Genomic DNA, 72089 nt, shown 5'->3' on the forward strand with positions numbered 1-72089 from the left:
CAACAAAAGCCAGTGGAGACATGAGATTGTTATACCTCTGTGTAAAAATTCCCATGGAGGCTTGATTTGTCTGATTGATGGTACTGAGAGAAGGATCCTGAAGACCAGGTGTGGTTCAGTCCCTTCTGGAGCTCTATTTCAAACCTTGATGGGCTCAACTGGAACATGGTTTCATTCCTCTACCTATGGTGAGCAAAACGGAGTCAGAGCCCAGGCAGGGCTAGAAGCCCACCAGATTCTCTTGGAATCTTAGCTTCTATTTAACATGGTATGAAGTCAGTCACGGTTCTTTCGTCTATTGCTTTAAATATCTTCCCCCCAGGGTGAGGCTGAAGGTGTAGGAGGGTGGGACAAGTCCAGCTGGAACCTTAGGCCAAAGCTTTTCCAATCTAGCTTTATCAGTAAAGCTCATAGCCTGGCTCCCATTCAACTCCAATATGTGTATTTCTGAATTGATACATAATCTGTAAGAGGTGAGAAAGATCAAGACTGGCTCCTCAGAATCCTCACAAGAGTAAACAGTTAACATGCAAATGGTGTAAGAAGTCTAATTTAACCATGTTAACGATGTTGGCTGAGATGAAATGGTCAAAGTATTTAAAAATGCAGTTTCCCCTAATTCTTAGTCTTACATCGCAGCTTGTTAAAATGCAAACAAAGCTTTTCATTGTCACTTTCTTTAAACTAGCAATCTGAGTCATTTGGATAGATCACTGGGTAACACCAGTGGTCCATATATTACATAAAGATATGCAGAGTTCACAAATTTGTCACTGAAAATCCCTGGGGCTTCCCTAGTTCTCTGGTTTTCAGCCTTTCCTTTTATTCTTTACATAGCTAATATTCTTCCATTAAATTTTTTCAAAGCCAATTTTTTTCTGTTTTCAAAAAAACAAGAGCCTAGTTGATGCAGAACTGATACTATACAGTAACTTGCAGGCTATAGATTGTATGGCAGAAGCTCCTGTTATTGAAGGTAACATTCAAATCCAGAGCATTAATTTCTGGACATAACTCTTAAAGGAGAGAGAAGTAAGTACCACAATAAATCACAAAAGTAGTAATATTAGGATCACTTAATTTGTCAGAAACATAAATGACAGAAATGTATCATCAGCAATATATAATGTTGCTGCTGGTGAGCTTTTTTGGAGCAAGAACCACATTTTATTATTCCCATTGTTTAACAAAGGGGCATTCAGTGTTTCCTGAAGCAGTCATTGCTTTCTATAAAAACTTTCAAACATATTTCCTAAAAATAGGACCATGATTTTCAACTCTCTCCGTATTTTTACTCAAGCTCTATTTCTGCTTTCCTTCTCAATGCATATTTCAGATGTTAAACAGATTATGAACAGCTCAAGAATTCAAATGTTGACTCTTGACCATCCCTAAATAAACATTATTTCCATTTCTGAGTACCTACTTTCTTATTCAGGAAGACTTGTGGGTGAACCTCAGTTAGGCAGCTTCAACAACTCTTTAGGGATTGGCCTTTGCAACAGCATTCACGATACCCATCATCAAAAACTGGCACCTATTTGTCCAGCAGCTCTAAGAGATGAAAGGATGTAAGACATTTTCCTTGATTCTTAACAAGCACACAATTGGATCAGAGAGAAGATTATCCAGGTGAAATAATAAAGACAAATACATAATGAAGTAAACCTGTTTGGTTACTTCATGGTCCTTTGCCATATATTTTCCTCTCCTTCATAAGATCTCAAGCTTCAGTACTATAATAAATAGTACAGTACTACACGATCCGGAGCTGGCTGAATCCAGGGGTATGGAGTAACCACAGATATGGAGGGCTGGCTGTAAGTTATACTGGGATTTTCAACTGCTTGGAGGGTCAATGATCCAGTCCCTGCACTGTTCAAAGGTCAACTGTATATGGAAAATTAGACAAACAACAGGCTAAGAGTATAGAAAGGTTCTACAATCCAAAATTTGCTAAACTGAATTAATTACAAAGGACATTTATCATTTTACAAAAAGAATGTTTATTTTAAATCTACTGTTATGAGATGAAGGGGGTACAATAAAAGCTTGTCCATTAGATTGAAAGTACCTCAAGACTTACTCAACTTTGAATTCTTAGGCCCTACAACCATAGTAGGCACAAGAAATAATATGCTGTACTTAATGCATCATAACTATTTAGCTGTATTAACACCACACCAATATAAAAATATTGCAAGACAAATTTAAAACATACACATTTAACTTTATTTCATCATTGTCATTTAAAGCTTGATTTTATAAAACATAAAAGGACATTCTTAAAAGTTTGGTATCATAGCAATTTGAACAGTAGGAATATCCATAGCTTCATGGGTTCAAGTTATATAAATTAAAATCAAGTAATTGGAAAATTTTTCAATATGTAAACTATACAAATGAATAAATGGCAAAAGGACCTAATAAGAGCAATATTTTATTACTTATGGACTATCATTAGTTACTTTCAGGATCTAAACAAATATTCTGAATATTCATATTTCTTTTGTTCTATTTTATATTTAAATATTTCTGTATATTCTGAGTCAAGCTGCTTGACCAAAAGGTCTGATTTAGAAAGACATTTAGCTTTATGGCAAAAGTTTTTCCATCTACAGTACTACCTTCAAAGGAACTGACATTACAATGCTAATGAAATCTGCTAGTTCCCTTTGCAACAGTGTGCAATAACTTACATCAGCCCTATGGAAAGTGAAACAGGTACCAAGGAATGGAACAATTATGCACAGATTCAGTAAAGTATAATGTTAAGTTTTCCCCATCTAAAAATTAACCAATGAAGTATATCAACTAAAGTTGATTTGGTTTCAGGAAAACCACATTTGAGGATACAAGTACATTACTGTCTTTAGCTCATCCTCAGTCATTGACAGGAATTTTGTAGGCTACCATGCTATTTACTTTGTGAATTGTAGTAGTAAATGAACGAAGACGAACTTCTTCAGAATTGGTAATGAACTGTGGTCCTGACTCTTCCCACTTTTCAGGTACAACCAAATCTTTGTCTGTATAAATCAGGAGATCAAATGAACCTAAATTGGGGATAAAATAATTAAGGTACATTATTTTTTCAAAAGTAAAACTACCTGCCCTGTCTCCCTCACATTTTGAACCACACAGTGTTAGAAATGTAGTTTAGCCTGGTCTGTAAAACTAGTTCACTGCTTTTCTTCAATGGAAATTTACTGTAGTACAGAAAATATCGCACTCCTTTCACTTTATCTTATGAAAAATTCAAGTTTTTTTTTTCTTTAAAGAAAAAACCGTTAAAAATATTTGTAGAAAGTGTATAATCAATCACATGGGATAGCATGAATGTAACCTACAGTAAAGCTAACTTCTTGGTTCTGTGACTGATGTATCCTAGTGCCTAGAACAGAGTGTGACATATAGTAGGTTTTCAGGACATATCTGATGTTTGAAGGAATAAGGAAGATAGAAAAGCAAGACACAATTATAGCTATAGTCTTAAATATATATCAATACATAAAAGTGTGTAAGAAATGAAGATAATGAAAGAAATTACACCAAAACATTCAAGAGTGAGTGTTGTGGAATACTTTCATTCCTTTCCTTTTCAGCATTTCCAAATTTTCCAGAATGCATATAACATTACTTTTCCTTTATAATGCTTTCTCATTTTTATTACATGATATTGATAATTAAGAAAAAATTTAATAAAGGGGTAATTCTTAAAATAGTAGCTTAGTCTTTTCCCCAACAAATTTAAGGCAATGTGATGTTGTATAATACTTACAGGAAACTTCCAACAGTGGCAGAAATGTCACTGTAGCTGTGATCTGTCTGATCACTGAGCGGATTTCATCTTGGATAGCTTTCTGAGACTTTTCTCTGGGTGCACTACCAAAGAAACCAAATCAATTAATTTAAGTTTTAACGAGTTATTTAAAACATCTGTAAGATTATTTATCTAATTAAATGATTCCAAAATCAAATAAGTAATACATTAAAAAGGAGTTTTTTAGAAAATGAGTACATCATTAGGACCCATAATACCACAGTAGGCATAGTATGTATTTTTATTATTTCATTTATCCTTCCAATCATTTTTTATGGTTGGTCTTAGGATCAGGTCATTTTGTATCAGATGACCAGAAAATTTGCCAAGTGCTTCAAGTTAGGAAAACTTCAGTACCTCTTAAAAAAAAAATAACAGTGGTATCTAAAATATTTAATTGGTATAATCATTTTGGCATTTTTAGTAACGCCTAAGTGTCTAATTCCCTATTGTCTCAAATAAGATATTAAATTGTATGTCAAATTATTTTTATAAGCTAAACATTTCCTAAAAGAGACCAAAGGCTTCAGAAGCAAACTACATTTCATTATGAGAAATGGTTCTGAATTTACAGGTAAGTATGCCTAGGACAATGCTAGTCATTAGCATATTATGATGGGTATTTCCCATTCAGGTAGTCTGGAAACTTCAGAGTTTATGAAGTGTCTTAGGAAACTTGTGGCATTAAGTGAAATACAGTAGAATTGCATCTTAAACTGGGAGAGTCTAGGATAATCCCTTAAGCTTAAAAGTACCTTTAAACAATTCATAAAATGGGCCACCTAGTATACTGTATGGAGTTTTGCATATACCACCATAAATACTACAATTTGAAATTCACCAATTTAGACTAAAGGCGATACTATACAAGTCAGTGACATGCCAAAGTAAGCACAGTTCTTTTCCACAGAAGACTGAAGATCAAATTAAACATCCTAGAAAAAACTATACCTTCTATGAAACTTGTTCAATATAATTAGAACTCATTTTGTAAAGAAAACAAGTTTTAGAACAAGCATATGAAAGTGGAAATAATTTAAATTCCTACTTACCTGTCATCTTTTGCAGTCTTGTCACACTCAATATCAAACTGCCATCTTTCAAGGACCTCACCACTTTCAATATTTGAGATGACTACCACCAATTTCTGCACTGAACACTTGCATAACCATTCTGTAACACATAACAAGGCATCTTTTTTGGTTCACTGCATTACAAAGCAACTCTTTTCTTGGGTCCCACTTCCTATCCTCAGCAAATTTCTACCACTGCTATTTTGGATCTCCTCCAAATTATACAGAAAACTTGCCCCATCAATAACCTAGCTCCTGTTTTCAAATTCTCAGTATTTATACCAGGTATAGCACTGGGTGCTGAGGACAGGATCGTAAACATTCGGTACTTCCATCCTAATCCAAGGCAAGAGTGTAGGAGATAACATTAACCTAATCACTACACCAATTAACATGAAATTAAAATTGTAACTGCTATGCAGGTGCAAAATATGGTACAGTGAAAGCATAAAATAGGAAAATTTGACTCAGGGAGGATTTGAGTTTAGTTCTAAGAGGTTCCACACCAAATAATCCAAGTGCAGCCCTATGAATGACGATGGGTGATTTAGCCCTGAAGTTAATGAAAATACAATGATGTAATTTAAAAAATGAAGTTACTTAAAACAACAAAAATGATCCGTGAATTTTAAAACTAAAAAGGAAAAAAAAAAGATGAGAGCTGTAGCATTTTTTAGGACTAGTAATTTGGAAGGTCAAATGGGTAGATAGGGCAAAATATCCCACAACACAGAAAAATTAGAAATGGGATTCCTAAGTGGAGAGAAACATGAAAGAGAAACTAATAGGAATTCTAGAAAAAGAAAGAAAAGCAATAGATGGAGAACAAATATTGATCCAACAATACTGCAACTTCTTGAGCGAAAAGGAAAAAATGAGTGTTCAGATAGAAAAGGCTACTGACTCAGGCAGGATTAAAAAAAAAAAAGACAAATGGAAATAGGTGAAAATAAGAAAATTCTAATGAGCGCTGTTATTTAGTAGTTCTTCTTCTTTAAGTTTAGTCCCACAGGTTGAATTCAGTTTTACAATTAATTACCTTTCAGTTGTTCCACCACATTATTTAGGTATTTTATGAGTTCAGGATCAGTAGTTACAAGCAAGGTGAGTCCATATTTCTGCACTCGAGTAAAGGTTTCGGATGGATATATGCCACGCTGATATAAAATGCTGTTGATGCCAAATGCTGAAAACAAGAAATATTAAAGTCATTGTCACTTTGTAACTTCGGGAAATAAAGCATATTTAGATGTGGCTATGGTTTCATTAATGGTGTAAAGCTGTAAAAGTCTAAACACACGTGTTTCTGTGTTTTGCTGAAAGCAGAATAGGTACAAAGTGGCATTAAAAATCCTTAAAATATTACTTCTAAGTAAGAGAGAAAGTGATACCTGCATTTATGTGGCAATAAAAGAAAAATGCCAAACTGCATTAGTCTCCCAGTGGCAAATTTCATTTCATTGTAAAACAAGTCCAAATTCAGACTGTGTGGTTAGAGGATGTCAAAATAGGCAACCGACTGACTAGTCCAAAGCCCAGGCAAGCCTCTCCCCCTCTCTCTTTCCTTCTTTTATCATCACAAGTTCTGCCAGGTTCTATCAGAAGGTACAACTGGCCTGGTCCAGGACGGCGCTTCCATCACCGTCGACCAGTTTCACCTCGCGGGGGTGATGGTGAGGGGTGAGCTCTGCACTTTAAAGAAACTCTCCCGGCGAAGGGGCTGTAGCGCGAAGCAGGCCTCAGCAGCACCTAGGCGTCCTCCGCCATCATTAGCAACGCGTCGGGAGGAGGCGCCTGCATCCGCCTCTTCCCAGATTCCTCCTGCCGGGCAGGAGGCCAGGGCTGAGAGGGCTTGGGTTCGGGGCCGCTCCGGCCCACCCGGCTTCCCCCCGCCTCGGAAGCCGAACCGCGGGCCTGCCGGGCGGCCTGGGCTCCGTTCTCCCCGCCCTACGGCCTGCGCGAGGACTTACAGAAGAACTCGGCCACGATTTCGGCGCTCCCGCGCAGAGTGATGCCTTGCTCCCGGGAGAGCTGCAGCGCCATGGCCAGGCCCACGGATGAAGGCACGCGCTTCCACCCGGCAGACAGCAACACCAGGGGTTTCCAGAGCAGTTCCCCGCCACTCGTTTCAAAAGTAACGACGCAGGACGCCGTCGGCCCCTCGCGCAGGCGCGACAAGCTTTTAGGCCCCGCCCTACGCAGCTGGGTCCCGCAAGATCTCTGGGCCTCCGCAGGAGCGGCCGTTCGCGCAGGCGCAGTGGGTAGGCGTGGTGACACTTCCCAGGGTTTAGGCTCGGGAGGACCCCTGTTGGGCGCCGGTAGTTGTGGTCGGCGGGCTGCCTGGCGCCCATGGGGGAAGATGGTAGGTCCAGGTTTTAGTGGCCGCTCCCTAGGTCTGGGGACAGAGCGACCAAGGAGCACAGTTTCCTAGTTTGAAAGATATTTTGAAAGTGATATGAACTGTCCGCCAGCTGCGGCATAAGTGGCCCCAGGGATCCTTAGTGGGCGGTTGGAACATGCTAGATGCTTTGGGAATTCGTAAAGCAACTGCGTGCGCGGCAGCCTAGCCACAGTTTTAGAGGGATTACTGTGTGGGCGGCTTTTCTTGAGAAATTGGGTTAGGGGTTAAAGGGACGAACTGCTTGCATTTTTCTATCCCTTGTTTGTCCTGGGCTCAGCTCATGTTTATGCCCCGCCCCGCCTCCCTGCGAGGCGGAGTCTGGGGGCAGCAGGTGGCTGCGTCTGCTGGGCCAGCTTGCACTGTGTACCCCTCCACCCCTAGGCGACTGGTCAGGAATAAGGTCACCTCACCAAAAAGGCCCATCAGCACTGAAGAGCTTTTCAGTGAATTTTGACTCACAAATTCAATGACTTTTAATGTTAGGATAAGAAGTATTAAGGAGATAGTGCACAGCTAATGTTCATGTGAGATGTGAAACAATTTTATACTTAAAGCAGATGGGAAAATTATTCGTAAAATGAAGTCTGAGAAACTTAACCACCAGATGTACTGTTACTTAATTATATGAGAAAAATGCCCGAGTGTATTCGTTTTCTATTGCTGCGTAACAAATGGTCATAAATTAGTTTAAAACAACACCCATTTGTTATCTCAGTCTTTAGGTCAGGAGTCTGGGACATGGCATAGCTGGGTGCTCTACATAGTCTCATAAGTTTGAAGTAAAGGCACCTGTCTGCAGGTGGGATCTCATCTAAAATCTGGGGTCCTCTTTTGACCTCCTTGGTTCCTGGCAGAATTAGTATCCTTGTTCTTAGATTGAGGTTCTCATTGGCTTGCTAGCTGTTGGCCAGAGGCCAGCCTTGTGCTTTTGCCAGGTAGCCCTTCCATAGGCCTTCTCCCACTTCCAGTCTCTCTGACTTCAGGGAGGTCCTTTTAAAGGGCTTACGTGATTAGGTCAGTCCCAGCCAGATAATTTCCTCTTTGTTGAAGCTAATCTTCAAAGTGGTTTTGCCTCATAATTACGTTTCTGGTCACGCTCAAGGGAAGGGATTATATAGTATATGCTCCCTAGAAGCCACAAATTTGGGGGGCCATCTCAGAACTCTGCCTAGTCACAGTGTTAGGTATCAGAATTTGATCAGTTTGAAGAGTGAAACAGGTATAAGAGGTAATAAGCTGACTTGGCCCTGTGAAATATTTTCCTTACATTCTTTAGTCTCTGTGGTACAAGTGTGTATGCGTGTGTTTAAATCACCACCTTTTCATTCCTTCCACCAGGATTTTGGGTTAGAGCCAGAATTCTGGCATCACGCTGGTAGAGCATGATGCCCACCTTACTTCATGTATAAATTGTCTCTCTTTCTAAGGAACTTACTACTTAGCACTTCAGGAAAGACTTCCTTCAGTTTCATAATAATACAGTAGATGCAAATAATCGTTAGTATAATTTTGGAGATTCTAGAAGGCTGGCAAAATATATGAGATTTCCATATATAGAGGAAGTATTTGTTAATGCTTTCTTTGTGTTCTAGGAGGAGGTGTAAGAAATGATTAAGGCTTAGAAAGCATGGTCTGTGCTTTTTGAGGATTTGTAATCTAGTTCTGTTTAAATATGCATACTTAAAAAACAGTTGAAGTCTCATAAATTGGACCTTATCTGGCTTCTGCCTACCTGGTATCTGGCTTCTGCCTACCTGGCAGCCTCCTTTCAGGTTACTATCCTAACCTGCCTACTCCTTTAGTAACGTTTCAAACTCAGGGATTTTTGTAAGGTGCTTTCCTCTGCCCAGAAATTGAGTTTTATCTGTTCAAATTTCTGATTATATCCAGACTTTTTAAACTTAAATGTTACTGCATGAAAGAAATTTTCTTTTACCCCTCAGGGTATAAGGTGCTGCTCTTATGCAGAACTCTCATAGCATCCCATAGTGCTATTTCAGAGCACTGCTTTCACTTGCAATGAAAACAATTACATTATCATTATTTAAAGATATCTTTTGTATCTTCCTGTTTTGGCAGAGGATTCATGATGACATTTATTGGGTGCCCCACAAATATTTGTTAAATAAATATTTGAATATTTGCCTAGGAAAACTTCATGGAAGAACCCAAAATGTTTTCTAGTTGGAGAGCAGGTTGGATGGATGCGGTAAGGCCACTTTTAGGGAGCTTTGAATACCAATACCCATTTGAGTTGATTGAACTAGATGTACAAGGATTTCTAAATTCTTAGGATTGTTGTAATTAAAGGGGTGTTTTTTTTCAAGTGTAAATTCAGTAATGGTAGTAGAATAGATTGTGTAGTGGACCATCTAGAGTGGTGGTTCTCAAACCTGAGCATGTGAAAGAATGACTTGGGTATTTTGCAAACTATGTGGATTCCTGGCTTCTGTTCCTCCTTCTTTCAGTCTGGTTCAGTTCAGTACCATAGACACTAGTCACATGTGACTTAAGAACTTAAAGTGTGCTGGTGTGAACTGAGACATGCTACAAGTATAAAGTACGATTTCTAAGACTTCGTATAAAAAAAGAATGTAAAGTATATTGATTTTTTTGGTAATTGATTATATATTACAATGATACTATACATGTACTGGATTAAATAAAATATATTATTAAAATAATTTCACTCGTTTCTTTTTAGTTTTTTAATCTGTCTACCAGAACATTTACAATTACATAGATGACTTTTGTCATCTTTCTATTGGACAGTGCTGGTCTACTTTCTGGAGTCTAGGAGATGACATGATTTAACCAGCATCCCAAATGATTCTGATGCAAGTTCTTAAATCAGTCTTTGAAAAGCAGTAAACTATGATGGCAGTTTTAGTAATGCAGGCCTAGGAGGTTGAGTTCCTGGACTAGATGGATGCCAGAGTTTAAGTAATAAAGTATACATCAGAGCAAGGCATTTTGAAAAAAGAATTGAGTTTTGATGACTGATATGGAGGAAGAATGAAATGCTAGTACAGAATCCAAGGTGGCAAGCCTGCCATATACAGTAGAGTTGGTCAGAGCTCTCGGGATGTTAGGTTGAACTGCTCAACTCTGAGACTGTTCTGTTTCACTGTAACACTTACGATTCTAGAAGCTTTGGTGGAACTTCTTTCCCATTAGCTTTTGGGCACTTGGTTTGACGTTGATCCCATCTTACCTAAAGCATGCACCCTTATCTTTACAGAAGGTTTTTTAAAAACTTGTTTTCAGTTACTTGAATTTACTTTTATTCACAATTCAGTGACATCTTTCTAATGTGTATTGTTAGGGGAAGGTTATTTGGACAGGGAGAAGTATAAATTAAGATTTATTTCTGAAGAAAATTCAAGCAGAGTGCATAATCAAATAACCTAAAATTATAAAAGAGATGAATATGAAAACGTATGTCATAAACAGACCTGTATTCCATATTAGAATGCTAAAATCAGAAATACTCATAAAAATTTCCAAAGCTAGAATCAAATGGAATTTTAGGCAATTAACTAATAACTTAGCTGGACAGTCTTAGAGATGAGGAAACTGAGGTCCGGAGTGACTACATAGTCTAAGATTCAATATCTGGTTAGTAGAAGATTTATAGTAATAGAATCTTGGGTTCTTGACTTAGTTTCTTTTAAAATTATTTCTATTTGAAGACATGCTGTAAAATTCTCTTATTTTTAAAATATTAACTGATTTTAGACTAAGGGTGTTCAATAACCTGTACACTTGTCAAGAAAATGGCAATTACAGTCCTTAATGAATTTTATGCCAGTGTGCAAATAGTTACAAACGCCACAAGATGGCACTGTTTACATGTAAAATAATACTTTAAAAAACAGTCCATGTGTATGTGCTTTAGTTCAAAGTGAAATGAGGAAAAAAGAATTTAGTGATTTCTAAGGTATTCGTATGTGTGGAACACATCAGAATGAAATGTTGGATCATAATATATTATAGAACTGTTACAATTCTTTTAAACACATGGCGTGTATGCATACACACATGCCTGAAAACATATTTATTTACATTTAAGTTGCATATTTGTTTTTACCTGGAAAAAAAAAACATTTTAGGTAGTTGAGTCATTATTCTGATAGACTTATGACAGTTTTCCATCACATTTCCAGGTGTTATTCTTGAGTCCAATATCTTGAAATAGAGCATTTTGTTCTAAAATGGGTAAAACAGGAATGCTTATCTTTATGAGAATTTTAATAAAATTAAATTTATCCACTAAATTTAGATTAAAAATTCTGTGCACATAGATATTTATGTCAGTATGGGGAATTTGCTCTCTTTAAAAGAAAGGATGCTGTCATAAGTCTTAGTTATTCTATTTCTTATATAGATAATTTCTCATTTGATGTGAAGAGCAAGAATTAAAATCAGACATTTTCTACTCTGATTACTTAAGGTTTATTTTGTAGATCTAATGAATGTTTACATTTTTTCATAAGCTTAAGAATTGAATTGGGTAATGTAAATCTCCTAGAGATCCATCTTCCCCAAATACTTTCCTTCTAAGGACTCTTTGATTGTTGGTCCACATGTTCAAAATGATAGAACAAATTTGAATCATGAAATTTTATTAATAAGCAATGGCTTAATAAACTTAACAAATATATCTCTGTACCTACATAATTCATCATTTTTAATGATCCAGTTGCATGCATAGGATATTAAAATTTTATCTTTAGTAAAAATTCAGTACAAAAATTATTGAAAACTTATTAATAATTCCATAATTTCTTGTAATGAAAACCATGGGCTGTTCTTACCAGAAAGTATTACCATGTTGTATTATTTTATCATAACTCTATTATGATAAGTAATATATAGTCACTTAGAAGTCTTCCATAGCTCAACCATGATTAGGCACCAAAAGGCATAACTTGAAAGGTAGGTACTCTTATTCCTATTTAATCCTCAGAGACTGTTTGGAACATATATATATATATATATATATATATATATATATATACACATACACATATATGTGTGTGTGTGTGTGTAATATATATATGAAGAATGGGTTCTGCAATCAATTGTCTTTGACAGCAGAGTATATTTTAAAATGTAAATGAAATTCAAAACAGCTCATAAGAGTGTCTGATATGGAAACTAACAGCACAAAGCCTCTGTGAAGAATTAAAAGCCATGGTTGCAATTAAATTAATAAAAACAGATTTAATGCATTAAATGATTTTATAATTACATATTAAATTTGGTTAAATATTTTATGCCCATAGTACATTTTAAGCTTGTTGCTTCTGAATCTTTTGTAGGTGAGAGTCATTTTTACTATTGCTTAATATGTAAATATAGGTGAATTAGTTCTGCTGAATCTACCAGCTAATAATACAACTAAGATGTTATTTGAGTAAGTGGAAAAGTATTTTTTGAGACATTCCATAGACAAAATAAATAAGCCATAAAGTTGGGTCTTTCTCAAATATTTGTTAGTACCTTTTTATAAAATATTTATGGGGAAATAAAGCTTTGTGAGAACATGAAAATCACTTTACTTTAAATTCATTTATATTTTTCTATTTAGATAAACTTGGCTTTTTCAACTGAAACAAGTTTCTTATAACTTGCATTGTGTTTATAGCTCATTCAAACAATACAGTAGTCAAACCATATTTATCAGGTTACAGGTCAGTCATGCACATTAATTCTATTATTTGTGCTGAGGTTTTCTACATATAAATTGGCTATGACAGTGTTTTTAATTCTTGAATGATTTGTATAACCTGTTTAACATCAACTAACAGCAAAAAGGGTTACTGAATTCCACAGTTTTTGGTTTAATGTTGGAGATTAAGTGGATTAAATATTAAATCGTGTCTTTTTATGATTGCTTAGTCCCAATATGGTTGTAAATATAGGTGGTAACATTTTACTCCAAAATAGATTGCAGCTTTGTTTTAAGGCAATTGTTTGGGTTATCCAGTATATACCTCTTTAAACCTGTGTTACGCCATTATCAAAACAAAAGAAAACTTGAAATCAAGTTTCATTTAATTAGTATATCTCCGAGAATATTCTTGCAGACTCTAGTATGCGAAACAATGGACTGTAGCATTTTAGTTTACATAAATTTATATGTTTTTAAAATTTATTCACAGAATTTTGTTATTAAAAGTAATATGTAGTTATGAGTTTGTATAATTAAAAAATTATTAATAAGATAGATTTCTTTTTGTTTTTGGAATTATACATTAAGACTCTTATTAATTTTGAACTACCTTTAATCTCCTTTAAAATAATAAGAAATTATGATATTTACTTCTCAAGAGCAGCCAAAAATGCTATTGTTAACACAGAAGTTGAACATCTTAGTGAATGAAGAAGTTATGCGTTGCTATTCCTAGGATGGCTGCCTGCCTTAGGAAAAAGATCAGGAGTGTGGGAAGAACTTAAGGCCCCAAGTACACTTGCCTATGCCTTCTGGGAGACTGGAACTTGAAGGAAGATTATTCAAAGGACTCTGGAAGTGTAAATGTACCTTCCTCTTCTCTTTCTCAAAGATCTTGTTTAAAATAGTGTGTCTCATCAGTAACAGAGAAGATAATGAATACACGCCAATATAGGTTTATTTATCTCTAAATTATAGACATTTTCCACAGTATTAGGTATAGTGTGTGTATGTGTGTGTGTGTGTGTGTGTGTGTGTGTGTGTGTATGTATATGTATGTAGGAAAGTAAGAAAGATGAGATAAATATTTTAAAAAACGACTCGTATCGCTAGAAAATAATTTTACTTTCACTAAATATATTAACTGTATTAAGACTTACATGGTTAATATGCTTCCTTATTCTTAAAAATCTTGGTTTAATTATTTGTGAAGAGTGATTTAAAAGTCAGATACTTCAGCTTAATTTAATACTTGGATTTTTTTATTTGTTTTTTGAGTTTTTGGTTTTTTGACCATCAGAGCTAAAAAAGTTACATCACAAAGATATGAAGATACTAATGAGAGTTCATTGTTGACTTCTTATTTTTATTTACCTGTATTTAGCAATTATGCAAAGCCTTGAAAAGTTATTATTAAATTCCCCATTTTCCTGGTGCCAATTAGATGTTCTTACAAACTTAAAAGTGTTGTATTTTTATTATTTTGAAAAATGGGTCTAAAACAAAGGTTTAAGCAGTGTGGGTCCATTTCATTTTTTTTTTTTTGCGGTACACGGGCTTCTCACCATTGTGGCCTCTCCCGCTGCAGAGCAGTGGCTCCGGACGCGCAGGCTCAGCGGCCATGGCTCACGGGCCCAGCCACTCCGCGGCATGTGGGATCTTCCCGGACCGGGGCTCGAATCCGTGTCCCCTGCATCGGCAGGTGGACTCTCAACCACTGCGCCACCAGGGAAGCCCCTGTTTTTATCTTTTAATTGCCCTTGGAACTAATTTGTAATTTAGAAATATTATAAATAGATTAGAAAAACTTGTTTCCAAGTTTTCCAATGTTCAGATGAAGTTTTTTTAAAAAAATAATTGACACAGACATGCTCTCTCAGTAGCTTGAGTGTCTTGAAAAAAATTGTTCATTTTAAAAGTCACTTTTTCTCTGAAAGAACATGAATGTTAATTTTTCTGAAATTCTTGTTAGATAGCACAGTACCAACTGTTAGCTGCACAGAGAAAGAGCCATTAAATTTGCAACAGTTGACTTTCATTTCTTTGGGGATACTAGTCGTGACCTGTGACTTTCTGTCCTGCAGACTGTGAGGGTGTCGGTGTCAATCCATTTGTTACATTTTAGTACAGCTTAGTTTATTTTCTTAAAGAGTCAATATAAGTGGGAATTCTACATTTCTTCCTGTACCCCAGTGAATTGTTTTGTGCACACATCCCAATCTGGAAATAATTGGTTTTGAGAATGTATGCAGAAACCCTGTTGGCTGAAGGATATATCACGTGGAGTTGGGGGATGGTCATGGTCCTTGCTTGTCCCCTCTCCCAGGCAGACATGGAATGGATATAGCTAGGTTGGCCAACTTGCATGCCTGTATAGAAATTTGAGTTTTCGTTCTCCTTGCTGGCTTCTGCCAGAGCAATCCTATGAGGAAAATACATTATCTTTATTGGGAAAGAGTGCCCCAGGCTTTTGAATCCCATTCATTTTCCACTTAAGTCTGCGGAAGGCATGGAATAAAAACCCTCTTCAGAGTTTCAACAAATTCTTATGTGGTAGAAGTCCATTTGGATCACAAGAGAAAGAGCTTTACTACTGGTAGCATGGAGGTGGAGTGTCATGGCATTGCTTAAAGAAGCAGGAATCTCCAAGCAATCTATCAGAAGCAGAGTTCTTAGGCAAATGTGCAAGAAAGGGATGCCAAAATAGCATGTTCTAGAAACTTTTTAGAGGCAGACTATCTGGACAATTTAAGAAAAATTAAGAAATTTTTCCCTTATCTGTAAAATGGAGGTAATAATAGTACTTGCCACATAAATTTTTTGTAAGGATTCCATTAGATAATGCAAGTGAAGTTTTGATTTACTATTAATATATGATTCTTGTTATTGTTATATTATTGTTATTGTTAGTTATTATTATTATTATTTAGGTAGCTTTTCCTCCACTTTCCCATGCAACTCTCCTGGTACTTGTCTGGTACTTCTTTAGTCTAGGATAACTAAAGGAGTCCTTAGGTAAAGCAATTTAAGGCAGAGATTGGGACAGACGCTCTCTTAACATTATGACAAAGAAGAAGTAATAATAGTGCTAACTACCTTTAACTGAGCACTTATTTTCTGCCAGGCGCTCTTCTAAGTGCTTTATGTGAATCAATGTATTTAACCCCTTCACAGCCCATGAATTATGTACTATTATTACCTGCATTTTTTACAATGGAGGAAACTAAGTTACAGAAGGAGGTTGGATTAATTTATCTAAGGTCCAGGCCATCTAGATGATAGCAGGATATGAATCCTGAAAGTGTGGAAGGTCTGACTAGATTTCAGTAATCCACCTTGAGGGGTCCTTATGCCCTGTCCTTCCCTCCATTTTTGATGTGAAACTCCTGGAACTCATCCAGCAATGGAACACAATGAAGCCGAATGGCTGGAAACCTAATGGAAACATAGGTTTCAGCATAGAGAGAAGACCCTGGGCTTAGGATAGGGGTTGGAGCAAGGGCAAGAGGCCAGAAGTGGAGGAAGAGAGACAAGAGGTGGGGCCCAGGGTGAAGTACTGTCTCTTCAGGTTAAGAGCGGGCAGCTAAAAAGGGTACCCTGAATAGGACTGCAACAGCAGAAATGGTTTTTTTTTATGTGTGTGTGTGTCCTATACAAATGCTCTGGCTAAGGAACAGATTGGTGATTGAAATCCAGCCTTCTGCTCAGCTTGCCAACTCTGTGGGTAGTTCTGACAAAAGGAAGTGAGGATGTCCAGTACAAGAAAAATGTAAAGGGATGACAAATCTGAGAGACATTTTGAAAATGTGTTCATGTGTTTGAACTCTGAAGAATAAAGTGTGGTATCTTAGAGGTCATAGTGAAATTGTATATGTGGAGATGAGTTTGGGTGAGTTCAAGTGAGTTTGGGTCAGGAAAAGACTCAGGGAAGGAATTGGGGGTTAGTAACTAATAAAATGTCACATGGTGGAAGAAGATACAATGAAGGAAACTCAAGAAATGGAGAAGTAGGAGGCAAATCATGAAATGAATGTCCTAAAAACCTACTTAGTGAATCTGAGTTGGGTGGGAAAATATTTTAGTAGTTTGGTATGCAATTCAGTACAAATAAGAATGACCGGGAAAACATCATTTGATTTTTTTTTTTTTTTTTTTTTTTTTTTTTTTGCGGTACGCGGGCCTCTCACTGTTGTGGCCTCTCCCGTTGTGGAGCACAGGCTCCGGACGCACAGGCTTAGCGGCCATGGCTCACGGGCCCAGCCGCTCCGCGGCATGTGGGATCTTCCCGGAGCGGGGCACGAACCCGCGTCTCCTGCATCGGCAGGCGGACTCTCAACCACTGCACCACCAGGGAAGCCCACATCATTTGATTTTGCACTCAAGAGATCTTTGGTGAGGAAGCAATTTGGGGCAATTTGGGGCATGGAGAGGGGATGGAAGTCTTTTTCAAGGAGTTTGGAAGTGAGGGATAATGAGATAGAAGCGAAAGTTTTATGAGTTAGAGGCTTGGAGAGTGGGGGAAATAACATGAACAATTGCTGGATCTTGGGAATTTTATTTTTAGGAATATAGAGGAAAGAGAGCCAGAAGAAATATAAAAACTGAAGTTGGAAGTTGGAAAGGTATAACTAATAGAGCCAGAGGCCACAGAAAACAGTGGCATCGAGGACCTAAGTGGAGAATAAGCCTTAAAAGAGACAGTTTCGGGCTTCCCTGGTGGTGCAGTGGTTGAGAGTCCGTCTGCCGATGCAGGGAACACGGGTTCGTGCCCCGGTCCGGGAAGATCCCACATGCCGTGGAGCGGCTGGGCTCGTGAGCCATGGCCGCTGAGCCTGCGCGTCCGGAGCCTGTCCTCCGCAACGGGAGAGGCCACAACAGTGAGAGACCCGCGTACCGCAAAAAAAAATAAAAAGAGAGGGAGACAGTTTCTTGGGAAATATACAAGAAAGAAGAGGTGAGAGTATGGAAATTTTTATTTTTAATGAAACATTGAAGATAATTGCAAAGGGTTCATGGACCCAATTCCAGCGTGTGTGTGTGTGTGTGTGTGTGTGTGTAGGCTTCTGTACAGCAGCAAGCAATTCTCTGATGCCATCAGTGTCCCAGAATTCAAGTCAATTCTGACACGATCTGATCCTACCCAGAAATAGAATCAGATTCCACAGGTAAAGTTCTCAGTCCCACAAGACCACCCTCCACTTCAGAGACCAGTTTCAAGCCCAGGTTGGTTACCTGTGTTGCTGACCTACTGGCTACAAACCAGAGGTTCCCACATCCTCCTCCTTGGTTTCGAATAATTTGCTAAAACGGCTCATAGAACTCAGGAAAGCTTATTTACTCACTAATTACAAAATTATTATAAAAGAATATTAAACTATATGAATAAATATCTAGATGAAGAGATACATAGGGTGAGGTCCTGAACAAAGGAGCTTCTGTCCTCTTGGAGCGTGGAGCCTGGCAGCGTGGCACATGAGGTGTTCTGGTTTCTCTACATGGAAGCTCCCTGAAAAAGGGTAAAAGCTGTCCTTTTGGGTTGTTATGGAGGCTTCGTTACATAGTCATGATTGACTAAATCATTGGCCAATGGCGATTGATCCAATCTCCAGTCCCTCTCCCCAGGAAATCAGGGGGTGGGACTGAAAGTTCTAACCCTCTAATCACAGAGTTGGTTTTCCTGGCGACCAGCCCCCGTTCTTTGGGTGGGACCCAAAAGTCACCTTCCCTGGAACTTTTTCTGGAACTGAAGGCAAGAACCCAAATATTATCTTTTTTGCCCTTATTGATCAGGAAATTTCAAGGGCTTTGGGAGCTGTGAGCCAGGAACTGTGGATGAAGACCAAATATTTATCATTTTATATATATATATATATATATATATATATATTTGGCCACTGTGTATGTATGCTTGTATATATATATATATATTTTTTTTTTCATATATGTTTGGTCATCTGGATGACCAAATATATAAATTTTCTATAAATCACAGTATTGCAAGAACTTAGTTCTCAGTGGAGGAAGGGGCAAGATAGGGAAGTGGGGGAGGGCAGAGATACACAGACAAGGTTTTTTTGAGCAGCCATTGTGGGGAATGGGAAGAAAAGTCAACCAAGGAGAAATAAAAATACAGAGCATTTTTTCTCAATAGATATTTTCTCAATAGATATTTCTCGATATTTATTGAGTACTATTTATCTCATGATGTGGTACTGTGTGACTGCAAGAGGGAAAAGAAAACATCCTTTCTTTGCCAGGCAAATCTAATTGGGGAGACGATACACAAAAATAGCTGCAAATAGGAGGTATCAGATGAGAATCAAGTGAATGTATGCAGCAAACGCACAATGAATTCAAAGATAACTATGGAATGTTTCTTGGAGGACAAAGAAAGAGTGCCTAGAACTGGCTGGCAGATATGGGTGGTGGTTAGGGAAGGTTTAATGAAGAATATTAACTCCAATTTGAGTCATAAAGAAAAAGTAGATGTAGACATATAAGTAGGACATTACAGGCACAGAACTTAAAATCGATAGACCCAAAGTTTAAGCACCAAACTAGCTCACTTTACCCGGGACACAATCCTCATGTAATTAGATTACTTCTGGGTCTTTCTTCTAGAGAGTCTTGTGTGGCAGCCTGGAAAATTTGTACTGTTCCAGGACATTAGAGAGCCACTGAAGGTTTTGGGACTTGGGAACAACATAGAGTGATGTTTTAGTAACATTAGTGTAGCTGATGTACAGATTGCCGAGTTATAGTAACAGTCAAGGCAAGAAGCACTCGAGTACTTCTCCACTGTTTAAAGTCTGGTGAGTGCTATAATTACCAGGAGAATCCCAGGTTTTGCCTCATTATCATAGATTCATCAGTTTCCCTCCTTTTTTTCCTTTCCAAAGACATCTTTGGTGTCTTTGATTTCTGGTTCTTTAACTCCTCCAAATTTTCAGTCATTTAAAGAATCTCCTATCCTGCCTCTTGGCTTTGTGTGCCCTGTCTTCCATTGCTCTTTTTGTATAAGCTGTCCTGCTCTCTGTCTTGACTTGATTCAGAGAGAGGCCTGCACGTTTCAGCCTCATCACAGAGAATGCCAATAAACTGATGGCCTGCGTCACTCAATTCCTAACGTTACGTATATATTCCATAATATTTGCTAAGCTTTCTATGGCTACTAGTGTTTGATATTTTATTAAACAGTTCAATAAAGTATTTCTGCCTTTCTTTTTGGTCTCATGACCAACAGATGAGCATAGTAAATTTAGTGTGGTTGTATTTGTGACTGCATAGTAGCTCCAGGAACCCTAGAAGTTTCTTACCATTTTACTAAGTTTTCACTCAATTTTAATTAAATTTGAAAACCTTTAAAATTGAGATCAGAAATTCATATACCTTAATTTGATTTTTTTACTCTCTTTAAAATACCAAAATATTGCTGTTGATTGCTATTGGATAAATTGTTTTTTATTTAAAAAATTATCTATTTCTGCCTTCTCTTACTGTGACTTAGTATCTAAAACATAGTGGATATTAAAATATATGAGATGAAAATATATAAAGGGTGAAAATGAATAGAAAGACGTCTGGATCCTGTAATATAGATGTATCTACACACATAGTATGATCCTGATGCCATTTGAACCCATAATAATCTCCCTTTAAAAGCATCATTATAGTATTGATAGTTTCTAAGTCTCTTGAAATTATTTTAGAAAGTAGAAATTCTGAGTAATGAATACTTAATGCAATTTTACTGAAAGCAATAAGAAAGCATCAAGTAGTTAAATTAACTTTTTAATTCTGAGGTAATTTATGAAAGATTCAGTCCTGCTCTTCTGCTTGAAACCTTTTTCCTTCAGTAAAAGAGGACAAACTTGGTTTTATCTTGAGAGTTCAAGAAGGAGTGAAAAATGAGTAGAAAGAAGTCTTTATTCTGGAAAATGGATCTGATTTCGAAGTTCAACTGGAATAAGCAATTGTTAAATTTTGTATAGAAAATTGTATCTAATTTCATAATTATCTGATTATTTGATTTATTGAGTAAACAAAGCATACTGTTTCGTAAAGTCTATGAATAAATACTTTTTCCAACCATGACAGATTAAGTGGAAACAAAGAGAGTGAACAAAAATGGAAGGGGGTCATGGATCTGCATCTGCATGGAGGAAGAGGGCAGTACTTTTGGGGAGTGCAATTTACATGAGCATCTGGGTCTTTTGTCATGTTTTGGATGGATGACCCGAGTCTGATATATTGGTGAATAGCATTAACAAAGGTCTCGTTGTCAAAGGCTAGGAAGAAAAATGCAATTAGCCACAGCAATGAGGTGATGTCTGTGTTTGGGGGAAAAACTGATACCTAACTGACTATAGAAAAAACTGAAATGATACCATCAGTAAAAGGCCAGATGTGTGTGTGTGTGTGTGTGTGTGTGTGTGTGTGTGTGTGTGTGTATCCACTATATAGTGATCTTAACTCAGTGGGATATGACAAAAAGTCATTTTTTTGATAGTGTTTGGATTATGTGATGAAAGTGGATATGCACCTGTTACTAACAAAATGACCTGATAAACTCAGTGAATTCATAATTCATAATATACCAATTTCACCAACCTGACAATACTGGTGAATACTGCTTTGCAATACTGTTTGTTTTCTATTTAAAGAAAATTTGAATTAAGTAAAAGTGCACTGGAGTTCCAAAGAAGTTTGTTCTTTTTTTTTCTCTCTCTCTCTATAAACCATGCCATCCAGAGTAGGGAACCATATCTAATCTCCCAATTAGGTCAGGCCCCAGGATAATCAATCTCTTTAACAGCAGATGCCTTGTTTTAGCAAATGAATGCTTGGTTTCAAAGGCAGTTTTGTGTTGAGAGAGGAGTGCAGTTGGCATGGGTGATTAGAACTCTTTTAAACCCTGTAAAAAGCTTCTGTAGATTGTTTTATGCCCCCACTTTGTGAACTGAAGTAAATGCTGTATATATCCATCTTAAAATGAACATGGTGAGGACTTTCTACAGCCTGGGAGAACATCTACATGCATATAAATGGAGCTATTTTAAGTCCAAAATTTTAATACCCATTTGAATTACACTGTGATTTTGATAACATCTAAAACTAGTGTATATGTTTTTAGTAGGTGCTCCTCATGTTCATTAAGTATGCTCATCAATGACAATAACTTAATTATTAGATTAATATTTTTTTAGACTGAAAATACAATAAGTTAACATGATTCTCATATTTGTTATTTGGACTGCATTTATATTAGTTTGTGAATGCCTTTTTTCATGTCTGGTGCCTTTTCAGTTCATATCCATGCTCTATGCATATGGGCAGTGTGAGGCAACTGTGAAATCAAGAAGAAATAATTAAAAATTAAAATTTATAAGCAATGTGTATTAAGTTAAAACTATAAATTGACTTAATTTTGCTCACAACTCCATTTGATCTAAGATAGTGAAATGTAGTGAGATACTTTTCAATATGGTAAAACAAAAAAAATTCTAAGCCCTCAGTAAACTATTTTGGTTAATCATTGTTCAAAATGTGATTGCTGGAACTTATCAGTGATGCCTGAAAGTGATACAAAAATAATTCAGGAGGCCCCAAATTACCTATTGCCTTTTTTAGGAGAGCAGATTATATAATTAAAAGCATGGCATTGAAACGTTTGTGAGGTAGTTAAGAAAAAAAGCATTCTCCAACGTATTTTGTCTGTTACCATTCAACTTTTTGTATAATGGTCAGTTCTACTAGTTTTTCTCCCCTCTTAAAAATTGTTTCAAACATGCCTAATTTGTGGAAAGTTAATATTTTTTATAGTGAAGGTTGATAAAAACGTCTTAGGAAAAATTGAAAGCAGATGGTCTTTAAGAAACATTTATTGCTAATTACTTCTTACCTTTCACACAACTGTTGGTAAATGTATAGGATTATATTACTTTAAGTAAAGTTTTAAGGCTAAATTGGTAGATAAGCTAGAGATGCAATGAAACAAGATTTCTTAAATACAGGCCTTATTTTTTAAAAAACAACATTTAAATAAATTAATTAATTAACTTTTTGGCTGCATTGGGTTTTCGTTGCTGCGCACAGGCTTTTCTCTAGTTGCTATGAGCCAGGGTTACTCTTCATTGCGGTGCCCGGGCTTCTCATTGCGGTGGCTTTATCTTGTTGCGGAGTACAGGCTCTAGGTACACAGGCTTCAGTAGTTGTGGCACACAGGCTCAGTAGTTGTGGTGCATGGGCTTAGCTGCTCCATGTCATGTGGGACCTTCCTGGACCAGGGATCGAACCCGTGTTCCGTGCATTGGCAGGTGGATTCTTTTTTTTTTTTTTTTGCGGTACGCGGGCCTCTCACTGTTGTGGCCTCTCCCGTTGCGGAGCACAGGCTCCGGACGCGCAAGCTCAGCGGCCATGGCTCACGGGCCCAGCCGCTCGGCGGCATGTGGGATCTTCCTGGACCAGGGCATGAACCCGTGTTCCCTGCATCGGCAGGTGGACTCTCAACCACTGGGCCACCAGGGAAGCCCTCAGCTACATTTTAGATTTTAAACTTAATTTAATTATTATAGCATATCAGGCAGTATACATTTAAGTTAATGAAATTAACACAGGTTTATACACTTAGGTTTATACAATAGCTTTCTTACTCAGATCCCAATGATTTTCAGAATCCAGAGATTTCCAAGCTGAAATTCTTCATTTTCATGAAACTCTTGTAGCTAAATTTATATATGGATTATTTCTTCCTTGACAGGCACACACATTCACTATAGTACGAAAAGAAAGTCTGAAAGAAAATATAGTGAAATGTATATCTTTGGGTGATGGGTAGATTTGGGGTGACTTATTAAATCTTTACTGTATAGTATAGGCTTTATGATTCTTCTATTGTTAGGAAAAACATAAATATTTTCAGTTTCAAAAAAACATACAATTCCAGCATAGGTGATGCGTAATTTGACAATAATTTTTTTTTAAGATTTTTTTTTGATGTGGACCACTTTAAAAGTCTTTATTGAATTTGTTACAATATCGCTTCTGTTTTATGTTTCGGTTTTTTGACTGTGAGCATGTGAGATCTTTGCTCCCCAGCCAGGGATCAAACCCTCACCGCCTGCATTGGAAGGCGAAGTCCTAACCACTGGACTGCTAGGGAAGTCCCTTGATAATAATTTTATAATATAGTTTGACAATAACTTTTTCTTTTCTCTTGAAAATATGTAAAACCTGTAGGGGCAAATACCCTGTTCTTTCCTTGGCACTGCTTATTTGTCCATACTGTTGAAATAAACCACTCAGTGGAAGGTAGACTTTAATGACTGTAAACTCTAAGGAGTACATTAAAGCATCCCAGGAATGACCCAAAATAACAAACAGCAAACATGGTAAACATAAACTGTATCTATCCAGGATTTCTCAACGCTTTTACACTATGAAAAATTATTGAAGGCCCCCAGAGAGCTTTTGTTTATGTAGCTTATATCTATGAGTATTTATCATATCATATCATATCATATTATCATATTAGTATTTATCATATTAAATCTGAGAAATCTTTGAAATATTTATTAATTCACTTAAAATAATAATGAATACCAATTACGTATTAAAATACATAATATAGATTTTTCAGAATCACAACAAGAGTAGTGAAAAGTGGCACTGTTTTACATTTTTGTAAATGTCTTTAATATATGCCTTAATAGAAGACAGCTGGATTCTTTTATCTGCTTCTGCATTCAATTTGTTGCAATATGGTATTTAGGTTGAAGTATATGAAGAAAACTTGGCTTCATGCAAATATGTAGTTGGAAAGAGGATAATTTTAATAACTTTTTCAGCTAATTGTGGCTATTCTTCTTTAATATTACACCAAATGTCAACAAGTAATAGTTTGTTAGAGACTAGTTGCAATGTGAAATCTGAAACCACATCAATAAACTTTTGATACTTTTGAGCTTGGCCTATTTCTCAAGGAAGGTTTCTGAAAGAAGTCTGACTTTTGATTCTAAAAATAATGAAGTATAATATTCCAATAATAATAAAACAATCCCAAGAGAATTCCAAGGATATTTTAACGATTAATTTGCATCCAAGTGTTTTCTAAAACATTTGAGCACCACTCAAATCTCTGAGCTTGATTTCTTAATTCTTAGATACATCAACTTTAAAGTTTACTATTTGTTGCATAGATGAGGTCTTAAAGCCTTTGCTTTTCATCTCTTTGGAGGTAACTTTACATATATGAATTCATCAGATGTGAGCAGTGTAGGAATACAGTAAAGGCATGATCAGTGTTTGCTGGCATGGTATTCTACTGTTGCAGAGCTCTGTCCTCACTGTAAGTATGAACAAAAGTATTTCCAAACAAAACCTTTGCTTGAGCCCTGAGAACCAAAATATTGATTTCCAAAAGAAAATATTTGTTTCAATTGTGACAAATATTTTTATGGCAGAAATTGAAGGCAAAATACACATTTTGCATTATGACACTCATATGTCAGATCTTATTAAAAGTAATTTAGAATGTTCCTACACATTGCTTTTGATGATGTCTATTTTCTTTGTAAACATTTGTACAAAATGTCTCAACAAGGAACCTATTATAAAAACTTCTTAAAGTCCTCCTTCCTTCAAAATTAGGTCTAGTTGACTTCACTAGGAAATGTGGATGACATGTTTTCATGTTCTTTTTTTAATGGCAAAAACAATGATGTCACTCTTTACAAACAAGTCCAATAACAATGCTAGAGAATTCCTGCAGATGTGGCTATCAAATATATTCAAGATTCCAAGGAAACCATCCTTTATTCTCCCTACTCTCCCAGAATAGATCAGATTCTCCTAAGGTGCACTCTCATTCCTACAATCTTGGATTTCCCCATATTGCACTCATTGCAGTTGCTAATTACTTCTTTGCACAATCAGTTGATTAATAACTGCTTCTCTCACTATACTGTTAGCTCCAAGAAGGAAAGGTCTGAGCCAGATTTTCCATCTCATCCCCAGGATCTCCAGCACAGTCTTTGGCACGCGATGGGAACTCTTTAAGTTGCAGAATATATGATAGAATACTTCGGAGCATTTAATGCACTTTGGAGTCCCCAGAGTATTTTCCTATACCTTTTATATTTCGGGATTCTTCATCCTTCTTGAAATTGGCTTTTGTGATAAATCTGAGTTCTCGTTTCTTTCTCACCTCCTTGATTGTTCTATTTTTGTCTTCCTTCATGGCTTTTGTTTTAATTTCTAGTTCTTTAAGGCAAGCATGAAGTTCTGTCTTGCCCTTTACTATTGTTCTCTTTTATACACTTTCTCTCAGTTACCCATAACCTCTGAGATTCTCAAATCTAAATCCCTAATCCCAATCTCTCCCTCAAACCATGGTTTTGCATCTTCCAGGTAGTCTCTCTACATTTCCAACCAGATATTCATCTTTAAAGCCAATAGATCTCTGACTAAATTCATCATCTTTCATCCTACGTCAATTGTCTCCTGTGCTTCTCTGCGTCCCGGCAGTTACGTTTGTGCCGCCTTTATCTTTGCTTTCACTGAGTCCTGTCAGGTCTCTATCTCACTCAGGGTCCATGTTTTCATCCCAGTTACCATCACATTAGCTCACACCTTGGCTTTCTCATGTCTGTCCTGTTGTGATAGCATTTATACTCCCCCTTCTCTTTGCTGGTTCTTTTGGTTTTAATGCATCTTGTATACTGGTATGAGAGTAACTTTTCCCACAGAATTTTTCTCTTAAAAACTTTCATTCAATTAATAATTTGAACATTGCCTGGGCATTTGATGGTATTAAGGAATTTTAAAATAAATAAATTTATTTATTTATTTATGGCTGTGTTGGGTGTTCGTTGCTGCACACTGGCTTTCTCTAGTTGCGGCAAGCCAGGGCTACTCTTCGTTGCAGTGCACGGGCTTCTCATTGCAGTGGCTTCTCTTGTGAGCATGGACTCTAGGTGCATGGGCTTCAGTAGTTGTGGCATGTGGGCTCAGTAATTGTGGCTTTTGAGCTCTGGAGCACAGGCTCAGTAGTTGTGGTGCATGGGCTTAGTTGCTCTGAGGCATGTGGGATCTTCCCAGACCAGGGCTCAAACCCATGTGCCCTGCAGTGGCAGGCGGATTCTTAACCACTCCGCCACCAGGAAAGTCCCAAGGAATTATTATTTTTAGATCTGATAGTGGTTTTGAGGTTGTATTAGAAAGGGAAAGAGGCCCTTATCTTTTATGCATACATACTGAAGTATTTATGAATAATTGATATGATACTTGGATTTGATTCAACTCATATGGAGTGAGAAAACATGGATGGGAGTGTAGATAGATAGGCCAGATTTGATGCTTACTCAGACTAGTTGATGGGCACATGGAGGTTCACTATACTGTTCCTTATAATCTTATATATGTTTGAAATTTTGCATAATAAAAATTATTTTAAGTCAACTCTTTAGTTCTTTAAGTGCTCGTAAAATAAAGTCCAAACTCTTTATTTAGGAATAGAAAGCACAAGCCAATCCCAGTCTATCCTCCCAGTGTCATTGGCCAGTGCCTCCCACATATATCCTTTGCTCATGTGGCAGATTAGCAGACTCTTCGTTGTGTGTGTGACCGTCTTTCCCCAATCCTCTGCGTTCCTGTACACTTCTTACCATGAGCACCTTGGCTGCAGGATTGCCTTTAGTCTAGGTATAACGTAGTTTGCAAGAGCTGTACATTGCTGTAAAGCCATCAACCAATGACAAAGAGGGTTGGTGATTAAATTCCCCAGCTGTTTTCTCTTTTGGGTGGATCCCCCAGAAGTCTCCAATGGACTTGAGTTCCAGTTGCCCACTCTGGTATCTTACTGTTGAACACATTAGTATTGCTTTCTTTCCCTTCTTGGTCTCACCTCTCCACTTCTGTACTGGATCAGTTGCATCGAGTCCTAGTTTCAGGCTCTCCTGGGGGGTCGCCAATCTCACCCAGCTGTTAACTCATCCTTGTCTGGTTCTGTGCCTTTGTTCAAGCCATGCTCTTGGCCATACATGCCCCTCCATACCTATTACTTATATCATTGCCTTTTCTAATCTTAAATTTTAAAACAGTGCTAGTTTTAGAAAACTTTGAATATATAAACATTACAGAGAAAACAAAAACCATTCATGGTTACAACACCCCACAGATGGACATTTTCTTTAGTCTTTTTCTGTGTGTGTGTCTGCAATCGTCTGACCATTTTCCTGGGGCTTGAAGATCCACTTCCAGGGTGGCTCACTCACATGGTTCTTGGCAGGATCTCTTGGTTCCTCACTGACTTTGGCAGAAGGTTTTGGTTCCTTGCATATTGGCCTAAAAGGGCATCCTGAATGTTCACACGACATGGCAGCCGGTTTCAGCAGGGAACGTGATTTAAGAGAGAGAGCAAGAAGAAAGTTACAATATCTTACTATGACTTACCCTTGAAAGTAACCTACCACTTCTGCCTTATTCCACTGGTCACACCAACGAACCCAGATACAAAGTAGGAGGAAACTATATAGGGGCGTGAATATTATAAGGCTGGGAACATTGAGGGCATCTTTGAAGCTGGCTAGCAGAGCTAGTTTGTAATCTGGAGCTGCTTTGGGGGTTTTCAAAAACTGCCGTTAGGGCATACCTTTTTTTATGTCTTTGTAGCCTGGCCTCTGAAGAGAAATCATTTCATGTCCCTTTTCACTGTGTCTCACCTGCCTCTTTAAGATCTCAGACTTTCTTCTAGTTCTATTTTAATGATACTATTTTTCTTTGTTTGTTACTATTCTGAAAATTTTCCAATTCTGCGAATAAGACTCAGGCATCTTTTTCAAACCACTCCCATTTCTTCCTAATTTATATATTCTTAAATATTTATTTATTTATTTAATTTTGGGCTGTGTTGGGTCCCAGCTGCGGCATGCAGGCTCTTCGTTGCGGTGCACAGGCTTCTCTCTCTAGTTGTGGCATGCAGGCTCTAGAGTGCATGGGCTCTGCAGTTGCAGCACAGGCTCTCTAGTTGTGGCTTGCATGCTCAGTAGGCGTGGTGCACGTTCTTAGTTGCCCCACAGCATGTGGGATCCCATTTCCCCATCAGGGATCGAACCCATGTCCCCTGAATTGGAAGGTGGATTCCCAACCACTGGACCACCAGAGAAGTCCCCCATTTCTTCCTAATTTCTAAAGCATATCTGATTTCTAGATTTAGAATGTTCCAGAAACATCCCTGTTAAATCACTTTCTTAGGCTTTGTTGCCTTATTTTCAGGATTGTTTCTTTACCTTAAGAAAAGAAGATGAAATAGTATTTTTATTATAACAGCTTCCTCCATTGTTAGTTGTTCATTGATAAAAACTATCACTCTTCCCTTGGTGAAATAATAGTTTGGGTCTCATATCTAAAACTACCATCAGAATCTGTGTATTAAAGACAGTCTGTGTTATAGTGGTGAGAGGGTGAGTTTTGAGGCAATAGGCAAAGCTGCATGACTCCTAAAGTGAACCCTTTCACAGATTTCTCCTTGGCCCTGAGTATAGTTTAAAGCAGAATAAGAAGGAAAATTATCAGGGCAGCTGAATTACACCTGCCCATTGAGGGCCTGCACTAGGAATTTAAAACTAAGACTCCACCCATTAGTATCATGGCCCTTATGGAACTTTGTTGCCTTTGGATTTAAGTCATGAAGATATTTTCTAATAATTTATCCAAACATTTCACATTCATGAAATTATTTATTTTAGCGATAATGTAAAGTTTATAGCATAACGTTAAATTTAATTAAACCTTCAAAACAATGTAAATAGACATTACAATTAAAATAAAACTATGGCAGGATGTACCTGATGGTCAGCAGGGAAAACTTGTTCTACAATTATTTTATAATTGAGCTATAAAATTAGTTCAAATACTACACTTGTTTTTTCAGTACCTATCAATAAAAATTACAGAGTTTTCTCATTTGAAGATTGTAATTCATGATTGAACATAATGAGGAGTCCTTAATGGGGGATGTGCCTTTTCTTAAATGTCCCATTTTTATAACTCTGGACCCTCAACATTCTTCAAATGCAGCACTCGTTTTCCTGCTCTCGTTTCTTCAGTTTGAAGGCTAATTTGTTAGCTTTCTTCTCTGCTCTCTGTTCCCTGTGCTCTTCTTTTATAACTTGCTTTCTTGCTCTTTTATTTTCTTTGCTTTCATTTTTAGAACGTGGTTGAGTTGATACCTTAAGTAGATCATTGCCATTAATCATCTGCATTTATTAACTTGTTTTGCTGTGAGTCCTTTCTCTGGTAAGCCATTGAGAGGTATTCCTGTCCTATTAAATACTTGGATTTGTTTGGGCTTTGGTTAATATTTGATAAGCTAAGGATGGTTGAATAAATGTGAGCATGTGCTACAAATGAATTCACAATCCCACTTCTCTTTTGCTTCTTCTAGAACTAGAGAAACCATCTCTTCTTCCTCAGACTCATCAATATCATTAACTGGCAGACCTTCATCCTCAGAGTCTTAAAGTGTATTCAACTTCATACAATTCTCTGCCTTCTCTTTGCATTCGTCATTAAAAACTTCATGTAACCGATTGCTATCTATTGATACATGAATGGAATCCTCCAATTTGGCATTATCTGGCGCTCCAATCTTGTTATTATCTTAATTGCTCATAAAACTTCTCAAACTGCTCATGTAGGGTCAGCTGCTCATTTCTTCTCGCGACTGAGGAAGTAATAGAATTCTCTATGAAGTGACCTTTTATTTCTTCTTCCTCAAAAAATGGCTTCCTATACTTCACGAGGTTTGCACAGGCAGACGAAATCATCTTCATTTGCGAACGGGCTTTAAAAATCATAGTCATCGGGCTTCCCTGGTGGCGCAGTGGTTGAGAGTCCGCCTGCCGATGCAGGGGACACGGGTTCGTGCCCTGGTCCGGGAGGATCCCATATGCTGCGGAGCGGCTAGGCCCGTGAGCCATGGCCACTGAGCCTGCGCGTCCGGAGCCTGTGCTCCGCAACGGGAGAGGCCACAACAGTGAGAGGCCCGTGTACCACAAAAAGAAAAAAAAAAAAAAAATCATAGTCATCATTCCTCCCTATCACTTTCCTTCCCATCCATATCTTTCCACTCACTGCCATTTTCAGCTTTAGATTTCTTTCCATCTATTCCCTCTTCCTCTCTTGTTCCTCATCAGCCTGAAGGATAAAATCATTTTCACATCATCACCAAGAGCTGCAACAACGTCAGGAACCAAATCCAGTTGAGGACCCAAAATAGCAGCTGTTCTATTTACCAATTCAATACCTTCCTTAAATTCTGATGCAAACTCTGATTAAGGCAAAGTAAATCCATGGCCTAGAATTATTAAAGTTTCCTCTTTCTCATCTCTCCTGTTACGCTGAAGGTATTTTGAATTTAAGCCCATAGGGCCCAGGTGATTCTTTCAAGTGCCGTAGGTAGTTATAATCATTGTCAAAGAACTCGTCATAACTTCCCCTGTTTTGCTCACGTTCTTCATTTATTTCGTGTAGGCAACAGAACCCTCTGGGGTGCATTTTCATCTGCTACTAAAGACTCTGTGACTCAAATGGACCATGTGGAAAAGACACAGTTTTCCTCTCTCTAAAGAGCTTTCCCCCCAATTCTGTTGCTGTGTGGGGCTCACACCAAGAACAGTGACCTGAGGGTCCCAGAGCAGGTGACACATCTTGGAAGTGGACAAGGCCTACCTAGTAGCCACGTCTTAAGGCCATGCCATAATCTACTCTTGGACTTCACACTGCAGGTCTGAAGAATTGGCTCAGAGACACAATAAAAGCTGCAAATATTATTCCACCCAACAATGCCGAAAAACACTTAATCCCTGCCTCAGCTACACCTGCAAGGTCAGCCAAAGCTGCCAAAAGAGTCTCAAGTTACCTGTCTGACTCTGTGCCCCACTCAGGCTTGAAAACCCACATGGCCTAACACAGTAAAGCCCCAGCCTTGATCAAAACACTGGTTTCCCATGATATTTTGTCCCCTCCCTCATCCATTTCTTATTTATTTCTCAAGGTTGCCTGCCCGTTTACCAAGATGTTGGAGTCTGAGTGGATCAATAAGTACTTCATCCCTTCTCCCCATCCTGAGTCTGGAACCAATATAGAGACAGATGTAGGCTCCCAAGAGAAGAAACTAATCACTTAATATATCACTTTTGTTAAAAAGAAAGCTGATTTCTAGAATCAGAGAACTCCAGAGATTGTCCTTTTAAATTAAACTCTTAGTCTCTGGCTTCCATGTGTTCACTGAGTGTTGTTTCTACCTTATTTAACCCCAAAATGAAACTTATTCCTTTCATAATATAGGCCTCCACTAGTTGTTATTTGTTCATTAATAAGTCTACTAATTTTGCCTAGTTAAATAACAATTTGGATTTCTTAAGATCTATGGCCGAATAGGTACGCACCCCCAATTTAGACACGGTTACCCACCTTGCCACTGGCACAGCTGACAAGCACAAGCGTCACTCTTGTGGCAGGTCCCTTACTCCATCACAGAGAGCTGTGCATGGCTCCTGAGGTCAGGTTGTCACTGAAAGAGGAATGGCTTATATTGAATGGCCTCGTTGATTCCCCCAAACTTTCCAGTCAGGTACATCATTCCTCACCTGGTTGGAGCAGAAGTCAGAAAGGTTAGTTACTTCAGTAGATGCACTTCTACATAAAACCTGAAGCCAGGTAAATGGAACTCCCTCCCAGTAGATATATATCCTCTGTCCATCAATATGTGAGAGGTAATTTCAGTGCCCCCCAGTCCACCCCCACTTTTAAGGCTGAGGTATTTAGTTAGCTCAGAGGCAGCTGATTCAGAAGACAGAGCAATCATCAGAGGAAAGTACCAGTAGCACGTCTAGTCTCATCCCTGATGATAATTGTTTCTGCTATATAGGTAATCTACTAGTCAGTGAAGACGTTCAGATTTGGATAACAGAAAGTTTAGTTACAAAGGTCAAATCAAATTTCCTCCATTTAACTTTCATGATTTTTCCCCTCCAGTCTGAATTATAGAACAGAAAATGGAAATGACCATTTGTTAGCATTCTTCATGCCACTGAAGAATGTTCCTACCATATTATGTGGAGGCTAGGTGTAAATTAGAGGATATGCTCCCACTTTGTTTTATGAGGCATTGACATATCTGTCTTATATTTTTAATTTTCTATAGAGATAACAATCTGAGAATTGCTTGAGAATGTTTGAGAATGATGCAAAAAAAGAATCTTGGGTTAGGCTTGGAAACAAATATAATTTAGAATATAATGTAGTCCATAAGAAAATGTGTTGATTTACATGTTTATATAACTGATTGTGACATTTGAAGTGATTATAATATAGCAGGTAGAGAGAAAATTATATCTTTGTAAATATAAGTCAGTGCATTAAGAGCAAGAAATTAGTATTGTGAAATTCCAAAATTAATTTGTTATATCAAATATGCACAGTATTCCTCTTCCCTCTTTTTTATTTTTGTCATCTAATGGATTAATTGTATACTTTTTTTGGAGTCCATTTTACCTCCATAGTTAGCTTATTAGCTGTAACTCTTGGCCATCTTACTTGCTAGGTTGTTTTAGAGTGTGTATTATACAGCTTTAACTTATCACAGTCTGCCTCCGAGTGATAACCTATTTTACATACAGAATGAGAATATAAATATAATATACTTCCATTACTTTACTCTCTGCCTTTTTGCTACTGTCATCATACAGTTTAATTCTAGATATCTTATTAAGCACCTAATACATTGTCACCATTTTTACTTTGAATGGTTGATTATATTTGAAAGATTAATAATAATAAAATAATAATTTAAAAATTTTCTTTTTTTATTGAAGTGTAGTTGATTTACCGTGTTGTGCCCATCTCTGCTGTGCAGCACAGTGACTCAGTTATACACACGTATACATTCTTTTTTTTTTTTATTTTTTAACATCTTTATTGGAGTATAATTGCTTTACAATGGTGTGTTAGTTTCTGCTTTACAACAAAATGAATCAGTTATATATATACATATGTTCTCATATCTCTTCCCTCTTGCGTCTCCCTCCCTCCCACCCTCCCTATCGCACCCCTCCAGGCGGTCACAAAGCACCGAGCTGATCTCCCTGTGCTATGTGGCTGCTCCCCACTAGCTACCTACCTTAAGTTTGGTAGTGTATATATGTCCATGCCTCTCTCTCGCTTTGTCACAGCTTACCCTTCCCCCTCCCCATATCCTCAAGTCCATTCTCTAGTAGGTCTGTGTCTTTATTCCTGTTTTACCCCTAGGTTCTTCATGACATTTTTTTTTCTTAAATTCCATATATATGTGTTAGCATACAGTATTTGTCTCTCTCTTTCTGACTTACTTCACTCTGTATGACAGACTCTAGGTCCATCCACCTCATTACAAATAGCTCAATTTCATTTCTTTTTATGGCTGAGTAATATTCCATTGTATATATGTGCCACATCTTCTTTATCCATTCATCCGATGATAGGCACTTAAGTTGTTTCCATCTCCAGGCTATTGTAAATAGAGCTGCAATGAACATTTTGGTACATGACTCTTTTTGAATTATGGTTTTCTCAGGGTATATGCCCAGTAGTGGGATTGCTGGGTCATATAGTAGTTCTATTTGTAGTTTTTTAAGGAACCTCCATACTGTTCTCCATAGTGGCTGTACCAATTCACATTCGCACCAGCAGTGCAAGAGTGTTCCTTATTCTCCACACCCGCTCCAGCATTAATTGTTTCTAGATTTTTTGATGATGGCCATTCTGACTGGTGTGAGATGATATCTCATTGTAGTTTTGACTTGCATTTCTCTAATGATTAATGATGTTGAGCATTCTTTCATGTGTTTGTTGGCAGTCTCTATATCTTCTTTGGAGAAATGTCTATTTAGGTCTTCTGCCCATTTTTGGATTGCGTTGTTTGTTTTTTTATTATTAAGCTGCATGAGCTGCTTATAAACTTTGGAGATTAATCCTTTGTCAGTTGCTTCATTTGCAAATATTTTCTCCCATTCTGAGGGTTGTCTTTTGGTCTTGTTTATGGTTTCCTTTGCTGTGCAAAAGCTTTTAAGTTTCATTAGGTCCCATTTGTTTATTTTTGTTTTTATTTCCCTTTCTCTAGGAGGTGGGTCAAAAAGGATCTTGCTGTGATTTATGTCATAGAGTGTTCTGCCTATGTTTTCCTCTAAGAGTTTGATAGTTTCTGGCCTTACATTTAGGTCTTTTATCCATTTTGAGCTTATTTTTGTGTATGGTGTTAGGGAGTGATCTAATCTCATAGTTTTACATGTACCTGTCCAGTTTTTCCAGCACCACTTATTGAAGAGGCTGTCCTTTCTCCACTGTACATTCCTACCTCCTTTATCAAAGATAAGGTGACCATATGTGCTTGGGTTTATCTCTGGGCTTTCTATCCTGTTCCATTGATCTGTACTTCTGTTTTTGTGCCAGTACCATACTGTGTTGATTACTGTAGCTTTGTAGTATAGTCTGAAGTAAGGGAGCCTGATTCCTCCAGCTCCGTTTTTCATTCTCAAGATTGCTTTGGCTATTCGGCGTCTTTTGTGTTCCCATACAAATTGTGAAATTTTTTTTTTCTAGTTCTGTGAAAAATGCCAGTGGTAGTTTGATAGGGATTGCATTGAATCTATAGATTGCTTTGGGTAGTAGAGTCATTTTCACAATGTTGATTCTTCCAATCCAAGAACATGGTATATCTCTCCATCTATTTGCATCATCTTTAATTTCTTTCATCAGTGTCTTATAATTTTCTGCATACAGGTCTTTTGTCTCCTTAGGTAGGTCTATTCCTCGATATTTTATTCTTTTTGTTGCAATGGTAAATGGGAGTGTTTTCTTGATTTCACTTTCAGATTTTTCGTCATTAGTATATAGGAATGCCAGAGATTTCTGTGCATTAATTTTGTATCCTGCTACTTTACCAGATTCATTGATTAGCTCTAGTAGTTTTCTGGTAGCATCTTTAGGATTCTCTATGTATAGTATCATGTCATCTGCAAACAGTGACAGCTTTACTTCTTTTCCGATTTGGATTCCTTTTATTTCCTTTTCTTCTCTGATTGCTGTGGCTAAAACTTCCAAAACTATGTTGAATAAGAGTGGCAAGAGTGGGCAACCTTGTCTTGTTCCTGATCTTCTTTTTTAATATTCTTTTCCATTATGGTTTATCCCAGGAGACTGGATATAGTTCCCTGTGCTATACAGTAGGACCTTGTTGTTTATCCATTCTAAATGTAATTGTTTGCATCTACCTATACCAAACTCCAAGTCCATCCCTCTGCCTCTCCCCTTCCCCCTTGACAACCACAAGTCTGATCTCTATGTCTGTGAGTTTGTTTCTGTTTTGCAGATAGGTTCATTTGTGTCATATTTTAGATTCCACATATAAGTGATATCATGGTTATTTGTCTTTCTCTTTCTGGCTTAGTTCACTTAGTATGATAACCTCTAGTTGCATCCATGTTCCTGCAAATGGCATTATTTTGTTCCTTTTTGTGGCTGAGTAGTATTCCATTGTATATATGTACCACATCTTCTTTATCCACTCATCTGTTGATGGACCTTTAAGTTGTTTCCATGTTTTGGCTATTGCAAACAGTGCTGCTATGAACATAGGGGTGCTTGTATCTTTTTGAATTATAGTTTTGTTCGGGTTTATGCCCAGGAGTGGGATTGCTGGATCATATGGTAACTCTATTTTTAGTTTTCTAAGGAACCTCCATGCCGTTTTCTGTAGTGACTGCACCAACTTACATTCCCACCAACAATGTAGGAGGGTTCCCTTTCTCCATACCCTCTCCAGCATTTGTTATTTATAGACTTTTTAATGATGGCCATTCTGACCAATGTGAGATGGTACCTCATTGTAGTTTTGTTTGCATTTCTCTAATAATTAGTGACGGTGAGCATCTTTTCATGTGCCTACTGGCCATCTGTATGTCTTCTTTGGAGAAATGTCTATTAAGGTCTTCTGCCCATTTTTCAATTGGGTTGTTTGTTTTTTTGTTGTTGAGTTGTATGTGCTGTTTGTATGTTAGCAACTTTCTTTATATTTACCCTCGTGATTACCAGATCCAATGATCTTCAGTCCATCGTGTAGATACAGGTTTGCATCTGGTATCATTTTACTTCTGCCTGAAGGATTTTAACATTTTTTGTAGTGTGAGTCTTCTAGTGATGAAAACTTTCAGCTTTTGTGTGCCTGAAAAAGTTTTCATTTTACTTTGTTGCTTTGTATGATATTTTTCCTGGGTAAAGAACCTCGAGTTTATCATACTTTTCTTTTAGTACTTTAAAGATGTTGCTGCACTTGTCTTCTAGCTTGCATTGTTTTCTTCAAGAAATCTGTCATCACTATCTTTGTGTCTCTGTATATTGTCTGTGTCCTCAGGTTGCTTTTAAGATTTTCCCTTTAGCACTGGTTTTAAGTAATTTCATTATAATGTGCCTTGGTGTAGTTTTTTCCTTTTTTCTTCCATGTTTCTTATTCTTGGGGTTTGTTAAGTTTCTTGGATCTATGTGTTTATGATTTTAATCAAGTTCGGTACATTTTCAGCCACTATTGCTCTAAATATTTCCTCCTCCCAGCCTTTTGGAGACTCTGATTACATGCATATTGGCTGCTTGTAGGCATCCCACAGTTAATGGATACTCTGTTATGTTAATGTTTTCAATCTTTTTTCTCTCTATATTTCATTTAGGATAGTTTCTGTTGCTGTGCCTTCAAGTTCGTTAATTTTTTTTTTCAGTGTATAATTTATTAATTCCATCTCATGTATTTTTCCTCTTAGATGCTATAATCTTAACCTGTAGACATTCCATTTGGGCTACTTTTATAACTTCTATGTTTTACTTACTTTCAAACTCTTCTCTAACTGCTTGAACATATGGAATACAGTTGTAACTGGTTTAATGGCCTTGTGAACTGATTTTATCATCTGTGTCATTTCTGTATCAGTTATCATTGATTGATTTTTTTCTCATTACAGATTATATTTTCCTGCTTCTTTGTATGCCTGGTAATTTTAAAATTTGATATAAGAAATTGTGAATTTTACCTTGGGTGTTTCTATTTTCGTATTTCTTTAAGGTATTCTTGAGCTTGTTTTAGGAGACAGTTGGAAACCATTTGATCCTACGTGGATCTTGCTTTTAAACTTTGTTAGGTGAAACTAAGTTGTATTTAGCCTAGAGTTAATTCACCCCAACTAGTGAGGCAGGACCCTTCTTAGTACTCTGAACAATGACCCTTAATAATGAGATTTTATACTCTGACATTTGGGACAGACATTATTCCTGACCCTGTTTGGCCTCCTAACGCTGCTCGCTCTAATCTTTTCTTTTCTGGCCTCAGGTAGTTTCCTCACTTTGTATGTACTGATCGGGACTCCACTGAATACTCAGCAAAAACTTCTGCAGATCTCAGGAGTTCTCTCTTTGTAAAACATTGTCCCTTCCAGTACTCTATGATGAAAATTTTAGCCATCTTCATTTTCCTGGACACCCAGCTCTGCCTCCTAACTCAGGGAGATACCTGGGCTCTCTCTGACATTCCCCTCCCTGTGCAATACCCTGGAAACTTTTTTCAGGCAGTAAGCTAGGTAATCAAAGGGCTCACCTCAACTTTTCCCTGTCTCTGAAGGATCACTGTCCTTCATTGCCTGGTATCCAAAGTTTTGAGTGCTGTTGTTTCATATATTTTGTCTGTTTTTTTCAGTTGTTTGAAGAGAGAATGTAAATCTAACCCCTCTTATTCAGTCTTGAATGGAAGTGGAAGTCCCATTGGTTGATTTTTTTTTTTTTTCTAATCTTGCCACCAGCCTTACATACTGGTGTAAACCCTACTTGGTCATGATCCACCATTCTTTTTATTTATTGCTGGGTTGGGTTTGCTAATAGTTTGTTGAAGAATTTTACATCTGTGTTCCTAAAGGATATTGGTCTGTACTTTTCTTTCCTCATAATGCCTTCACCTGGTTTTGGTCTCAGGGTAATGCCACCTTCATAACATGAATTGGGAAATGTTTTCTCCTCTTCTACTGTCTGCAACAAGTTGTATATAATTTATATTCTTTCTGTCTTTTTTTAAATGTTTATTTATTTTACTTTTGGCTGCATTGGGTCTTCGTTGTTGAGCGTGGGCTTTTCTCTAGTTGCAGCGAGCGGGAGCTACCCTTTGTTGTGGTGCATGGGCTTCTCCTTGTGGTGGCTTCTCTTGTTGCAGAGCACAGGCTCTGGGTGCGTGGACTTCAGTAGTTGCAGTATGTGGGCTCAGTAGTTGTGGCTCGCAGGCTCTAGAGCGCAGGCTTAGTAGTTGTGGCACACGGGCATAGTTGCTCTGTGGCATGTGGGATCTTCCCGGAGCAGGACTCGAACCCATGTCCCCTGCACTGGCAGGCAGATTCTTAACAACTGTGCCACCAGGGGAAGTCCCTATATTATTTCTTTATTAAAGGTTGGGTAGATTTAGCAGTGAAAATATTTGGACCTGGAGTTTTCTTTGTTGGAAGGCTTTTAAGGACAAATTCAATTTCTTTAATAGATATAGGACTGTTCAGATTACCTTTTTCCTCTGTGTGAGATGTGATACTTTGGGTGTTGTAAAGAATTAATCAATTCATCAAAGTTGCCAAGAGCAGTTTCTGTGGAATGGTGCAGGCAAAAGCCAGACTGGAGTAGACTTAAGAGGTCTTTAGAGGAGTTTTGGTGCAAAAAGAACCACATAATGTGGTCGCTTCTGAAGAGAAGTGGGTTCAAGAGGTTTTTTCTTTTTTAATATAAAGAGGAATAAGAGAATATATGGTGATGAGAGTAACCCAGTAGAGAATTCTGGTTGCCCAATGTTTAATTCATATGAGTAGTGTGTAATCAAATAAGATAAAAGGTACACAAACTGATTTTAGATTGCAGAGTGGTATGCATAGAGAATTTTAATATGAATTTAATGCACATTCTTCTTGATCTTTCATCCTTACATCCTAGATGAAGACAGATTACTGAGTAGTATTCAGTCAAGAGCTTCTCTACCAGCTTGGAAAAAGCATGCTGCTAGGTAACTATTGGTCTTCAGGCTTAATTCCAAATGAGAATTATTATAGTTGAGGGGAAGTTGTTTTAATATACATTATTACTATCCCCTGGTTCCCCACTTACTCTCCCACGACTTGCTATTTTGTTTCTAAAATGGGAAATGGAAAATTATGCTGATAACTTTTATTCAGTTGTGAAAATAGCCACTGAATGGAGCCAACAAGATACTCTAATGCCCTTAGAAAGAGGAGGGAGGGTCTCAGCAGCTGGCATGCAAACAGTTATACCGGGGACATGGGATGAGAGGTGATTTCTGCCGACTGAGATCAACAAATTGTCTTTGATTTGGAGCCAGTCATCATGCAAAGAGCTGAAACAAGAGTGACCTAAGCAAAGCATACTATTAAGTGCAAAATCCTGAGAGGGAAAAAGCTTACTGTCATTCAGTGTGTAGTGTGACAGAATACGGTGATGGTGGAGTGTGTTACAAGATGAAATATCAGATATAAGACAGGGTCCAAATTATTAGAGATTTGTGGGCTATGGTTAAAAAATTACATTTTATTAAATGTTTGATACTAAATAGAGGATTTCTGTTATTAAAAGATCACTTGGGCTGCTGCATAAAAGACTATAGCAAGCAAGAATGGAAGCTGATAGACTACTGCAGTAATTCATAAAATGGTGGTATTATATATTAGGGTGAGATAAAGTGAAGTAGATGGATTTGGAGTGGATTTTGGAGGTAGAACTCAAAATCTGAAATTAGGCTGAGGTTAGAATTCTTCTGCAGCTTACTTATTGTATGACTTTGGAAAAGTTTTAAAAACCTTTCCTACATATTTTCTCACGGGCAGAATGGGGATTATGGGAATATTAAAATAACATGTGTAAAATATAAGCTTTATACCATGATGTCTGACATGTAGTAATCACTTAATAAATAGTAGTTATCATTCTTATGTTATTGTAGCCCCGTAACTGATATTCCTGTGTCCAGTTCCCTCTCCACACAAACATATCTCCATATTGCTACTAGAATTGTCTTTTAAGTCACAGAGTACATCATTCCTTTGCTCAAGAAACCCTTTAAGTCCTTCTAATCAGTATAAACTTCATGGCATATATCAGGGACGCCCATCTGTCTTTGCATCTTCATCTCTCGCATCATTCTTCTCCCATTTACCATAGACTCTGGACTAGTGCTTCTTGAATTTTAATGTGCCTACCGCTCACCAGGGGATCTTGTTAAAACGCAGACCCTAATTCAGAAGAGCTGAGGTTCTGCATTCCTAACAAGCTTCCAGGGGATGCTGTTTCTGCTGGTCTCTGGACCACACTGTGAGAAGCATAGTACTAGAGTACTTAAAGTCCCTGAAGGGTACATTGTGTCCCTGCAACTTTGGCTTTTCTCATCAGTCTGACTCATTGTCCAGATTGACCTTTCTCTTATTTCTCTGAAATCACTCTCATCTTTCAAGGTCTATCTAGCTCAAAGGTCACTATCTCTATGAAATTTTCTTCAAATATCCATTTTGTTCACCATCACAGCTTCCCAAATGTTTGCTTTCTCCATTCCCCATAGTATTTTGTAAATAGGTTGTATCACAGCATGCCACTGATCTTTAGATCCATGGTCTTCCTTGTGGGACGGTGCTCTCTGAGGTCAAGCACGTGTCTCTGTTTCTTCTTTAAGTTCTACAGCTTCTTGCACAGAGGGCACCTGACAGATGCTCAGTAAATATTTCTTGAGTAAATGAAACTGATATATACTTCTGAAAAATGGTGAATCACTCCGTATAGTAAATGTTACTCCAAGTAAATTAAAAGGCTTTTTTAAAGCTTAAATTGCTGATTTTGCATTTCTTTATGTAAAATACTCCTATTCTTGTTAAGTTTTCTTCAGTGTTTTAGCTGGTCACCCAAAGCAATATATTCATAATACATATCTATTAGTTCTTAACAGAGCAATATATCTTTTCAAGGCTTGTAAAGCCTCAGGCTTTCTCTTAGTTAACACCAAGCTAAAATTTATAAAGATTACACACACTGTGAAAAATGATTTCTTTGAACTGTGCTGTCAGAGAGTAACATGGTTAAAATCTTTTGTCTGAAGCTGGTAAGGAATGAGAAGAAGAATGGGAATGTAACTGCTTTTTAAACACTTAAATTATGTAAAGAGAAGAATAAGGATGCTACTTAATATATGTCTTAATATCTATAGTCAAATACAAAATATTTCATTTCCAACTTTTAAGAAATCACATTTGTCTAATGGAGAAATTTAAGAATCACATTAGATGAAAAGTTTCTTAAGGGCATGCATGTGCAGTTATGTCCACTTCTCAAGAGTTCTTTAGCCTTTATGAAATTTTCTCAAGGAGAGAAATCAGGTTAGCCCTCCCTCCCCACCCCACCATGTTCCCAACCAGGGAAAATCTCTTCAAAGTCTGTTAGAACTCCTTGCTTACTTTGCAACATAAAATTAGAGCATTCCCTTAAATGGCTAAAGCTAGAGATATATATAGCTATCAAAGCTTGGACAGCTCCTTCTCAGGGCTGAAGAATTGTGTTTTCCATATGCACAACTCTTGGTGTTGCTGATTTCAGTTAAGTAGACTTTCAAATTTTAATTTGCATAGCATTAACACTTCGCCCTGAGAAGCAACAGTTTTATGGAGACATTTCCTTGTCTGTTCTCATGCAATTAAAAAAAAATCCACGGGGCATTCATTAACACTTCTAAAAGTGATAGGCTGTGTTTTATGCCATTTTCATTTGCATTGCTTCTGATCTTGCCATAACTAATTAAAAGGGAGTTTAGGGTAATATAAACAATGCTTTTTGGCTATAATAAAAGCTGTTTTTTTGTCTGACAAAGAAGTAAAGTCTACAAGGTCTTTTGGACAAAGGATAAGGATATGCTCTTTATGGCTTGACTCTCAAGAGACCTTTATAGTCTATTATGTTTGAGGTCGCTTCCTTTGTGGAACTTTCTTCTAGTGTAGCTTCTACTGCCTAGCATTCTGTCCTCTTACCTCAGCCTAGGGAGGCTGCCCTTAAGTAAATCTCTTTGGTGGGAAGGTAAGATTTCAACTGGGTCTTGTAATAAGAATATGATTATAGTATTAGGAGGGAAGGTAGTTGGTTTTGCCTCATTAAGAAAGAATTGTCAGCTGAAGCCAAGATACGGGGAGAAGGTCAGTAACATTCTGGAGGTAGCTCAGTAATCAGCTTTGTGGCATAATAATAGATAATTTAAAACGGAAAGGTGAGACAGATTTTTGAGAAACTTCAATTTGGAGCATGAATTCAGTACATATTGAAACTTATTCACTACATATTGATAAATTATTAAAGGATTTTTTAAAATGCTAGAATGATGCCCATGTTAAATTTGGATGGGCATAGTTATGAGATATCCTGGGACTACGGTAATTCTCAGCCAGTTAGGAAAGGGAGGGAAATACAATAGATGAAACTGAGCCTTGGCAAGCTGACCTACATGTATGGTCTCGTCCATGGCAAGCTCACAGGCTCAAGCAGTAAATGGGCAATGATCGTAACAGGAATCACTCCCTGTGCTGGGGAAGAGCAATCAAGAATATTAACTAGCAATTGGGAGTCAGGAAGGTCACAGTGCATGTCACAAAATCTTACCATTGGGCAGACCCCTCCCCAGTGCGGGACAGGTTCAGAGTGCAGTAATCAGGTGAAGAAGGGGCTTTTCATAACTGAGGCAGAGAATTAGGGACCCCTTGTTGGTTATTGAGGTTCAAGACAGGATTCCAGTTTTACAGTTTCTGTGTATGGCGGGATGGAATAGGTTGAATGTGGGGGCTGGGATTTTAGGCTAATCTAAGCAGAAAGAGAGAGGAAGATAGAGACATACACTCAGTCTGATGGATTGAGCCAACAGCATCTGGCTACATGATTGCCCCAGGCTTATACCTAGTTCACTGGACCTTAGTTTTGGTTGGTGATGAAGGAGGCTGTAGACTTGAGGAAATCTAGCTGTCAGTGCTGGATCATCATATCTGGAAAGGCTAATCCAATAGTGGTATTGAGGTTGTAAACTGCTATGGGGCTGAGCCTGCAGTAGTTGAGTCAGCTTTGGGGAAGAAGCAGAGGAAATGAATCAGGGTGTAGCAGATGTTTCATATAATGGGTCTGTCCCCTCTGGAAAACTCTTTAGTGGCTTTCATGATAATGGTCAAATGCAATGGTCTGCTATTTAAGTCCCTATCCAATACAAATTAAATGCCTCTGTCCTGTGTTATCTCTTACTGTTCCCTACATGGATTTTCCATTGCAAGCAACTTAATTTACACACTGTCCTCATATACCTCATGCTTCTCATTTTCCACTTCTTTTCTTACAATTCTTTCTTCCTGGAATACCTTTTCCTACTTTTTTTCTACCTACAAAATCTGTAAGATCCAGAACAATCCTTTGTGTACCTCTTGTGTATTTCAGCACAAAGTAACCTCTCTCCCAACATCGATCTTATCCATAAAATATTTGCTTATCCTACATTCCTGTGAGAATTCTTCTTAATTCTTCTTAATCCATGTTTATTCAGTATGACAGGTTTATTGAGAGTCTACTATATACCTTTGTAACAAGCTCCAACCTTCGAATTTCCTAATCTCTATCAAAACATGTCACTGGGCATATTACTCTGCTCAGGTTGTCATAGGAAAATATCATAGACTGGGTGGCTTAAACAATAGAAGTTTATTTCTCACAGTTAGAGAGGCTGCCAAGTCCAAGATCAGGTGCCCTTGTCCTGGCTTGAAGATGGCTATCCTCTTGCTGTGCTCACACATGGCAGAAAGAGGAAACTCTGGTGTCTCTCCCTCTTCCTATAAGGGCACTGATCCCATCATGGGAGCATCACCTTCATGACCTCATCTAAACCTAATTACCTCCCAAAGACCCCCCAACTCCTAATACCATCACATTGGGGGTTTAGGGATTCCACGTATGAATTTGGAGGGGACACATTCAGTCCCTAACATTCCTCCCCTGGCCTCCCAAAATTTGTGTCCTTCTTGCATGCAAAATATATTAATTCCATCCCAGCATCCCTAAAACTCTTAACTTGTTCTAGCATCAGCTCTAAAGTCTAAAGTTCTATCTCATCTAAACGTCATCTAAATCAGATATGAATGAGACTCAAAGTGCAGTTCATCCTGAGGCAAAATTCTTCTCCAGCTGTAAACCTGTGAAATCAGACAAGTCATTTGCTTCCCAAATACAATGGTGGGACAGACATAGGATAGACATTCCAGTTCCAAATAGGAGAAATAGGAAAGAAGGGAGGAATGCTGGGTCCTAAAGAAGTCTAAAACCTATCAGAGCAAATCCATTAGATGCGAAGGTGCAAGAATAATCCTTCTTGGTCCAATGCATTATCTTCCTGGCCCACTGGGGTGGTAAAGTCACTTTCACAGCTCATCCGGTTGACCCCACGCCTGTGCCTAGGCAAGGCCAAGGCTTTCTGTGGAGGCCCTAACCACACTGGGGCTTTATGTAGAGGCAGTGGTCCCCCCCACCGAAACCAAGGTAGGGGCAGCCTTGTCCTACCTTTCCCCAGGGCCTGTGCACACTGGGTCTGTGGTGGGAGTGGCAGCCCTGATGATCTCTGAATCACCTTTGGGGTCCTGCTTCCCTTCCCTTTTCTTGAAGAATAATACATGCCCACAGCTGAATAGCTCAGTGTAAAATCCAAGAAGTTTGACAGCCTTCCTTCATTCTCTCCTACTTTCTCTGTCCCCTTTAGTTCAATTGGCAGTGTCTTTGCTGATTTAATCCTATCTTTATTCCTGGTCTCTGTTGATATGGCTGATCATTTCATGAACCACACTTATGATCTCTTTATCAAATGATTGCTCAGACACACACTAAGTGTTCTCTTCAGAATAAGCTTTCTCATTTTTGCAATATGGATAGGCTGAGATTTTTCAGAGCTCCAAGTTCTCGTTCATTTTTACTTAACAATTACATCTTCAGTTTATTTCTTCCTTTGGCATTTTACTTTGGCATTTTAAGTAGTCAGGAGGGATTAAGCTACTCCTTCAATACTTTGTTTAGAAATCACCTCTGCTAAATATCCAATTTCACTGATTGCAAGTTCTATCTTCTACAGAACACTAGACCATGAATACAATTTACACAAGTTCTTTGCCACTCTATAACAAGGATCACCTTCCCTTCAGTTTCCAATAACATGTTCCTCATTTCTATCTGAGACCTTGCCAGAATGGCCTTGACCATCCATGTTTCTGCCAAGATTCTATTCATGATTATTTATGTATTCACTAAGAAGATGGAAGCTTTCTCTATAGCTCTGCTCTTTTCTTTATGAGCTCTCATCAGAATTACCCTTAATGTCCATATTTGTATCATGTACCTCAAAATTACTTCCGCCTCTACCCATTACTTAGTTCCAAAGCCATTTACATGTTTTTAGGTAGTTGTTAAAGCAGCATCCCACTTTTTGGTGTCACTGGCACACAATTCTAAATATTTATGTACTTAATAATAGAACTTCCAAGATACATGAAACAAAAACTGGTAGAACTGTAAGGAGAAATAGATAAATCCACAGTTACAGTTGGAGATTTCAACACTCATTTTAATAATTAATGGAATAAGAAGAATATTAGGGAGATTATAGAGTTGAACAACATCATCAACCAACTTGACCTAATTTATATTTATAGCACCCTCCAACTAACAATAGCAGAATCCACATTCTTCTCTAGTTCACAGGAAGTATTTATCAAGATAGACCATATGCGGCACTTCCCTGATGGCGCAGTGGTTGTGAATCCGCCTGCTGATGCAGGGGACACGGGTTCGTGCCCCGGTCCGGGAGGATCCCACATGCTGCGGAGCAGCTGGGCCCGTGAGCCACGGCCGCTGAGCCTGCACGTCCGGAGCCTGTGCTCCACAACGGGAGGGGCCACAGCAGTGAGAGGCCCGTGTACCACACACACACAAAAATAGAATCTGCCTGCCAATGCAGGGGACACGGGTTCGAGCCCTGGTCTGGGAAGATCCCACATGCCGGGGAGCAACTAAGCCTGTGCACCACAACTACTGAGCCTGTGCGCTAGAGCCCATGAGCCACAACTACTGAGCCTGCCTGCCACAACTACTGAAGCCCATGTGCCCAGAGCCCATGCTCCGCAACAAGAGAAGCCACCACAGTGCAAAGCCTGTGCACCGCAACAAGGAGTAGGCCCCGCTTGCTGCATCTAGAGAAAGCCTGCACGTAGCAACGAACACCCAACACAGCCAAAAATAAATAAACAAACAAACAAATAAATAAAGTTAATTAAAAAAAAGATAAACCATATGCTGAGTCATAAAATAGATTCAAATAAAATTTAAAAGATTAAAATCATATGAAACTTGTTATCTGACCACAAAGGAATTAAATAAGAAATCAATAATAGATATTGTAAGAAATCATCAATATTTGGAAACTAAATAACATACTCTTAAATAAGCCAAAGCTCTCAGAGGAAATGAAAAGGATAATTAACAAGTATTTTGGTCTGAATGAAACAGACATGACAGTGAAAATTTATGGAGTGCAGATAAACAGTACATAGAGGGAAATTTATAACACTAATTGCATATTTTAGGAAAGAAGAGGGTTATCAATGACCTTAGCTTTAACCTTAAGAAACTAGAAAAGGAGCAAATGAAATCCAAAGTTAGCAGAAGAAAAAAAATAATGAAAATACCAGCAAAAAATACAAAACAAAATAACAAAAATCAATGAAACCCCAAACTGATAATAATATTGATAAAATTCTAGTTGGACTGATCAGGAAAAAAGAGGAGATACATATTGCAAATATCAGGAATAAGAGAGATGACATCACTGCAGATTATGCAAATATTTCAAAAGAGAAGAGGGAGGACGACATACACATGGCCAGCAGAAGAGGTGCTCAACATCCTTAATCATCAGAGAAATATGAGCCATAACCACAATGATCTCACACCTGTTAAGATAGCTGTCATTAAAATGACAAGAAGTAACAAGTGTTGGTGAGCATGTGGAGAAAATGGAACACTTTGCACTGTTGGGGGGAATGTAAATTGGTGCAGTGATTTTGGAAAGCAGTATGGAGGTTCCCCCCAAAATTAAAAACAGAACTACCATATGATCCAGAAACTCCACTTCTGGGTATATAGCGAAAGGAAATGAGAACAACTTGAAAACATATCTGCACCTCCATGTTCATTGCAACATTATTTACAACAAGTGAGACATGGAAACAACCTAAGTCCATTGACAGATGAAATATCATTCAGCCATAAAGAAGGATGAAATCTTGCCATTTATGACAACATAGATGAGTCTTGAAGGCATTATCCTTAAGTGAAATAAGTCAGAGAAAGACAAATACCATATGATCTCGTTTATATATGGAATCTAAAAAAACAAAACAAAACTGAACTCATAGATACAGAAAAGAGATTGGTGGTTGCCAGAAGTAGGGAGTAGGGGTAGGAGGGTGTTGATATGAGGAAATGGTCAGAAGGTACAAACTTCCAGTTATCATCATGGTAGCCATGGCTAGCAATACTGTGTTTGAAAGCTGCTAAGATAATAGATCTCAAAAGTCATCATCACTAGAAAACTAATTGTACCTAAATGTGGTGGTGGTTGTTAACTAAATTATGGTGGTAATCATTTTGCAATATATACATATATCAAATGATTATGTTGTACACTTAAAACTAATACAATGTTATATGTCAGTTTTATCTCATTAAAGAAAGATAATAGGGGAATATTATATATATTTTCATACTAATAATTAAGATAAATGATATGGTCAAAGTCCCTAACAGCTATCAACTTTCATTCAAGAAGAATTAGATAACCTAAATAGCCCTGTATATTAAAGTAATTGAATTTTTAGTTAGAAACCTCCCCCAACCACCCCCCTCCCCTCCAAAAAAAAATGCACAGGTAGCTTCACTTGTGAATTCTACAAAGCATGTAAGGAAGAAATAATACCAATTTTGTGTAAATTCTTCCAAAATTTAAAGAGGAGAGACTGCTTCCCAGACTATTCTTTGAGGCCAGGAATTCCCTGATATCAAAACCAAAGACATTACATGGAAAGAAAACCACAGACCAATATCTGTCATTAACATAGATGCAAAAAGTCTTAACAAAATGTGCAAAAATCAAACACAACAATGTATAGAAGTGATAATACATCATGACCAAGATAAACCCAGGAATGCAGGGTTAGTTTAACATTTCAAAATCTGTCAATTTAATACAACATGGTCAGTTCAATACATGCAGAAAAAGCATTTGACAAAATCTAATATCAATCCCTGATTAAAATCTTTCAGAAAGGTAGAAGTAAAAAGAAACTTCCTTAACTTGATAAAGAATTATAAAAAAAAAAAAACCTGCAATTAAATAATACTCCACGATGGAAGACTGAGTATTTTCCTCCCTAAGATCATGAACAATTGAAGGTTTTCTGCTTTCACCACTTATATTCAATATTATAGGTTTTAGACAGGGAGAAAAAAACAACAACAAAGGCATACAAATTGGAAAGGAAGAAGTAAAACTGTCTTTATTGACTGATGGCAAGTTTTTCTCTGAATCCGGGGAAATCTACAAAAACTTATTTAAGGCACAAGCCCTGGCCCAGCCCTGACGCGTGCTGAGCCCTCCCGCGTGCCGTCCTTACCCAGCCTGACCCGCGCGGCCAGCCCCGGCAGCGGACTTCATCTCCCCGGAAGCGTTTTCATGGCGAAGGTTATCAGGAAGGCTGTGAAGAAGAAAGTAGTTTGGGTATGATTGAAGGATGACAGTATGGCACGTTACAGGGAGCTAAAATCGGGTCTGAGATTGGGTGCTACCAAGGTTTTGCTTTTGCTTGGAGATGTCTCCTGCATGGTTGCGCCACTGAGAAAGACAGCAAAAAGATGAAGGTCTTAGAATCGTTGATTGGAATGATTCAGAAATTCCCTTATGATGACCCTACTTATGATAAACTTCATGAAGACTTAGACAGAATTAGAGGGAAATTTAAGCATCTTTGTTCATTGCTAAACGTTCAGCCCGACTTTAAAATTAGTGCAGAAAGTTCCGGACTTCATTTTGAGGATGACAGACGCACAAAGACGAAACATAAGGGAAAAGATGTTCGTATGTTAAGTGTTTAAAAATGTGATTAAAGGCAAAACAATGATGGGGGACTCATTGTTTTGCAGGGAGGGTTCCAGCGTGGCCGGTGAAAGGGCTTCATGCTCCCGAGGTCTGCCAGGTCACCTCGGTGCCCCCCACGGGGCCCCTCCACACAAGCCTGTCCTTTGTTGGGCCCTGTCTGCTCTGCAGTGTGAACGTGGCCCTGGCAGAGCCCTCGCAGGGCTGCTCTTCTCTGGTCCAGGGTCCAGGCCCCTGGCTCATGGGTTCTCGTCCCCTGGCAGGCCTAGCTAGATCTAGACTCGGGTTGGCTCTGGATAGGATAAACCTCCCCTTTACCCTCAGGGCTTTGGTCAGCGCTCAGAGGGACAGTTTTTTTTTTTTTTTTTTAAATGAGAGCCACAGGGTTGACACGAAGCAGGTTAATGGGAAGGAGTGATGGGTGCTGTGACATTTATTGACCCTTGAGATGTGCCAATGCTTCTCATGTTTTATTTAGTCCCTTCAGGAGCCCATGAGGTGGGCGTTATTCACGTTTTACAGACGAGGAAACCGAGGCCCAAGAGACTGCCTGGTCCAAGGGCAGTGGGTGGCAGAGCTGGGACTCCAGCCCTGTCTCCTGGTGCCCGCTCTGGAACACACGATCACACCCACAGGCTCGGGGTCCCTGCCCGTAGGTCCCCGCTATGCCCTGTGGAGCCCTGGGGAGTCCCCTGTGGCCATGGACGTGGACGTCTGGCTAAGAGGAGGAGAGGCCAGCCCTGTCCCCAAGGAGCCGGGATGTGCTCTTCCTGTGTCCCCGGGTGGTGGGACTCTGCAACATCAAAAATGGTCAAGGGGAGGAGACTTTAAGGCCACCGTTCTATGTGCAGAAACTTTGGAGCCTTCCTTTTAGTGTGAGGTCTTCTGTCTTCTGCTAGGACTTAAAAGGCATCATCTGTACGCGGTGCACAGCCTCAGGTGCGCCTTCGTCACAGATACCAGCAGCGCTTACCTCTCTGGCTGGTGGGATGGAGGGGCTCTTGTTGTCGTTTTCCTGGGTGGATTTTTATGCTTCCTAACCTATCTGTTTGGATAATGTATTATTTTTATAATTGGAGAAAAAAACAGCATATTAAAAAAACCCACATATTTAAATTTATTCAAAATGTAATAGGTGCATCTTGCAGGTTTGCAAGACACAAAATCAATATACAAAAAAAATCAATTGTGCAGTGGCCTCTATCAGTAGAGTTTTGTTAAACTGAATTGTTTTAGGATTAGCAAAAGAAGATAAAGAACCTGTTGATACCTACTTTATGAGTGTGTATCACTTTTTCTATGGATACCATGTTGTTAATACCCTCAGAGACCAAAATCTGCTTTGTTTTCTACCTTCAGACTATAAAGTCTGTCCTCTGAAACAGCAGTGATTGGAGTTATACTTAGGATTCTACAACTTTTCAACTTTTTTCTATTTTATATCTGTTCTTTATTTGTTCTGCCTAATTCTTGCATTCCAGGCTATTGTATCGGTAAATACGTTACCTCACAAAAGTCAAGGATCGCTATCTGATATGGAGATTCATAATATTCTTCAGTCTTTTGTCTCATTTGCTTACTTCACTCAAATGTTCTAAATAGCAATATTCTAGGAATTTCTATGTTAGATATTTGAGCATAGACTAGAAATCCAAGAAGTAAATAAAAAATTTATTTGTATCCCGTAATTCCTATCTCTAGACTGGTTCCCAGGGTTTGATTTGACACAAGTGGGGCTAAAAGAGTTGGCCCATTTCCAAGCCATCTCCTATACAGGCATTGACGAAGAAGTTGGTTTCAGTGTCAGTTATGGTCCATACAAATGATTATGCTTAACTGACATCAAGAATGTTCTTTTTTCTGTATTTCTATCCACATGGTCCATAAATATGTAACAGTTTATCCATGCATTTGAGTGAGAATAACACTGAATGATTGACTATATTTTTTAGGATGAGAGAGGAGGTTTTTTGGTTTATTTGAAGTAAACGTTTAATATTTTAAAATGATGCAAGGTGTTAGAAAACATTGAGTCAAAGTTTTGAATAATTTAGAAGTGTATGTTTCTAAAAGAATAGAAATAAGAAAAGTAACAATGCCTATTTAAAAATAGCTCTCATAATGTTTGACACTGAGAATTAAAAAACTAATGACAAACATTATTATATAGTAAAGTATTATATAGTAAAGCAAAGATGTCCCAAGTATTCTAGCTTTCTGATATTACCTCTTTTTTTGGTATATATTCAAATGTAGTAGACTAACTTCCATCTTAAATATTGCGAGAGGTATACCCCTTTGCCCAATATTTCTATTGACTCTGGTTTAAGGTGGGCCAGTTTTTAGTCTGCTCTAAACTCCTGCTTCTGTAGATTTCTCAATTCCTACTTTTCATTTTCTTTAGGTTCTGTCCTTTTCCTACTTTGCTTCTTTCTTAGGTATAAACTCAGCCTTGTTTGTTTTTTTCTTTTTTTCCATTCCCCCAAGCTGTACCACAACAAGGTTATCTATGTAAGTGTCTTAGGTTAGATGGTTAATATAGGAGGATTAAACACAGAAAGAACAAAGAAAACAAGTTAAATGAGGACTATAGTTCTTTTTTTTTTTAAGATGTTGGGGGTAGGAGTTTATTAATTTATTTTTGCTGTGTTGGGTCTTCGTTTCTGTGCGAGGGCTTTCTCTAGTTGTGGCAAGCGGGGACCACTCTTCATCGCAGTGTGCGGGCCTCTCACTATCGCGGCCTCTCTTGTTGGGGAGCACAGGCTCCAGACGCGCAGGCTCAGTAGTTGTGGCTCACAGGCCTAGTTGCTCCGTGGCATGTGGGATCTTCCCAAACCAGGGCTCGAACCCGTGTCCCCTGCATTAGCAGGCAGATTCTCAACCACTGCACCACCAGGGAAGCCCAGGACTATAGTTCTTAAAAGTCTTCCGGCCATGCTGGCTACTGGGAATTTCTCATTGGCCATCCTTCTTTGTTGTCATTTTTCTGAATTCCTTTTTTCTCCCTCTATCGGATATTTCTGTCATCCCTCGTAATTCAAGTAACTGGTCACCATGTCTGCATCACCCCTTGCCCATTAATGAAAAAGTTTCACAATTTTTTTCTGAACAAACAAGATCAGGATTTGCCCCCTGTGTTAACTGATTAGTCCAAAGAAATACAAAAATCTTGGAGTAGGTAAACAAACAATAAATAACTTAAATATTTCACTTATTTCTTTCATGTATTAAGATATTGAGTAATTTCGTGGAGCATATCTCATGTGGACTGTGGCTTGGTGTCAGTTGATGGCACTGGTAAGGTCGTTTTGGTTGTTGACAACAGTGCCACTGTCATTAATTGGTGCCTGTGCCTGGCAGTTATCAAACACTTTGAACATCACCTCTAGCTACATCTGTTTTCCTGTTTGAGATAAAGGTGCACATTAATGTAGTTTTATTTTTAGTGTTTTGTGGTTATTATATTAATAATTCCCTTTTTCCAGTTGACCCATTTCAGGTTGCTTTTCTCTCATGCTTTTTTAATCAAAGTTCGATAATACATATATATCTTAAAGAAATAATAAATATATACATGAAGAAAAGTGTCCAGTAAAGCACATTATTTGCTGTTTTCTTTTTTCCTAATCTCCTTATCTCAAAATCTATTTTCAGATGTATGTGATTTTCCCAGTGGTACATAGATCAGAATTTAGCATTTAAACACATTTTACATGTAAATTCCAGAAAACATTTAACTACTTCTGTGTTTTCTGCTTTGTGAGAATTTTGGTAAGTAAAGAAATTCTATAAGCTGATCTGAGCCATTACTGCTGTGAAAGCTGAAAAATGAAAACTTCAGTGTACATAACATGATATATTCAGGCATAATATTTATTTAGATTCATCTTGCAGCTGATTTTCTCTGGTTTAAGTATAAACTTCCAAAAGTGAGCACAGCAATGCCTTGATCATATGTATCATACTAGTCTGACTCCTAGGATGTTTACTTCAGGAGTGTATGCTCGACACAGTGTTTATAGCCTCAGAAAATTTGAACCTAATTTCCAGAAATCAGTCTATACACTTGAAGTTAGAAGACAATATTTTCTCAAAAAAAGGTCATCTCTTTTATATTTACTTATAAGCTCTGAGAAGCCAAGGACTTTTTTAAATCTTGGGAATGTGACAATAGGATAATTTCAGTTCTATGTAAACTTAATAGCCCCTAAGATGTAAGTACAAATAAAATGATGGTTTTGCTGCTGCTGGTAAAAATGCCGGTGCTGACATCATCACTACAGTAAAAGGAGCAGTAGAAAGACTGCTGTTTTCTTTTTTAAAGCTCTAACTTAATCCTTTAAAGTGGAGTTAACCCTTTAAAGTGGAGTTAATTCCAGATTTATAAGCACAGATGAACAGTGAAGAAATTCCAAGATGCCTATAAGCAGCTAGAGCTGTAGACCAAATTTCTTTACAAATCTTGGCTCTTAAGATATATCATATTTCAAAGATTCTAACATTTACGTTTTTTCTTCACATTTTAACATCTCTGGAAACAGTTTGTTTCTTGTGGTAGTCCTAATAGGGTTTCCCTTGCTTGTCTTTGTGCATGAAAACTTGCAGAATGGAGTGTCCAGCAACTTGGAGTACAATTTCAGAGACAGTACTGCATCGCCAGTGCTCTTGATGACATAGATGGCAGTGTTGCATGGGAAAACTTTAAAAGTATCTTGAAAGACTGGACTTGGAATGGGAGGAAGCTTTAGACATTCCTTAACTAACCAGTTTTACTTATATTTTCATTTTTATGTAGGCTTAAGAATGACATAAGGTAAAAACCTATACCTCAATAAGTATTAAAAAGCCCTTTCAATAAGTATGTAGTAAAAGTCCTGAGTTACCAAAAACGTTGTGTTATAACTTGTGTAGCAGTGTCTGTTTTCTTTTCTCTGTGGTACATAAAATAATAGAATACTTATAATCAATTTGGTATTATGATTCTGAGATGGACGTAGATTGTGGGATTATAGAATTTTTGAATTGCTGACTTTTTTGTGAATTGCTAATTTTAAAGAAGTTTTTTGTTGTTTCTATGTTTTAAAGGGAGTGTTATGAATTATATCATATCAAAAGAGTCATAAAAGCATTTTTCAAAGAGGATTAACAATAAAATTTTAAAGGGTTTAATATTTCCTTTCATTCTCATAAGTAACATTCTTTTTGAGAACTACTTCCAAATATGTTCTTTAAAGGCAAACTTCAAAGTCTAACTTTGGGCCATAAGTAAACTATTTTGTCTTGTTTATTGTAGACAATCATCTTTGAGGGTTTTGAAGTTTAGTGTGGTAGAGGATTTAGCACTCTGTACGTTTATATTTGAGGTTGCAGTATTGACTTATTATCTTTCCTAAAATGTAATAGACGTCATGAATGGCTTGCAACACTCAGTATCTTCAGGATGTTTGCCATTGCTGTACTTGATGATTATTATTTTTAAAAAAATCTCTCTGATCCCTTTTTTCTGAAGAGAAAATCAAAATTACCTCTCAATCACTTTACTGTCTGTGTATAATCTATGATTTAATATCGTTAGACCAATGAGGAGCCACCTGATTTCCCCAGCATTGCCCAAGGTTTGTTTTATGCCAGTATATTTCTCAAATAATGGAAGTATAGACATTTAAATGCCAAACCTAAATTTTTCGTTTACTATTTCTGATATAAATATTCCTACAACACACCTTTCTGTCATTCTTAGTTAGAGAATACTAAAAATCAAAGCCTTAAAATTTTGTGTTATGCGACAATCTCAAGAGGGAAACTGCTTTATTTGTTGAGGGGTCTTTAGTACACGGTGAACAGCGAGATAAGAGGAACGGTTAAAGGGGGCGGACTACACTCAACACTAAATGAATGTTCACTTTTTGTAGAAGATGTAGACTCATTATTCTGAATATCAGTTACAACAGATGATCTGCTCCGGCCCCTGGGGCTATGTGCACAGGCAGGGCCTCAGCCTCCAGGGGTCTGTCACCACCCCAGGCACAGGACTCTCAGATGGGTATTTTTGTTTCTCCAGAGAGGCAGTTCCATTATCTCACTGCACTATTTTTGACTGAACGTTCAGTATTCTGATCAATAATTGAATTAAGCATCACCTCACTGTGTGATTCCTCCTGACTTTCTTCCTTCTAGTTATGGCACAACTATTCACTTAGCCATCCAGTTTTGAAATCTGTGATTTTCTCAATTTCTGATCTTCTGTGTAGGTCTGTCAGTTGTACCTCTGGTTTCCTCTTTACATCTCTACTCTCAACACCCTCTTTTTAAATTGAATTTTAAGTTTTTCTTCTATGATTGTCTTTGCCTAGAAAATTTCAGTTTGCCATGTGCTTGATCTTTAGGCTTCCAGTCTCTTCCATTTCCAGTGTATTAGGTATAGAACTGACAGTATTTCCCTGTTCAAAAATCTCCAACGGTTCCCTGCTTTTTTTAATTAATTTTTTTCACCAAATATTAAAACAATTGCCAGGAGAAGCTTAGTTCTATAAGATCACATATGGATGAAAGGATATAAAATGATTTTGACATTAAGCATCACATTCCTTTCCCACTAGTCATTTGTATGACAATCTACTACAAAATTTCCTTGGGCATCAGGATTGAATGCATCAAAAATATCAATCTTCATGTGTACTGGATCAATTCTTGAGAAATCTTCTCTACACACTCTTCTGAAACCACTCGAGATTCATTGACTTTTTGAAACTTATCTACAAATACTTCAAGGACATACTTGTAAATTTTGTCAGCAACTTGAGATGCCACTGAATCTGATTTTTTTTTTTTTTTCTTTCTCGGCTGCACCACACAGCATGTGGGATCTTAGTTCCCCGAACAGGGATCGAATACGTGTCCCTGCATTGGAAGGTGGATCCTTTACAACAGGACCACCAGGGAAGTCCCTGCCACTGAATCTTTCTAAAGTCCTTGATCCTGCTTTAAAATTTTTTTCCAGTTTTATTGAGCTATAATTGACATATAACATGGGGTAAGTTTAAGGTGTACATGTGTTGACTTAATATGCTTATATATTGCAAAACAGTTGCCACTGTAGCTTTGGCTGGCACTTCCATCCTGTCACATAATTACCATTCCTTTTTCGTGGTAAGAATATTTAAGATCTACTCTCTTAGGAACTTTCCAGTAGATAATACAGAATTATTAGTTATAATCACCATGCTGTACATTAGATCCCCAAAGTTAATCTTATAACTGGAATTTGTATCCTTTGACCAGTATCTTCCCATTCCGCCCCCCACCCGGCCCCTGGTAACCACCACTCTTGATCCTTATTATTGTGTCTTCATTCCTATATTCATTTGTTTGTCACTGTTTTAACTGAGACACCACTATGTGCCGAAGCGCCAGGTGTTATAGACATGGTGCTACACAAAAATGGATACGATTTTTATCCTAATCTAGCTTATAGACTAGCTTTCTTCACCATTTAGAGTTGAAATTTATATATTTTCATTGTATATTCTGTTTTTAGAACTTGAAGATCATTTTTGGTGCTGGAGGAAAATAAAATTCTATTGTCTGTTAGCAAATTCCTCTCTTCTCCAAGCAGTAGGATCCTTCTTTTCCTGCCTTTTCTTTCCTCATTGCCTAAAATGTGATGGAAAACTACTTTTTATTGTCCTAAGTATTTTTCACAAGTCTCAGCTCATTTCAAACAGCACATTTGACACTGATTTAAAGCATATTGTATATATAGCTGTGCATGTTTTTTAACTTTGCAGTATATTATGTGTATTTTTCCATTTAATTAAGTATATTCTGAAAACACGTTGTTTAATGTCTGTTTAATAGTCCATCTTATTTAACCATCCCCTATTTGGGGCTATTTGGTTTGTGTCCAATTTTTTTTTTTCTTTTTTTTTGGCTTGTTCTGCAATTTTAAATAATGCTTCTGTGAACATCCTGGTACATAATTCTTTGCCTGCATTTCTGATCATTTCCTTATGCTGTACTCCAGCCTCCAAATACTGTCCATTTCTTGTGCCCAGGGACTAAGTAGATGGGCTGTTTTTCCAATCTATGTCCAGTGAATATATTTTTCACTCAATGATTTTTAGAACTTTTCTGATGACCAGATGGAGTGTTGCCCATCTGTGCCTCAAGATCTTCCACGGTCTATTCCAACATACACCCTTACAGCATGCTAGGACACTATAAGGACAGGAGAAGGAAGGTAAGGGCCTGTACAGCCTGCTGGGTGATGATGGTAAAGCAGATAAACTCTAGTCCTCTGTCTTGGAGCTGTGCCCATGTGCATGTCTCTGTGTGTGTACGGTGGGAGGAGAGATGGAGTGTTGCTGCTTGCTATAGACTAAATTGTGTCCCCCCCTACCATCCCAATTTGTATGCTGAAGTCCTAACCCCCACAGTGTGATGGTATTTGGAGGTAGGACCTTTGGGAAGTAATTAGATTTAGATGAAGTCATGAGGGTGGGGCCCTCATGATGGGATTTGTGCCCTTATAAGAAGGGTCACCAGAAAGCCTGCTTTCCCCTTCTCTCTGCTATGCAAGGGCAGCAAGAAGGAGGCCATCTGCAAGCCAGGAAGAGAACTCTTACCAGGAATCCATTTGGCCCACACTTTGATCTTGGACTCCCCAGCCTTCAAAACTGTGAGAAAATCAGTTTCTGTTATTTAAGTCACCCAGTCTATGGAACCTTCTTATGGCAAATATACTGTTGAGGGCAACTAAGTTATGATTCCCTGTGAGCTGGAAAAATGGCAATACACAGATGTTTTAGACTGCCACTGAATATTAGCTTTAAAAAACCTGAAACCCCAAACTCAAAAGCGTAGCCAAATATAGCAAAATATTTTCTCACTTTTATTACTATTTCTTTAGTCTTGCTTCTTCTTTCTTGTTTCTTTTTTTTTTCTTTATGTAGTAATTTACAGATGAGTAAACTATACATGCCATTTCAGCTTCAATCTTTCAGTTCATATAAGGAGAGAATTAACTGATAGTCATGTCAAACAGGGTCCTTTTTAAAGGCATATAACCAGTCATTTATATAGGTACTGCTTTCAGTCCTTGCTAACTAAAAAAAAAAAAAAAAAAAATTGAATATGAAAATGTCCCTTTTAGTTCCTCTCTTTTGGTTGACTCTTCTTGTTAAGTTATGATATTACAACTTTTCATTTTTATGAAATTTCTAGAATTTAATGTTTCAGCTTTTTTTTGCTTTGTGATCAAGGAGTAGTAAATTACTTATACTCATGTAGTCTCAGTGGATTGTAAAGAGGAATTACTTATATTGAACCATTTTTCTGCCACTTTGTGACATGGGGTTTTCTTTGTTCATCTTGGCTGTTTTGCTTCATTAGGCGTGCTGTTGTAAATGAATTGTTGGATCTAATCATACCAAGAAATATTTGTCTTATGTGGCCACTGTGTTGCCTGGGATGTGTGAGCTGAAAAACCTACTGGGCTGTAAGTTTTCCTTTGGAATGTTTGAAGAATCCTTAAGTGCTGTTGAACGTGAAGGATGGAACTGCTCTGAGGAAAACAAAGTTTTGTTTTTTTTTTTTTCTTACTAAGTTAGTTCTGTCTTTATTTTATTTATTTATTTATTTTAACATCTTTATTGGGGTATAATTGCTTTACAATGGTGTGTTAGTTTCTGCTTTATAACAAAGTGCATCAGTTATACATATACATATGTTCCCATATCTCTTCCCTCTGGCGTCTCCCTCCCTCCCACCCTCCCTATCCTACCCCTCCAGGCAGTCACAAAGCACCAAGCCGATATCCCTGTGCATGCAGCTGCTTCCCACTAGCTATCTACCTTACGTTTGTTAGTGTGTATATGCCCATGACTCTCTCTCGCCCTGTCACAGCTCACCCTTCCCCCTCCCCATATCCTCAAGTCCGTTCTCCACTAGGTCTGTGTCTTTATTCCTGTCTTACCCCTAGGTTCTTCATGACATTTTTTTTCTTAAATTCCATATATATGTGTTAGCATACGGTATTTGTCTTTTTCTTTCTGACTTACTTCACTCTGTATGACAGACTCTAGGTCTATCCACCTCATTACAAATAGCTCAATTTCGTTTCTTTTTATGGCTGAGTAATATTCCATTGTATATATGTGCCACATCTTCTTTATCCATTCATCCGATGATGGACACTGAGGTTGTTTCCATCTCCGGGCTATTGTGAATAGAGCTGCAATGAACATTTTGGTACATGACTCTTTTTGAATTATGGTTTTCTCAGGGTATATGCCCAGTAGTGGGATAGCTGGGTCATATGGTAGTTCTATTTGTAGTTTTTTAAGGAACCTCCATACTGTGCTCCATAGTGGCTGAACCAATTCACATTCCCACCAGCAGTGCAAGAGGGTTCCTTTTTCTCCACACCCTCTCCAGCATTTATTGTTTGTAGATTTTTTGATGATGGCCATTCTGACTGGTGTGAGATGATATCTCATTGTAGTTTTGATTTGCATTTCTCTAATGATTAATGATGTTGAGCATTCTTTCATGTGTTTGTTGGCAGTCTGTATATCTTCTTTGTAGAAATGTCTATTTAGGTTTTCTGCCCATTTTTGGATTGGGTTGTTTGCTTTTTGTTATTGAGCTGCATGAGCTGCTTGTAAATTTTGGAGATTAATCCTTTGTCGGTTGCTTCATTTGCAAATATTTTCTCCCATTCTGAGGGTTGTCTTTTGGTCTTGTTTATGGTTTCCTTTGCTGTGCAAAAGCTTTGAAGTTTCATTAGGTCCCATTTGTTTATTTTTGTTTTTATTTCCCTTTCTCTAGGAGGTGGGTCAAAAAGTATCTTGCTGTGATTTATGTCATAGAGTGTTCTGCCTATGTTTTCCTCTAAGAGTTTGAAAGTTTCTGACCTTACATTTAGGTCTTTAATCCATTTTGAGCTTATTCTTGTGTATGGTGTTAGGGAGTGATCTAATCTCATACTTTTACATGTATCTGTCCAGTTCTCCCAGCACCACTTATTGAAGAGGCTGTCCTTCCTCCACTGTACATTCCAGCCACCTTTATCAAAGATAAGGTGACCATATGTGCGTGGGTTTATCTCTGGGCTTTCTATCCTGTTCCATTGATCCATCTTTCTGTTTTTGTGCCAATACCATACTGTCTTGATTACTGTAGCTTTGTAGTATAGTCTGAAGTCAGGGAGCCTGATTCCTCCAGCTCCATTTTTCGTTCTCAAGATTGCTTTGGCTATTCGGGGTCTTTTGTGTTTCCATACAAATTGTGAAATTTTTTGTTCTAGTTCTGTGAAAAATGCCAGTGGTAGTTTGATAGGGATTGCATTGAATCTATAGATTGCTTTGGGTAGTAGAGTCATTTTCACAATGTTGATTCTTCCAATCCAAGAACATGGTATATCTCTCCATCTATTTGTATCATCTTTAATTTCTTTCATCAGTGTCTTATAATTTTCTGCATACAGGTCTTTTGTCTCCTTAGGTAGGTCTATTCCTAGATATTTTATTCTTTTTGTTGCAATGGTAAATGGGAGTGTTTTCTTGATTTCACTTTCAGATTTTTCGTCATTAGTATATAGGAATGCCAGAGATTTCTGTGCATTAATTTTGTATCCTGCTACTTTACCAGATTCATTGATTAGCTCTAGTAGTTTTCTGGTAGCATCTTTAGGATTCTCTATGTACAGTATCATGTCATCTGCAAACAGTGACAGCTTTACTTCTTCTTTTCTGATTTGGATTCCTTTTATTTCCTTTTCTTCTCTGATTGCTGTGGCTAAAACTTCCAAAACTATCTTGAATTAGAGTGGTGAGAGTGGGCAACCTTGTCTTGTTCCTGATCTTAGTGGAAATGCTTTCAGTTTTTCACCATTGAGGATGATGTTGGCTGTGGGCTTGTCATATATGACCTTTATTATGTTGAGGAAAGTTCCCTCTATGCCTACTTTCTGCAGGGTTTTTACATAAATCGGTGTTGAATTTTGTCAAAAGCTTTCTCTGCATCTATTCAGATGATCATATGGTTTTTCTCCTTCAATTTGTTAATATGGTTTATCACATTGATAGATTTGCGTATATTGAAGAATCCTTGCATTCCTGGAATAAACCCCACTTGATCATGGTGTAAGATCCTTTTAATGTGCTGTTGGATTCTGTTTGCTAGTATTTTGTTGAGGATTTTTGCATCTATGTTCATCAGTGATATTGGCCTGTAGTTTTCTTTGTGACATCCTTGTCTGGTTTTGGTATCAAGGTGATGGTGGCCTCGTAGAAGGAATTTGGGAGTGTTCCTCCCTCTGCTATATTTTGGAAGAGTTTGAGAAAGATAGGTGTTAGCTCTTCTCTAAATGTTTGATAGAATTCGCCTGTGAAGCCATCTGGTCCTGGGCTTTTGTTGGTTGGAAGATTTTTAATCACAGTTTCAATTTCAGTGCTTGTGATTGGTCTGTTCATATTTTCTATTTCTTCCTGATTCAGTCTTGGCAGGTTGTGCATTTCTAAGAATTTGTCCATTTCTTCCAGATTGTCCATTTTATTGGCATAGAGTTGCTTGTAGTAATCTCTCATGATCTTTTTTATTTCTGCAGTGTCAGTTGTTACTTCTCCTTTTTCATTTCTAATTCTATTGATTTGAGTCTTCTCCCTTTTTTTCTTGATGAGTCTGGCTAATGGTTTATCAATTTTGTTTATCTTCTCAAAGAACCAGCTTTTAGTTTTATTGATCTTTGCTATTGTTTCCTTCGTTTCTTTTTCATTTATTTCTGATCTGACCTTTATGATTTCTTTCCTTCTGCTAACTTTGGGGTTTTTTGTTTCTTCTTTCTCTAATTGCGTTAGGTGTAAGGTTAGGTTGTTTATTTGAGATGTTTCTTGTTTATTGAGGTAGGATTTTATTGATATAAACTTCCCTCTTAGAACTGCTTTTCCTATGTCCCATAGGTCTTGGGTTGTTGTGTTTTCACTGTCATGTGTTTCTAGGTATTTTTTGATTTCCTCTTTGATTTCTTCAGTGATCTCTTGGTTATTAAGTAGTGTATTGTTTAGCCTCCATGTGTTTGTATTTTTTACAGATCTTTTCCTGTAATTGATCTCTAGTCTCATGGCGTTGTGGTCAGAAAAGATACTTGATACAATTTCAATTTTCTTAAATTTACCAAGGCTTGATTTGTGACCCAAGATATGATCTATCCTGGAGAATGTTCCATGAGCACTTGAGAAAAATGTGTATTCTGTTGTTTTTGGATGGAGTGTCCTATAAATATCAATTAAGTCCATCTTGTTTAATGTATCATTTAAAGCTTTTGTTTCCTTATTTATTTTCATTTTGGATGATCTGTCCATAGGTGAAAGTGGGGTGTTAAAGTCCCCTACTATGAATGTGTTACTGTCGATTTCCCCTTTTATGGCTGTTAGTATTTGCCTTATGTATTGAGGTGCTCCTATGTTGGGTGCATAAATTTTTACAATTGTTATATCTTCTTCTTGGATCGATCCCTTGATCATTATGTAGTGTCCTTCTTTGTCTCTTCTAATAGTCCTTATTTTAAAGTCTATTTTGTCTGATATGAGAATTGCTACTCCAGCTTTCTTTTGGTTTCCATTTGCATGGAATATCTTTTTCCATCCCCTTACTTTCAGTCTGTATGTGTCTCTAGGTCTGAAGTGGGTCTTTTGTAGACAGCATATATAAGGGTCTTGTTTTTGTATCCATTCAGCCAATCTGTGTCTTTTGGTGGGAGCATTTAGTCCATTTACATTTAAGGTAATTATCGATATGTATGTTCCTATTCCCATTTTCTAAATTGTTTTGGGTTCGTTATTATAGGTCTTTTCCTTCTCTTGTGTTTCTTGTCTAGAGAAGTTCCTTTAGCATTTGTTGTAAAGCTGGTTTGGTGGTGCTGAACTCTCTCAGTTTTGCTTGTCTGTAAAGGTTTTAATTTCTCCATCAAATCTGAATGAGATCCTTGCTGGGCAGAGTAGTCTTGGTTGCAGGTTTTTCTCCTTCATCACTTGCAGTATGTCCTGCCATTCCCTTCTGGCTTGTAGGGTTTCTGCTGAGAGATCAGGTGTTAACCTTATGGGGATTCCCTTGTGTGTTATTTGTTTTTTTTTCCCTTGCTGCTTTTAATATGCTTTCTTTGTATTTAATTTTTGACAGTTCGATTAATATGTGTCTTGGCATATTTCTCCTTGGATTTATCTTGTATGGGACTCTCTGTGCTTCCTGGACTTGATTAACTATTTCCTTTCCCATATTAGGGAAGTTTTCAACTATCATCTCTTCAAATATTTTCTCAGTCCCTTTCTTTTTCTCTTCTTCTTCTGGAACCCCTATAATTCGAATGTTGGTGCATTCAATGTTGTCCCAGATGTCTCTGAGACTGTCCTCAGTTCTTTTCATTCTTTTTTCTTTATTCTGCTCTGCAGTAGTTATTTCCACTACTTTATCTTCCAGGTCACTTATCCGTTCTTCTGCCTCAGTTATTCTGCTATTGATCCCATCTAGAGTACTTTTAATTTCATTTATTGTGTTGTTCATCATTGCTTGTTTCATCTTTATTTCTTCTAGGTCCTTGTTAACTGTTTCTTGCATTTTGTCCATTCTATTTCCAAGATTTTGGATCATCCTTACTATCATTATTCTGAATTCTTTTACAGGTAGACTGCCTATTTCCTCTTCATTTGTTAGGTCTGGTGCATTTTTATCTTGCTCCTTTATCTGCTGTGTTTTTCTGTCTTCTCATTTTGCTTTTCTTACTGTGTTTGGTGTCTCCTTTTTGCAGGCTGCAGGTTCGTAGTTCCCGCTGTTTTTGATGTCTGTCTCCAGTGGCTAAGGTTGGTTCAGTGGGTTGTGTAGGCTTCCTGGTGGAGGGGACTAGTGCCTGTGTTGTGGTGAATGAGGCTGGATCTTGTCTCTCTAGTGGGCAGGTTCACGTCTGGTGGTGTGTTTTGGGGTGTCTGTGGCCTTATTATGATTTTAGGCAGCCTCTCTGCTAATGGGTGTGGGTGTGTTCCTGTTTTGCTAGTTGTTTCGCATAGGTTGTCCAGCACTGTAGGTTGCTGGTTGTTGAGTGAAGCTGGGTGCTGGTGTTAAGATGGAGGTCTCTGGGAGATTTTTGCCGTTTGATATTATGTGGAGCTGGGAGGTCTCTTGTTGACCAGTGTCCTGAAGTTGGCTCTCCCACCTCATAGGCAGAGCCCTGACTCCTGGCTGGAGCACCAAGAGCCTTTCATCCACACGGCTCAAAATAAAAGGGAGAAAAAGTAGAGAGAATTAGTAGAAGTATGAAGAAAGAAAGCAAGCAAGGAAGCAAGCAAGCAAGAAAGAAAGAAAGAAAGAAAGAGAGAGAGAGAAAGAGAGAGAGAGAGAGAGGGAGGGAGGGAGGGAGGAAGGAAGGAAGGAAGAGAAAGAAAGAAAAGGAAGGAAGGAAGGAGCAAAGAAGGAAAGAAGGCAAGAAGGAAAGAAAGGAGGGAGGGAGGAAGGAAGGAAGGAGGGAAGGAAGGAAAAAGAAAGAAAGAAGATACAGTAAAATATAATAAAGTTATTGAATTAAAAAATAATTATTTAGAAAAAAAAGGGACGGATAGAACCTTAGGACAAATGTTGGAAGCAAAGGTATACAGACAAAATCTTACACAGAAGCATGCACATACACCCTTACAAAAAGAGGTAAAGGGGAAAAAAAATCATAAATCTTGCTCTCAGAGACCACCTCCTCAATTTGGGATGATTCGTTGTCTAAAGGAGGGAAGGAAGGAAGGAAGGAAGGAAGGAAAGCAAGAAACCAAGAAAGCAAGCAAGCAAGCAAGAAAGAAAGAAGGAAAGAAAGTAAAGTAAAATAAAGTTATTAAAATTAAAAATAATTATTAAGAAAAAAAATTTTAAAAAAAAAACATGGACGGATAGAACCCTAGGACAAATGGTGGAAGCAAAACTATACAGACAAGATCTCACACGGAAGCATACACATACACATTCACAAAAAGAGGAAAAGGGGAAAAAATCATAGATCTTGCTCTTGAAGCCCACCTCCTCAATTTGGGATGAGTCGTTGTCTATTCATGTATTCCACAGATGCAGGGTACATCAAGTTGATTGTGGAGCTTTAATCCGCTGCTTCTGAGGCTGCTGGGAGAGATTTCCCTTTCTCTTCTTTGTTCTCACAGCTCCCAGGGGCTCAGCTTTGGATTTGGCCCTGCCTCTGCGTGTAGGTCGCTGGAGGGCGTCTGTTTTTTGCTCAGACAGGACGGGGTTAAAGGAGCCGCTGATTCGGGGGCTCTGGCTCACTCAGGCCGGGGGGGAGGGAGGGGCACTGCGTGCGGGGCGGGCCTGCGGCGGCAGAGGCCAGCATGACGTTGCTCCAGCCTGAGGCCCGCCGTGCGTTCTCCCGGGGAAGTTGTCCCTGGATCCCGGGAACCTGGCAGTGGCGGGCTGCAGAGGCTCCGCGGAAGAGGGGTGTGGATAGTGACCTGTGCTCGCACACAGGCCCCTTGGTGGCGGCAGCAGCAGCCTTAGCGTCTCCCGCCCGTCCCTGGGGTCCGTGCTTTTCGCCTTGGCTCGCGCCCGTCTCTGGGGTTCGCGCTGTTAGCCGTGGCTCTCGCCCGTCTCTGGAGCTCCTTTAAGCAGCGCTCTTAATCCCCTCTCCTCGCGCACCAGGAAACAAAGAGGGCAGAAAAAGTCTCTTGCCTCTTTGGCAGGTGCAGACTTTTCCCCGGACTCCCTCCCGGCTAGCTGTGGTGCACTAACCCCTTCAGGCTGTGTTCACGCCGCCAACCCCAGTCCTCTCCCTGGGATCCGACCAAAGCCCGAGCCTCAGCTCCCAGCCCCGCCCGCCCCGGCGGGTGAGCAGACAAGCCTCTCGGGCTGGTGAGTGCCGGTCGGCACCGATCCTCTGTGCGGGAATCTCCCCGCTTTGCCCTCCGCACCCCTGTTGCTGTGCACTCCTCCGCGGCTTCGAAGCTCCCCCCTCCGCCTCCCATAGTCTCCGCCCGTGAAGGGGCTTCCTAGTGTGTGGAAACTTTTCCTCCTTCACAGCTCCCTCCCACTGGTGCAGGTGCCGTCCCTATTCTTTTGTCTGTTTTTTCTTTTTTTCTTTTGCCCTACCCAGGTACGTGGGGAGTTTCTTGCCTTTTGGGAGGTCTGAGGTCTTCTGCCAGCGTTCAGTAGGTGTTCTGTAGGAGTTGTTCCACGTGTAGATGTATTTCTGGTGTATCTGTGGGGAGGAAGGTGATCTCCGCGTCTTACTCTTCCGCCATCTTCCGTCCCGTCCCGAAAACAAAGGTTTTATTACGTTTTCTCAAGTAATTAGGCTGTCTAGATAAAATTAAAAAACAAAGCAGTAGAAGTCACACATGTAGTGCAATATGCCAATAAGAGAAAGGACTGACCAAACAGAAAAGTCCCCGGTGGGACCCTGCTACCTTACATTTATTTTCTCATGCAGTAGTGCATCTTTCAGAGGGAAAACCAAATGCCCTGACTCACACCGAACATATATCTGCACCTGGGCTTTGTGTGTCCCCCTGCTCCCCACCATGAATCCAGACTCTATTTTCAAATACAGTAGGCTGTATAGGTAGGAAATGAAACCTTGACTGGCATCAGATGATGTCTCAGATGGTCAATAAAGCTACCTCATAGTCATTATTTTCCTCATCTTATTTTACATTTAAAAAGTAGAAGCAACAATGGCCAAGTATCACTGGTGGTTAAGGCAATTATGTGAGATATATATTGATGTATCTATCTATCGAGAGATAGATAGATACATCGATATATAGGTATTGATTCCAGGATTGATACCAAAGCAGATGCTTCCAAATTCTTGGGTATTTTTATTGGGTGAAAAAGCCTGGTAGACTTAAGATAAAGTACCATGCTACTATGATAGTCTGCTGCATCTATGTTCCTCTGGAATGGGAAACTGATGGAATTGTCAAGGATGGAACTGAAGAGGAGTTTTCGTTTCTATGTTTTCCAGAATATGGAGGCAGCAAGACTTCTTAAGATGCCAAGTTGAACATTTTGCATACATCTTAAATGCCTGAGAAAATAAAGGATAGGTTCAGGATTCTGCTCAATGGGCTCAATTAACTCAGCCCCATAAGTGACCTTTGAGTTTTTATTAGTCTCCTCACTTCTAACTTGGATTAAGACTTATTTTTTTTTCCTTTCCGTTCTACTAGAGAAATAGGGTACTTTGGAGACTCAACAAGCAGTCTAATAGGTGGTACGTGTACTTGTATTTGTACTAACTGGCTTCATAGCAAACACATTGAAATAAGTGTGGATGAGATGGAAATTCTAAACTGATTTAACTGGCAACTCATCAAGTACAACTTCTCAGTGTAAAAATGCAACTTGTGATTGCCATCAGAAAACACAACTTATTCTCCTACATACTTGATTGTTCTTTCTAAAACAGTCTTCTTAACAAAATGCAATAAGAGGTATATTCTTTCCCTGCACTGTGGCTAAGACAGCAGAGTTTATGATATGTGCATTTGTGTATTTAACTGAGTGGAATTCTCAGATTAGACCATAAGCTCACACATTTTCAGTAAAGTCTCAAGTTATGGAACCCCATCAGTTATTATTATGTATAGACTTGTCCCGCTTAGCTTAAGAAAGCACAACCTTGGGCTTCCCTGGTGGCGCAGTGGTTGAGAGTCCGCCTGCCGATGCAGGGGACACAGGTTCGTGCCCCGGTCCGGGAAGATCCCACATGCCGTGGAGTGGCTGGGCCTATGAGCCATGGCCGCTGAGCCTGCACGTCCGGAGCCTGTGCTCCACAAAAGGAGAGACCACAGTGAGAGGCCCACGTACCGCAAAAAAAAAGAAAGCACAACCTTTAAGTTGTGAATTTCATCAACTGTTTCTAGAAGAGTGCTGTTCTTTTCCAGTGTCCTTTGTAAATTTGGTTGTTCTTTTTACGTGTAAATTCTGGAATGGTTCAGGTAGGAGAGCTCTTGGTCTCTCACTTGAGTCTCTCATTATGGCCCGTTATCTCTGAAGGCTGTGGGTCTCTGTCAGGATTAATATGCAGCAGAGCCAGGATGAGGGGAGAGATATTTAAAGTCCCTTTCAGTGGCAGTCACTTTATATGTGAAGCCTAACCCAAAATGTCTTCAGTGGTCGCCAGCACCATGACACTTTCTGTGTAACAGCAGTAAACTGTCGGAAAGCAGCAATGATGGGCAGTGTTATTTCAGTGCTTGGTAACCATACCATACAAGCTATGTTAGTGTCCCTATTAGCTTTGTGAAGAAGACACTGGAATTTGCACAGCATTTGGGTACCCTTACTTAGGTAGAGGAAAATTGGAAAAATGACTGACAGAATTTTAGAAATAGAGTCTGGGGCCATTTATTGACAGTAAAAGGAGCAAGTGAGGAAGCTCACATTTCAAGATTCAAGAGACAGTTCGATAAGAGCAGCAAGAAGCCCTTACATATAGAAGCAGCATTATAGATTTTTTGTGTCAGGATCATGCTAAATGTGTTACCAGAAAGAGTAGCCTGGTAGCAGACAAGATTAAATACTAAGGAGGTAAGTGAAATCTGTATCAGGGAACAGAGTGGGCATCCATGTGTACTATTGTTAGGGGAACCACTGACTGAAACCACCAGCCCTGGCCAGGTAAGATAGTAACCACTTGTATGAGTTATCTTACTACAGGAGGTCCTGGTTAGGAACGTGGAACCAACAAGCTACCACCAACCGGCAGAATTCAGGAAAGGTCAAAAGGAGAGAGGAGACACCAGTCCACATGTCCTACCAACCTCCCAGAATCCTTCTCACTGGAATCCATCTTGGCTGAGTGATGTGCCTGCCACCAGGAAGGACCCTGAGTCAGAGTGATTGGCCAGAGACAACCCAGAAACTAACCCCATTACCATAAAACCGGGACTGCGAGCCACGTGGCAGAGCAGTTCTCCTGGGTCCCCTTACTCTGCTGCTCTCTGCCCGGGCACCCCTTCCCAATAAAGTCTCTTGCTTTGTCAGCACCTGTGTCTCCTCAAACAATTCATTTTCGAGTATTAGACAAGAGCCCACTCTTGGGCCCTGGAAGGGGTCCCCCTGCCTGCACTTAGCCTGAGATGCAGGCTAAGTAGTCAACAGTGACTCTGAGAATCTTGTCAAAGGGTATACTACTTTACCAGTTGGGGAATGATGGGTGGTGTCTCCACAGTGAGGAAAGCAGGACACTCACGTACAGTAGTCCCCCTTTATCTGCAGGGGGTATTGAAGACCCCCAGTGCATGCTGAAACTTTGGATAGTTGGATAAATTGGATGTCCTAGATGACTTGGAGTTAGTAAGCAATATTTTTTTCTCAAGGCGATATACAAATTAATAATTTCATAATGAATAATATCACATTCATGGCTTAGCGATACAGAAAGTTCACTTTATTAATGTGTTTAATTTTATTTTTTTAACTTAATCTTTTTTCTAATTCTTCCATGTATCTTACCTTCTCACTATTTCTCTGAGGTAAAACTCTTAATAGGGAAGAGACCTATGTGCTTTTGAAAATTCACTTTAAAAAGAAATTTTTGATATGTGAGATTACAACTCGTAATTTTTCTTTTCCATAAAATTTACAAATCTAGCTTGAAGAAAATATATGTCAAAATTGCATTATAAGTGATTGAATTACACATTTAAAATGGGTGAATTTCACTGTATATAATTTATACTTTAATAAAACTGATTAAAAATGCATTATCTGGAAAAATTGGTTGGAAGTTATTAGAGTAGAATAATGTAAGTTCCTGAAGCATAATTCAGAAATAGCCTATAACTGTGTGTTCATGATATTCATATATGAAAACCTTGATAACCAAGTTACTAAATATAAAATTTTCTCTTGCTTTGGGCCTGTACTAATCATTTATGTTTGCTATCCTTTATGTTTAGTTTCCCACTGATTTAACATTGAATCCTGGCACATTATGTTTAGAAACTGAGCAATCACTTTTTAAAATATATTTCCTGTGTTTGCCAGATGGATTTGGAAGTTCTCCCAGTAATGCTTTCATTTGTCATAACCCTGCCCCACAATGCTATCATGAAAGAGGTCATCAGGGAATGACATCATTTTCAGTACCTCCCCCCAGATTGCAAAATTAAAAAAAAAAATGCAGTAACCTTTTTTTTTTTTAAATGTTGAGCCTTCTTTTAATTAATTTATTTTTATTTTTGGTTGTGTTGGGTCTTCGTTTCTGTGCGAGGGCTTTCTCTAGTTGTGGCAAGTGGGGGCCACTCTTCATCGCGGTACGCGGGCCTCTCACTGTCGTGGCCTCTCTTGTTGGGGAGCACAGGCTCCAGACGCGCAGACTCAGTAGTTGTGGCTCACAGGCCTAGTTGCTCCATGGCATGTGGTATCTTCCCAGACCAGGGCTCGAACCCGTGTCCCCTGCATTAGCAGGCAGATTCTCAACCACTGCACCACCAGGGAAGCCCTACAGTAACCTTTTAAAAAAAAATTTGTTTCTCTTACATAATTATATCTGAAGCAAGATATAGTTCCTAAATCACACACACACACACACACATGCATGCACACTCACACACACACACAAGCGTAATGCAACTTGAAATCATGCAGCTGGAGGAATTTCTAAGACATATTTGGTCGTGGGTGGTCATGAAGTGCTAAAGGTTCAGGAAATACTAAGGAATATTTAAGGTAAGCCAACAGGAAGAGGCCACCAAGAGTGGGTAGATGAATTCCGAAGGGAAGTAAGAAAGCACTTAGGAGCTTTTCTTCCATTTTCC

The 72089-nt window shown here is 38.4% G+C and overlaps 1 protein-coding gene and 1 pseudogene across 2 annotated transcripts; both read right to left on the reverse strand.

Annotated features, from left to right (window-relative positions):
• Positions 1–1771: 1771 nt before the first annotated feature.
• Positions 1772–7054, reverse strand: MAD2L1 (mitotic arrest deficient 2 like 1). 2 transcript variants are annotated; one of them, XM_060147416.1, is made up of 6 exons: positions 6867–7054; positions 5936–6082; positions 4876–4996; positions 3782–3885; positions 2926–3056; positions 1772–1890 (listed from the first exon to the last, which is right to left on the reverse strand). In XM_060147416.1, the coding sequence occupies exons 1-6, from the start codon at positions 6937–6939 to the stop codon at positions 1840–1842; spliced, it is 627 nt and encodes a 208-aa protein (XP_060003399.1). In that variant the 5' UTR covers positions 6940–7054; the 3' UTR covers positions 1772–1839. The 2 variants fall into 2 exon arrangements, with proteins under 2 accessions (XP_060003399.1, XP_060003400.1); XM_060147417.1 differs by lacking the exon at positions 1772–1890 and having other exon boundaries at positions 1983–3056.
• Positions 7055–30040: 22986 nt separating this feature from the next.
• Positions 30041–31681, reverse strand: LOC132519136 (protein LTV1 homolog; annotated as a pseudogene).
• Positions 31682–72089: the final 40408 nt, after the last annotated feature.

This window comes from Lagenorhynchus albirostris, chromosome 4 (genome assembly GCF_949774975.1).
Source record: "Lagenorhynchus albirostris chromosome 4, mLagAlb1.1, whole genome shotgun sequence".
NCBI lineage: Eukaryota > Metazoa > Chordata > Mammalia > Artiodactyla > Delphinidae > Lagenorhynchus > Lagenorhynchus albirostris.

Bases quoted from the DNA above. Each gene is read 5' to 3' on its own strand.
- MAD2L1 (XM_060147416.1), bottom strand. From the start codon at position 6,939: ATGGCGCTGCAGCTCTCCCGGGAGCAAGGCATCACTCTGCGCGGGAGC. The intron at 6,083-6,866 runs GTAAGTCCTCGC...TCTTGTTTTCAG, and splicing joins AATCGTGGCCGAGTTCTTCT to CATTTGGCATCAACAGCATT. The intron at 3,886-4,875 runs GTAAGTAGGAAT...TTTCTTTGGTAG, and splicing joins AAGACTGCAAAAGATGACAG to TGCACCCAGAGAAAAGTCTC.